The following is a 72089-nucleotide window of genomic DNA, read 5'->3' on the forward strand; positions in this document are numbered from 1 at the left end:
ATTATATATTTGTATACATATATACTTATATGTAGTTATATAGTTTTATGGGTGTATTTGCTTATATGCTCTCAATATATATTAATAGAAAGACTTGAACACAAAAGAAAGCTATAGTTAATTATTTGCCACAATTTGTCTTGTCTATGAACCATTTCAGGTAAAGAACTGTTATTGTTTTCAGTAATGCAGTAAAATGGCAAATGAGTTGGTTAAGACTAGCATGTATTAAAAGAAAGATCTTACCTATCAGTGTTAAATAAATATACAGATGAAATCATCATACAGTTCTTTGTTTTAGGAAGAAGTTTGGAAATCATCTAGTATAACCTACTGCCCAAGTGAATTCTTACAATCCCCTTTTTTTTTTTTTGCAAATTCTGTTCTTTATAGCATACAACAAAATAATTCACTGAAAAATATATTCTGTAGTACATGAAGAGGATATTACAGGAAGATATTGGAAGACAGTAAAACAAGCCTACTCCTTTTATATCAATATTTCCTCCAGCTTCATTGCTAACATCTGGTAATGTTGAAAAAAATAACAAAAGAATGAAAAGTATCCATTATATCTTTATTAATCACAATCTCAGGAGGTGATGTAAAATCTGTGAAATATTAAAATTTTTATCAATATTGTGTTATAGCATGATTCACATACAGGAAATGGAGAAATTGAGATTCTGGGAGTGCTTTGTAATGTCATTAGCTACATAAATCTCATCACACCTACTTGATGAGTCATTGCGCATAAATTTTGAAGAGTCAAAAAACTCTCTAAACATTCAATTTTACTTGTGAAAAGATGACATGAGGTTAAAGAATCTTTCTGAAACTTTTCAGCTCAAAGTTCTCAGGGAAGCAGTTCGGACTTAAAATTCACGAGCAATTTTCTAACCAAAAAATACTCTCAGTTTAAAAGGCACATCTTGTATGAGCTCCTAGACAAACCTGAACCTAGGTATCTGCACTTCCCGCATCAGCCTGATTAGGTCTCTACTGTCTTACCTTCATAGGCAAATAGGTATGACCATGTAAAAATATTTCTAGCTATGACTCATCCAAAGATGAACTTATGCTATTCCCATGTCTGAAGAGCTTATTGACAATTTAAGTAAAGGAAGTTCTCCTTGGGAACATCTAGATGTATCATTTTATTATTTCTGTTAACATAAACCATAAAATGTACAGTAGTGCAAATAACTATTTTTCAAATTTAGGATTCTTTATTTCAGTAGCCCAGAAACCATTATAGTACATAATGCTCCATTGGTAGCTTTCGACACCACCCCTACCCACTTTATCTCTGACTCTATGTGTGAATCCAATTTTCTCTCTTTTTAAAGGCAATGACGTGCGCTTGGAACATGATTTTGAAATTGCAATTATATTCTCAGATTAGACTTTTAATCAACTAAATCATATATCATGACTAATGGGAAAATCATAGAATCAAGATTTATATAAGAAAACCATGAAAGTCCTGAAATTCTAGTATCAATTTAAATGACAGCTACATGCTAAATTAGAATGGATTTACATACTGTTCATTTTTAGAACATAGGCATTTGAAGGAGCCCAATACACAAAACTTTATTTTCATAAAACTAAGTATCACTTCTTTATTCATATTTTAAAACTCTGAATATATGTATTTTATTCCTCATTTATAAATAGAGACTTTAATAAGAAAAATTGTTAAATCTTACAGTGAGCTCTTTTTCCAAAAGACTGAAACTAATCAAAAGCATTCCAGAAACTACCTAGACTTCCGTATGATTTTACTTTAAATATTTTCAAAAGTTTTCAATCTTTTGCCTAGACTATGCTGACTATTATGCCAATAAGATCACAATTTAATTTTCTTGATTGAAATAATGTCATTTGTGATTTTTAAAGGGGATATATTTTATTCAGGAGGATATGACTTGCTTCTTCTTATCTTTTGGTGCCCATTATAATCAGACTCACTGGTGCCACCATTTATAAAATATTTATAAACCTAAAAAGCAAATTCAGCAAATTCTGAACGACTACTACAAGAAATTGACATCCAAAAAAAAATCTTTTAACTAGCTATTAACCCCATTAATTGGTGTTGGAAATAAGATAAATACCAAAAAAAAGATAATATGATTTCTTCAAGGAATTTTTTATTCATAATTTTTACCAGTGCATTATTTATTGAATGATAACAAAATAGTACATTAAATGGGGGATATTTGGTTACAAAATCTCTTAATAAAGACATAAATTTATGGTTAAATATTTTAATAGAAAATTATATGAAAGTGCCTTATGATTTCAGGGAATTATACAAAAATTATGTAAAACTTACAAATTGAGCATTATTATATATTAATATATTAATATATATTACATCCTATATGTAATATTGCTAATATAATGCTGGCACAGATTCTAATATATTGAAACCAATTATTTGTATCAAATAGCCTAAAATAAGACTTGAATTGATATTTTAGAGTTAAAGTTATTTGTGAAATATTAAGCTTTTCTGTTGCTATGTGTTAGCTATAAGAAACTCTTAATTACAGAGAAGAAAATGATGTTTGATGGGAGTGGGGAAAATGGGTGATAGGCATTAAGGAGGGCACTTGTTGATATGAGCACTGGGTGTCATAGGTAAACAAAATGAATCACTGGACTCTACTCTTGAAACCAAGGCTACACTGTATGTTCACTAACCTGAGAATAAAAAGAAAAAATTCCCCCCCAAATAGGCTAACATATAACAATTTATTAATTTATGTATTTAAAATGTTAAAGTTTTTCGTTATGTTTAGAAAGAGAAAAAGAATTCAGCAAAGGAGAGGTATTAGATCCTAAATTTTGCAACACTAGACACCATAAGTAGTAAATCACTGACTAGAAAGAGGAGCAGGTTGACCGGATCAGTGGGTGATCAACAATTAAGTCTAAGAGTCTAGGCATCCTAGTATCAAGGACTGGAGGTGTCTGGACCTTGACTAAAAACCTATGTGTGATTTTTTTTTCAGGCCCAACCTTAGGTGATCAAAAAGCCTTTACCTCCTTCACCTGCCGGGCTTCAGAGAAGAGAGCTGCCCTGCCCACATCAGGCTTGTTGCACAGCCAGTGCTCTGTAGTCTCTGAAGGGAGTTCTCAGGGGCCGCTGGCTGACAATGCTTTCATGCATATATTCATTCCTAGCCCAGGAGCATCTATTTGGAGGCCTCTAAGGCGGAGAAAGGAGCCCTTTGCCAGAGGCATTAAGCAAGCACCTCTACCAAAACTTCCTTATTAGTGGGAGAGGAGAGAACTCTGAAGACGTTTCTCCATGCTGATGCAGTACTTAATGGTTTTCTACTCCTAGCCTTCTCCCTTGCCCTTTTCCTGGTCTCCAGATCAATAAAACCACAGGAGCCTTTCCTCCGGGGTTCCCTCTGCAGTGAGAGGGATCTCCATACCTGTTTGCAGTGAGAGGATCCCATACCTGTTTGCGCTGATCCAACTGAACCTTGACTAGAGCCATGCCATGGGAAAAAATGTAATGGGGAAATGGAATCGGCAGGATCTCCAGTTTAGACAGTTGCTTATATTATTGCAATGTGGTTAAAACCTTGACAGTTATTTTCACTTTGGCTTGTTGTCTTTGGCTTGTTGTTGGCTTCTCTAATCCCTGGTAATTTGGCTCTCTTCAGCTCAGCTGAGCCCTGGACAGTCATCTAGCCAGTAAGTTTTTGTTAAAAGATACATGCTACGCTTGAAAATTTTCACATAAAATGCCTGGGGAAAATGAAGATATGAAGCTCTGATTATAATGTAGTTGTGCTTGGGAAACAAGGAGGCTGACACCAGAACAGCAGTATATTTGTCAATGAAGAAGATGTAACTAATACACCACCTATCTCTATGCAGGACTGATGACATAATACGTTAGGGCCACCGGAAGAGCTAATATGGCACATGGATTCTGGTTGGGAATGAAGGGCCACCGGAAGAGCTAATATGGCACATGGATTCTGGTTGGGAATGAATGCTTTTCAGATAGTCTTTAGTTGTGCAAAAGCATAAGCAGCAGAGAATAAATTTTGGAGTATTAATACATTTCAATATAGACTTGTATTAAATGGAAAATGATTCAAATATGGTAGTTCCCTCTTACCTGTGGTTTCCCTTTCCATGATCTCTGTTATTTAAGGGCAATCACAGTCTGGAAGCAGAGTATCTTCCTTCTGACATATGGTAAGAAGTGCAACAGTAGTCTAATACCATGTCACAATGCCTATGTCACTCCATCTCATCACGTATGAATTTTACCATCTCATATCTTTACAAGAAGGGTGAGTACAGTTCAGATATTGAGAGAGATATTGAGCAGATATTGAGAGAGAGAGAGAAAGAGAGAGAGATGATACTTTGAGAAAATGAGGACAACATTCACATAACTTTCATTAGAGTATATCATTATAATTGTTCTATTTTATTAGTTGTTAATTTCTTATTATGCCTAATTTATAAATTAATCTTTATTGTAAGTTCTTTATATGTAAAGAAAAGACATTATATATAGAATTTGGTATTATCTGCAGTTTTGGGCATCTATTGCAGGTCTTGGTACGTATCCCCCGCAGATGGGGAGACTACTATGCATTTAATATTTATGAAATACATTATTCTCTGCAATACTCTTTGATTAAGCATACTTTTATGGGAAAAAAATTATTTGGTTCCTCATGAGAATTTTAGAAACTTGTAAGTAAATTGTGTTAAGTTCCTCTAAACTGTTCATGAATTAAACTACCCATCTGTCTCATTCTCCATGTCCTGAACAAAAAAGAAACATAGCAACACACACACAGACATAAACACACACACACATACACTCACACAAATAAAAACTCATGATTGAACTACTATACTAGGTATTCACAAGTAATTGAATATATCCTTTTTAGCTTGTTGTCCCTCATATAGTCACAGAATTTGTACACAAAATTAACTTAAAAATTAGATATTTTAAGTCACTTTTTCAATCATTCTTAGCTAAATGTTATGAGGATACAAGAAAGGGCCATAAAAATAGCTGGGTAGAGAAAAGGAAGAGACTGATGAATTTTAGTAGAGTTGATGAAAATATGTCTTTATATTTTTCAGGAGTTTTCAGGAAAAGAAGAGAAATAATGGAGGAAAAGTAAAGATAATTAAATATGGAACTCACTATGCCTGTCAATATTAAACTGTGAAGAAATGAATGGGTACTAGGGGAAAAAAATCAACACTATTTGCCTTCATTCTCTAGTGTTCACCAAAAGTCTGATGGTAAAATGAATGAATAAATGCATGAATTATAGAATGAACTAAGAAATACAATTTAAGTCCTTTTAAAAACAAAAGTAATTACTGAAGCCTTTAATATAGTTGTAAAATGTTCTAGGGAATTTGTTTCCTGTCCTCTTTTCCAGCCTGGTCTTTTATGCTCTCCTGTTTTGTCATTATGCTCTTGTCACAATGGCCATCATCAAACCAGCCATATAGCTCTTAATCAAATCTGCAATTCACATACCATTTGACCCTGCAATTTCTCTCTTAGTCATATATACAAAAGAATTCTTACATAGGATCAGTCGTAAGCAGAATTCTAAGATCATCTCCAAGATCTCTCACCCCTCCCCTAATTTATATGCCAGCATAATCCCCAGACCTGTGAATTACATGGAGTCATTGCTTTGATTACATTATACTTTTGGCATAGTTGATTTTAGATAATCCACTGGGCCTGACTTAATCACACGAGGCTTCTAAAAACAGAAGTTTTTCCCCAGTCTGTCATAGAAGAGGAAGTCAGAGACTCACTTAGGATGCCCTGAAAGAAAGAAAACATGGGTGTTATGAACTGTTAGAGGCAGCCTCCAGGAGCCTGGCTGACAGCCTCAAGAAACTATGGATTTCATCACTAACAAATTGAGACCCTAATGAGGAAGGGAATTATTACTAAGTAACTACTCTACTGAGTATTCTGGGCTCTGTGTCAATTAATATTCCAACACCCTTCTCTCTTGTAGACATCCTCACCCCATCTTACCAATGAGGAAAATGCGGCTCATATCATCTCATTTGTTCCAGTTAAATGAAGCTAGCAAATTTCAAGACCACCATTTGACCAATAAGTAGTGTTTGCTTCCCTTTTCTCTGTTGTTCATATCTTAGTCTTCTCTGCAATCGCACATTCAGTCAACAGATGTTTACTGAGTAGCTACTGTGTTTAATGTCCTGTTCTGGTCACCAGAGTGGCAGAGGTAGTGAGCTGTTTACAAGCCCACCTTCCGTCTCTTGAAATTGAATTATGAATAGAGTTAAGTAATTCTCCTTCATGAATTATCATGCTCCCTCAAATATGATTCCCTCTTCTGACCAAATATGGCCTCCATGTAGTCACAAATGCAAAAACAGATGTATAATACTAGTTTTTCTCTTACTATATATATTTTATTCACTCTTAAATCAGATGATTGTCATTAAAACACTTTACCTTCCCACAATTTTGGGGCAGATGTGGATCATTAAGCACCCCTCTAATTTTACGGCGTGGGTAGCCAAAATTATAATAAGCACTCTGTACTGCTGGAGACGTTAAAATATTCCTCAGAAGGCAGCTGGGTAAGGGCTTTTAGATTGCAAATTGATACGGCATTCTCACTGTTCAGATTGCTTTGAAGTTTTAAATGAAATAGAAAAAATAAGAAGAGTCAGTTCACCTTTAATAACATAATAGTTAAAAGCCTAGTGTATCTACTACATACTATTGCCAAAAGGCCTTGTATCTTCTGTTTCCCTATAAATCATCAAAGATACGCATCTTGGTTCAGGATACAGCCCAAAGTAAATGCAGGGCAATTATCTGATTTAAAAAATGGTCCTAGGTCAATTATCTGATGAATTTAAAGTGGGATTCTCATTCATGCATGAAAAATAAATTATCCATCTGGAAATTTGATAGGAAATCTTTGTTCTATAAACTCAAAACCTGATTTATATAAAGTATATGTTTTGTTTGTAATCTAGTTAGCCATGGCTTAAATAAAAAGCAAATCCAAACAAATTTCATTACTTCCCAAATTATGTTTTGAATCATTTGCTTACTTCATTTTCAGTGAGTTAACTATAAGGAAAAATACTGCAACTGAAGATAAGCAGCTAATTTTCTAAGTAAAAAATAATTAGATATTTTGGCATACCTTAAAGATGTTTGTTTTTCTTATCATTATTATTTTGACTAAGATTTCCTTTAGCACGTTAGAGTGCCACAACCAAATAAAACTGTAACTAACAGAACATTATAACAATGCAAAATATTTCTAAAATGAGAAATAAAATAAATTTCATAATTAACATGGCAACTATTTCATAACATTAAAATATTCAGCCACATTTAGACGGCCAAGCTTTTAGGACTTTCCCAACATGTCTCTTACTATTGACATTGATAAGAGCACATTGAAATCTCCAAAAGAGCTAATTATAAAAAGCAAAGGAGAAATTTATAAGTGTAGGACTTCACCTGATCCTAAGTAACCAGTTAAGCCCCTAGTAATTATCAGAGTTTGTGTTCCCTGAATTTATGACTAACCAAACCTCATATATAAACTTTCAAGCTGCCAGTACATTTACTCATATTTTAAAAAGCAATGTGTTTGCCCTTATTGATTTCTTGCTATTTTTTGTGATTATTTATTTAGTATTTTATTTTTCAAAGCATTTGAGCAAATGCCTAAATATAAACATGTGTACATAATTAAAATATATCTCTACCAAAATTAGTTTGATGCATGCCTAAAGCAAACCTCTCTGTGTCTCTGAATGTTCCATATCTGTTAAACCCTATTGAACCCTATTAAACCCTCCATATTACTAAATGTATTTTTAAAAGTAATTTCATCTGCATACCCCCTATGCTTCTATTTCTATTAACCCCCAAATTTGGTTTCACAAATATGTAAGTACATATCTCTATCAGCAATAATTGCATCACAGCTCTTAGTATTGTTTTTTTTTTAGAAACAAATAGTAATCATATTGACAAAGTATACTTTACTAACAAAAACAAAAAGTGAAGCATAAGTGGAAATATTTTTAAACATTACCTGATGACTATTAAGCATCAAACTAATTTTATTTGATAATTTTGGTGATGGTCATAGTTGTAGTTTGTAATTTTGTGTAGAAAAAAAGATGAATGTAAAAAGAGAATGAAGAAAAGAAGGAGAAGAATAGCAGAGTAAGAGAAAGGGAAGGCAGGGGGAGAAAGAAAAAGAAGAACAAAAAACGATTCAAATGATGAAGTAACAGCCATGGATGTCTTGCTTAACAATTATTAGCCATTAAAAAAAACCAGTATGTAATATTTATTTAGAATCTGTTAACATGAAATGATTAAATATATATGCATATAAATTCATTCAATTAAACTCAAGAAAATGCCCATGTTATATCCACATGCTTCCTCAGTTGATTAAATTTTTTGATTTAATTCAATCTTTAAAAATAATATGCATTATATTACCACTTTTTTATTAGTATATTAGACTTGTGCTTCTAGTTCATCCATTCCATGTACCTCATTTAACAAAGAGAGACGTTGGGATTTTAAACCTCACTATGTGGGACTCTCATCAGCGCTCAGCACATGTGCCCTGGGATTCCTTTACCCGGCTATCTTTGGTGTGGTTTTTTTTTTTTTTTTTTTTTTTTTTTTAATTTTTGGGACAGAGAGAGACAGAGCATGAACAGGGGAGGGGCAGAGAGAGAGGGAGACACAGAATCGGAAACAGGCTCCAGGCTCTGAGCCATCAGCCCAGAGCCTGACGCGGGGCTCAAACTCACGGACCGTGAGATCGTGACCTGGCTGAAGTCGGACGCAGCAGGAAGCTAGAAAAGTCTGGTAGTTAAATTCCCCTGGAGCCTGACTCCTTCGTGTTAGGGTGGAACAAACTCTGATCTTTTTTATCCATTTATTTATTGACGAACACTCAGGCTGCTTCCATAATTTGGCTATTGTAAATAATGCTGCAATAAACATAAGGTTGCGTGTATCTTTTTGAATTAGCATTTTCATTTTCATATTCATGTGATTACTGAATCATAGGGTAGTTCTATTTTTAATGTTTTGAGGGACCTCCATACTGTTTTCCAGAGTGGCTCCACCATTTTGCATTTCCATCAACAGTGTATGCATGTTCCTTTTCCGCCACATCTTTGCCAACACTTGTTGTTTCTTGTGTTTTTTATTTTAGCCATTCTGACAGGTATGAGGTGATATCTGATTTTTATATCTCATTTTGATTTGAATTTCCCTAATAATGAGTGATGTTGAGCGTATTTTCATTTGTCCGTTGGCCATCTGTATGTCTTTGAGAAAATGTCTATTCATGTCTTCTTCCTATTTTTTATTTGGATTATTGTTTTTTGGGGGTGTTGTTTTATAAGTTCTTTATATATTTTGGATACTATTAATCAGATATGTCATTTGCAAATATCTTCTACCATTAGTAAGTTGTCTTTTAGTTTTGTTGATTGTTTCCTTTGCTGTGCAGAAGCTTTTTATTTTGATGAAGTCCCAATAGTTTATTTTTGCTTTTGTTTCCCTTGCTTCAAGAGACCTATCTAGAAAAATACTGCTATGGCTGATGTCAGAGAAATTACTGTCTGTGTTCTCCCCTAGGATTTTTACGCTTTCAGGTCTCACATTTAGGTCTTTGAGTTTATTGCAGACTTTCTATATTCTTTCATCGTGCCCTCTTCTCAACACAAATACTTTGTTCATGCCGTAACATTTCAACAGGAAAAAAAATGAAGGTTAACTTACCTAGATAGAGAGACATACGCATGGAAAATTTGTCTTCTCAATTTCTAATTTTAAAACTTTTATAAACTATGTTTTAGCAAACATTCAAAAAATATTATTGATATGTGCTTTGGGTACAGTCTATAAAAACAATTATTTGAACAGACATAGTTCTGTATTCTTTATAAGGAAACTTGGTGTCATGTGGTTCCCACAAATTGTTTTTTAGTCAAGAATGAGAAGAGAGTGGATCTTAATTCTTACTAGAATGTTATGCAGGGAGTAAGTGCACAAAATTATTTACTGTATGTAATAAAGAGCTACAGAAGTGAAGCTGGCTTAAAACACGGCTGGATCTGAAATTCAATATATATTCTCAGGACAGGATTTCTTTACATTTGTTAACTCTGCCTCTTCTACCCCCGTTCTCACTCCTTTCACCTAATTGTCAAGTGGGATGTTTCTATTCAGTAGTAAAAATAGTGACAGGCAGCACCAAACTTATATTGTCAGGTAAGCAATTCTGTAAAAATTGTGTGCCTTTTTCCTACAAGCTCGACATAAATCCATGGATGACTTTATCAGCTCAGGAGGTCACATAGAGATCTGATCACTGTATCAAAGGATATGTATATACCTAACCTAACCTGAACCAAATACATTAAGAGATGGACAAGCTCTGTAATCAAAGGGGGAGTGGATATCACATAGATAAAAGCAAAAGAAGTCCTGGGTAGTATCAGACCTAGGGTGTCACCAGGTTAAAGTCCTATCTTAAAATTACTACATAGTAGAGCGTTTTCACGTATCCAAGAAATTGATTGGAAGCCAAACAGAAATCGCAAAAGAGAAATCCAGGCAATGGAAGAAAGTGGTCAATGTATATTGACTCTCTCCAAGGTGGTGTGTCTAGTCTTACAGAGAAAATGTGCACTTAAGTGAATCTGACAAGACTGAAGCATTTTTGTCCCTTTTCTTTTTTAAACTTCTAAAATGACACTCCTTAACAGTTCTCTTAATCTTTTTTGCTTTTATCTTTATGTACATCAATGTTGATTGTAACTTACCTATTTTCAAATTTATAGCATTTATAATGCTATAATAATAAATAATATATAATGCCATAAATGCTATAAATGGGGAGGGGCAGACAGAGGGAGACACAGAATCTGAAGCAGGCTCCAGGCTCCGAGCTGTCAGCACAGAGCCCAAAGCAGGGCTTGAACTCACCAACCGTGAGATTATGACCCCAAATGAAGTTGGACATTTAACCGACTGAGCCACTCAGGTGCCCATATTTTCTATTTTAATGTTTATTTATTTTTGAGAGACAGCATGAGAGGTGGAGGAGCAGAGAGACAGAGAGAGAGAGAGAGAGAGAGAATCCCAAGCAGGCTCCAGGCTCCCAACTGTCAGCACAGAGGCCGACACTGGGCTTGAACCAACCAAAGGCCAGATCGTGACCTAAGCTGAAGCTGGACGTTTGACCAACTGAGCAACCAAGTGCCCCTATTTGTTTTCTATTAAAATAAAATGTTTACTGGGGCGCCTGGGTGGCTCATTCGGCTAAGCATCCGACTTCGGCTCAGGTCATGATCAGGTCATGATCTCACGGCTTGTGAGTTCGAGCCCCACGACAGTCTCTGTGCTGACAGCTCAGAGCCTGGAGCCTCTTCAGATTCTGTGTCTTTCTCTCTCTCTGTGCCCCTTCCCCACTCGCACTCTGTCTCTCAAAAATAAACATTAAAAAAAATTTTTTTTAAATGTTCACTGATTCTGAGAGAAGGAGAGAGAGAGAGAGAACACAAACTAGGGGGGAGGGGTAGAGAGAGTGGGAGAAAGAGAATCCCAAGCAGGCTCTGTGCTATCAGCATAGATCTTGCTGATCTAATGAACTCGATCTATGTATGCAGGGCTGGATCTGAACTGCAATGACCTGAGCTGAAATAAAGAGTCAGATGCTCAACTGACTGAGCCACCTGGAGCCCTGTGAGATTATTTATTTACAATATAGACTATAATAGATTGTGTGTTCACATTAATTCAATACTTTATTTATCAATTCACTTATCTGTTTGGCCATTATATATTATTAATTGCTTGCCAGGATTTGGAAACTAGTCTTAAGATAGAGTATGCAAAATTGTTAGCACTTATTTTCTCTTGTTGAAGTTCTCAATGTCCAGTTACAAATATATATATATATATATATATATATATATGTGGAAAATATTTGAGCTAAGACTATATTCTGCCATTGTCACCTTCATAGTACATGTATTTCACATAATATCTGGTACATAAATGTGCTCCAAATGTTTCATAAATAGGTAAGTATGTGCACAAATGCATAAAATTATTATCATACTTCCTATATATTTGAATCATTGAAAAATACACAAAACATTTAAATGCATTTCAAACAAATCATATTTTTCCTCAAATTAAAAGGTTAAACTGGGGTACCTTGGTGACTCAGTTGGTTGAGCGTCCATCTTGGGCTCAGATCATGATCTCACAGTTCGTGAGTTCGCGCCCTGTATCGGGCTCTGTGCTGACAGCTCAGAGCCTGGGGCCTGCTTCGAATTCTCTGCCTCCCACTCTCTCTCTGCTCCTCCCCCGTTCATGCTCTCTCTTGCACCTTCAAAAAATAAATTAAAAAGCATTAAAAATTTTTTAAAGGTTAGACTTAATATTCATAGAACTAATTGTTTAATTAAGCATAAATATTCTTTCATCCTCATGTTTTAGAAAGGAATTTCATGGAGTGATTTGGATAGCTTTTGTGACTTCAAAAGTATGTACTAATTTAAAATGATGACATTGATTTTTAAGAAAATTTATTCTACTAGAATATAGAGATACTAAAATAATTTTATTATTCTTCTGAAAAATGTATTACTATAGCATTTACTTAGAGACAACATCACTGAAACGTCCCCTTTGATGGTAGAGAAACATAGATATCTGAAATTTCAGGCTTTGGTGTTCGATTTCTCTTCATATAATTTTCTTAACATTAAGAAAAGTGATTTGGATTAGAAAGATGAATGTAAGTTCAAGAGATCATTGGGAACCAACCACTTTGCTTTCATAAAGTTGATAAATGTTATACATTATAAGTATTTACCAAAAATACTGATAATGTAAAATTTGTATTTTTAAAATTTTCTTTATCCAAAGGAGAGATCTTGGGTGCAATAAAAACAAACCAATAGTTAGAAATTAGATGTGCTAATTAAATCACATTGAGAAGCAGTAAGGTAAAATTTGGAGTACTGAAAATAAGAAAGTACAGAACGTAGTTTGGGATATGAGAAACATATTAGTTATATATAGCAAGCAACATTTTTAGGGGTGTATATTTGTTTGGACTTTCATTACAAAATACCATAGACTACATGACTGAAATAACAGAAATTTATTTCTCATACTTCTGGAGGCTGGAAAGTTCAAGTTCAAGGTCGAATTTTTGATGAGGTCTCTCTCATCAAAGGGGCATACAGCCCCTTTCTCCTAACATGGCCATTCCTCTGAGCATACACTGAGGGAGAGAGGTTGTGGAGGAGCTTGGATTGGGGCCCCACCTTATGACCTCATTTAACGTTAATTACTTATTTAAAGGCCTCATCTCCAAATACAGCCCTAATGGGTGTTAGGACTTTAACATTTTGAGGGGATACATTTAGTCCACAATAATATAAGTAATACCTAAAAATCAAATACTCAATTTAGTTGTATTCCTGTTTTTCCTTTCCTGTGAATTCTTCTTAATGTGTTTACTCAGTCTCAAAATAATTAAGGAAAATCAAATTTTCTATAGCTGGCATGGTGACTATAGTTAATAATACTGTATTACATATTTAAGAGGTCCTAAGAGAGTAGGTCTTAAAAGTTTTTGTAGCAAGAAAAATTTTAACTATGTATTGTGATAGGGATGTTAATTAGATTAACTATGATAATTTAGCAATATATAAACATATTGAATGGTTACACTGTTTACCTGATGAGAAGGAAAACCAGGAAGAGCAGGTAAAAAAAGGGCCACCCAGATGTCTGAGGTCGGATATTCCCCTTGCATGCTTTGGCCTTCTGGAATCTTGCTTGTCTCTTGCATCAGCCAACTGCCCACATAGCACAATGTGCCTCCTCAACCCTCGCCCCCCCCACCCCCTCCCCCCACCTCCCATGCAGCCAATAGAATGTTTCCAAGTACCCAAAAGCTAGCCAGGTTTCAAAGAAGTCGGCACCAGGGCTCAGGGCTCAGCCTTTGGAGGTGACACGCTGGGCCAGCACCAGTGCAAAATAAACAGTCTTTTCTGATTCCCCCGAGTGTATGTTGAATGTCTCTTCCCCGGGTGTTTGCTGTAACACTGAAACTAATATAACAAATGGCAATTATACCTCAGTAAAAAGAAGGAAAATCAAATTGTATCATTTACCACACATTGCAATTTTATACAATCTTTAAACCAAAATTGCAATAGGAAATATTGTTATTTTCCTTTATATAATGGAATTTAAATCCATTAATATCCTTTGCAGTTTTTCCTTAAAACTTTCCTTAAAAAGTATTAGAAAACTTCTATGGAAACTTTGAATTTGGACACAGAATAATATTGTCTGCTAAGGGATAGTGGAGAATATACATATTGGTTTCTGCCCTCTGGTATCTAGCACAGTTTCTGAAACCCTTGTAATTTCCTAAGTGATAGGAGCACCAGAAGCATCGTTGTTCGAAGATTTGGTTTTTGACTCTGGTTCCTGACACAGAGCTTCTGAAACTTCTGTAGTTTCCTGGATGATAGGAATGTCTTTTGTTCCAGTGAAGTGACTCTGGGTACACTCCTGGATGGCTCTTGGGTGGGTGCTGGTCACTGGAAAGACCAAGCCATGATTAGAAGCTTGACATTTTAAGCCCCACCCTCCCATGCTCTACAGAACGGATAAGGCATGAAAATGGAATTAATGATCAATGCCTACCTGATTAGGCCTCCATAAAAATCCTAGTAGTAACAGTTCAGGGAACTTCTAGGTGGGTGAACATGTGGAGAGAATAGAAGCTCCCATGCCCCTTACCACATACCTTGACCTGCTCCTATCTTTCATCTGGATGTTCAACTGTATCCTTTATTATATCCTTTTATAATAAACCCGTAAAAGTAACTAAACTGTTTTTTCTGAATTTTGTGAATCACTGTAGCTAATCAATTGAACCTGAGGGTCATTGGAATCTCCACGGTATAGCTGGTTGGTCCCAAGTCCAGATGACAATCTGGGTTTGGGACTGCTGCCTGAAGTGGGGTGGAGGACGGTCTTGTGGGATTGAGCCCTTACCTGTGAGATAGTGTTAGCGTTGGGTTAAATTATAGGTCCCCACACTGACGTTTTACAAAATTGTAGTGGGGAGAAAATGCCACACACTGGTGACCTGAAGTAAAGTGTTCTGTTTGAGTAGTAAAGGAGACTGACAGGAAAGAAACACACGAGAAGAAAAAACTTTTTTTTTTTCTCTATAGGAAGGAAAAAGCTGAGTTTTTATGCAAATTTGGAATTTTTTCCATGTTCTTGTAAAATGAAGGTGTTGTCTTTGGGTCTTGCACAGAATATTTGAACTGACAATCAATAAATACAATTTTTACCATTAAATTTTGTGCCTTGAAAAAGTTATCTGATTTCTTAGCTTCCTCAGTTAAAGAAGATGGACATACAAGGCACATTATTTCTTTACTGAAATATACTTATGAGTTTACTTAAGCTCCTGCTGTTCTACTGTTCTCTGCCTTTCTCTATTCCTCAAACTTGCATAATCCAAAGATAATTTCTTATGGGTTCAAGTCAGCCCTAATTTTAAAAAATAATCTTACCAAGATCAGTAGTTCTCATTGCCCAATTACTTTGACCAAAGTGGTATTTCCTGAATGTTAATTCAGTGGCTCAGCTATTGATTCTGGGTTTTTCATTGAACCATTTCTTTCCTAATCCTTCCTTCCCAAGTAAAACTCTGAGCCAGTGTACTTGCATTTGGTCATTAGATCTTTTGATGGAGAAAAGAAGTATAAATATTCATTATATTATGATTGTCTTCCAAAATCTACAATAACCACTCTAAATAAATTATCTTTGTAACTTTTTCTATACTTTTTTAAAGGTAAGTCATAGGTAAGGGGTTTGAACATTACAGAAATTCACCAAGTTTCGGGATGAAAATTTAGATGTACTATGGCTGTGCCTGGGTGGCTCAGTTGATTAAGCATCCGACTTTGGCTCATGTCATGAGCTTGTAGTTTGTGAGTTTGAGCTCCACATAGGGCTCTGTGCTGACAGCTCAGATCCTGGATCCTACTTCAGATTCTGTGTCTCCTTCCCTCTGCCCCTCCTTTGCTCATGCTCTTTTTGTCTCTCTCTGTCTCTCTCTCAAAAATAAATAAAAATTGGGGCACCTGGGTGGCTCAATCGGTTAAGCATCCAACTTCGGCTCAGGTCATGATCTCCCAGTATGTGGGTTGGAGCCCTGCATTAGGCTCTGTGCTGACAGTTCAGAGCCTGGAGCCTGCTTTGCATTCTGTGTCTCCCTCTCTCTCTGCTCCTCCCCCACTCATGCTCTATCTTTCTCTGTCTCTCAAAAATAAATAAACGTTAACTTTTTTTTAAATAAATAAAAATTTAAAGAAATAGATTGTACCTAATTAAAAAATCCATAATCTTTCCTCAAACCATAGTAACGTCTCAATCAAATCTTTGATGATATTACTTCCTGTACTCCATTATTCTGACCTGGTTTTACATTTTCTTTCCTTAGTTTCTGTTCCATTGCTGACCACTAGAGGTCTCCCCACCTTTTGGAAACCACAACCCTGCCTCTAAATCTTCCCTATCTGGCACCTGATCTCCTTTCTCATTTTCTCTATTCTCAACAGTGCAGAAGCATGTGGTGAGTTCATCTATTCTTCCATCAGTATTTCTTCTAACTCCAGATTATTAACTGATTCTATGGGTTCCCTGAAACTGTGCCCCTAAATCCAGAATTGACAAAGGCTGAGTCCTATCAGCTAGCAATGGTCATGGGACCCTGGGATCAGCAGCCCTATCTAAAAATCTTTGAAACACATTCCTCCATTTCTCAGATAAAATCTTTACAAACAAATCTTTGCTTCTCTGGGGCATTGCTACTCTTTACTTCCAATTTTCAAGGTATAGGCAGTTTCCCCAAATATAACCGTATACAATATAATGACATATAACTCAGAAAATATTTGACTTATGTATTTTTTATTTGTTTTAGATATTCCTTTGTAGTTACCAACATAATCTTTTTGCTGTTGTTTTCATTGTTGTTGTGGAAAAGTGTTCTCTCTTTCTGGGATCATTTGCTTGCTTGGCAGATGGTGAGAAAGAGATCTTCACATTAAGAAAGCTTAAAATATACATAGTATATAAATATCATACTATAAAGAACTACTTGGTTTTAGTGCTTTTATTCACACTGATCCTTTTAAATTTCTTTTCACTGCATTATGACTTATGATATAATTATAGGTAAAATATATAAAAATTAGTTTGCCTTATTCATATCACTGTGGTCCTATTTTAATTTTTTAAATGTTTATTTATTTACTTATTTTGAGAAAAAGAGAGCAAGTGGGGGAGGGGAAGAGAGAGAGGGGGAGAAAGAATCCCAAGCAGGCTCCATGCTAACAGTGGCGTCAATCCCACAGACCATGAGATCATGACCTGAGCCAAAATCAAGAGTTGTCCAACTCAACCTACTGAGCCACACAGGTGTCCTGTCTTATTTTAAACATGTAGACTCTACTTAGGTGTGTGTATATTATTTTACTTTTGTCATAACATTTGTATTATTGGAAAGGAATAGACCGAGAGTTAAGAAATGCTTACCTCAGGATAGTGGAATAATATGTAATAAATAGTCTAATTTGTGACTTTAACTTCCAATTTTCTACATTGGAAATGGATTCCCTTTGTAATTAGCAAATAATATATAATTCTTCAATATGAAAAAAACCATTGTACACCTATGAAAGTACTTTTTGATAAAATAGCTTGACATAGTATGTATTTGTGTTTAGAATGAAGTAATCATCATGCTGTGACAAATCTGTAATCTGCAGTATGTATTTTAGTAGGAGAAGAATACATAAAAATACGTGAACTGCCTTACTGGATGAAAATGAAAAAAACTACCATGAAGCTTTGCAGAGGATATTTATCTTCATTAGGTAGCAATTCTTTTTTTTAAATATATGAAATTTATTGTCAAATTGGTTTCCATACAACACCCAGTGCTCATCCCAAAAGGTGCCCTCCTCAATACCCATCACCCACCCTCCCCTCCCTCCCACCCCCCATCAACCCTCAGTTTGTTCTCAGTTTTTAACAGTCTCTTATGTTTTGGCTCTCTCCCACTCTTACCTCTTTTTTTTTTTCCTTCCCTTCCCCGATGGGTTTCTGTTAAGTTTCTCAGGATCCACATAAGAGTGAAACCATATGGTATCTGTCTTTCTCTGTATGGCTTATTTCACTTAGCATCACACTCTCCAGTTCCATCCACGTTGCTACAAAAGGCCATATTTCATTCTTTCTCATTGCCACGTAGTACTCCATTGTGTATATAAACCACAATTTCTTTATCCATTCATCAGTTGATGGACATTTAGGCTCTTTCCATAATTTGGCTATTGTTGAGAGTGCTGCTATGAACATTGGGGTACAAGTGGCCCTATGCATCAGTGCTCCTGTATCCCTTGGATAAATTCCTAGCAGTGCTATTGCAGGGTCATAGGGTAGGTCTATTTTTAATTTTCTGAGGAACCTCCACACTGCTTTCCAGAGTGGCTGCACCAATTTGCATTCCCACCAACAGTGCAAGAGGGTTCCCGTTTCTCCACATCCTCTCCAGCATCTATAGTCTCCTGATTTGTTCATTTTGGCCACTCTGACTGGCGTGAGGTGATACCTGAGTGTGGTTTTGATTTGTATTTCCCTGATAAGGAGCGACGCTGAACATCTTTTCATGTGTCTGTTGGCCATCCGGATGTCTTCTTTAGAGAAGTGTCTTTTCATGTTTTCTGCCCATTTCTTCACTGGGTTATTTGTTTTTTGGGTGTGGAGTTTGGTGAGCTCTTTATAGATTTTGGATACTAGCCCTTTGTCCGATATGCCATTTGCGAATATCTTTTCCCATTCCGTTGGTTGCCTTTTAGTTTTGTTGGTTGTTTCCTTTGCTGTGCAGAAGTTTTTATCTTCATAAGGTCCCAGTAATTCACTTTTGCTTTTAATTCCCTTGCCTTTGGGGATGTGTCGAGTAAGAGATTGCTATGGCTGAGGTCAGAGAGGTCTTTTCCTGCTTTTTCCTCTAGGGTTTTGATGGTTTCCTGTCTCACATTTAGGTCCTTTATCCATTTTGAGTTTATTTTTGTGAATGGTGTGAGAAAGTGGTCTAGTTTCAACCTTCTGCATGTTGCTGTCCAGTTCTCCCAGCACCATTTGTTAAAGAGACTGTCTTTTTTCCATTGGATATTCTTTCCTGCTTTGTCAAAGATTAGTTGGCCATACGTTTGTGGGTCTAGTTCTGGGGTTTCTATTCTATTCCATTGGTCTATGTGTCTGTTTTTGTGCCAATACCATCCTGTCTTGATGATGACAGCTTTGTAGTAGAGGCTAAAGTCTGGGATTGTGATGCCTCCAGCTTTGGTCTTTTTCTTCAAAATTACTTTGGCTATTCGGGGCCTTTTGTGGTTCCATATGAATTTTAGGATTGCTTGTTCTAGTTTCGAGAAGAATGCTGGTGCAATTTTGATTGGGATTGCATTGAATGTGTAGATAGCTTTGGGTAGTATTGACATTTTGACAATATTTATTCTTCCAATCCATGAGCAGGGAATGTCTTTCCATTTCTTTATATCTTCTTCAATTTCCTTCATAAGCTTTCTATACTTTTCAGCATACAGATCTTTTACGTCTTTGGTTAGATTTATTCCTAGGTATTTTATGCTTCTTGGTGCAATTGTGAATGGGATCAGTTTCTTTATTTGTATTTCTGTTGCTTCATTATTAGTGTATAAGAATGCAACTGATTTCTGTACATTGATTTTGTATCCTGTAACTTTGCTGAATTCCTGTATCAGTTCTAGCAGACTTTTGGTGGAGTCTATCGGATTTTCCATGTATAATATCATGTCATCTGCAAAAAGCGAAAGCTTGACTTCATCTTTGCCAATTTTGATGCCTTTGATTTCCTTTTGTTGTCTGATTGCTGATGCTAGAACTTCCAGCACTATGTTAAACAGCAGCGGTGAGAGTGGGCATCCCTGTCGTGTTCCTGATCTCAGGGAAAAAGCTCTCAGTTTTTCCCCGTTGAGGATGATGTTAGCTGTGGGCTTTTCATAAATGGCTTTTATGATCTTTAAGTATGTTCCTTCTATCCCGACTTTCTCAAGGGTTTTTATTAAGAAAGGGTGCTGGATTTTGTCAAAGGCCTTTTCTGCATCGATTGACAGGATCATATGGTTCTTCTCTTTTTTTTTTTTTTTTGTTATTGTGATGTATCACGTTGATTGATTTGCGAATGTTGAACCAGTCCTGCATCCCAGGAGTGAATCCCACTTGATCATGGTGAATAATTCTTTTTATATGCCATTGAATTCGATTTGCTAGTATCTTATTGAGAATTTTTGCATCCATATTCATCAGGGATATTGGCCTGTAGTTCTCTTTTTTTGCTGGGTCTCTGTCTGGTTTAGGAATCAAAGTAATACTGGCTTCATAGAATGAGTCTGGAAGTTTTCCTTCCCTTTCTATTTCTTGGAATAGCTTGAGAAGGATAGGTATTATCTCTGCTTTAAACGTCTGGTAGAACTCCCCTGGGAAGCCATCTGGTCCTGGACTCTTATTAGTTGGGAGATTTTTGATAACCGATTCAATTTCTTCGCTGGTTATGGGTCTGTTCAAGCTTTCTATTTCCTCCTGATTGAGTTTTGGAAGAGTGTGGGTGTTTAGGAATTTGTCCATTTCTTCCAGGTTGTCCAATTTGTTGGCATATAATTTTTCATAGTATTCCCTGATAATTGTTTGTATCTCTGAAGGATTGGTTGTAATAATTCCATTTTCATTCATGATTTTATCTATTTGGGACATCTTCCTTTTCTTTTTGAGAAGCCTGGCTAGAGGTTTGTCAATTTTGTTTATTTTTTCAAAAAACCAACTCTTGGTTTCGTTGATCTGCTCTACAGTTTTTTTAGACTCTATATTGTTTATTTCTGCTCTGATCTTTATTATTTCTCTTCTTCTGCTGGGTTTAGGCTGCCTTTGCTGTTCTGCTTCTATTTCCTTTAGGTGTGCTGTTAGATTTTGTATTTGGGATTTTTCTTGTTTCTTGAGATAGGCCTGGATTGCAATGTATTTTCCTCTCAGGACTGCCTTCGCTGCATCCCAAAGCGTTCAGATTGTTGTATTTTCATTTTTGTTTGTTTCCATATATTTTTTAATTTCTTCTCTAATTGCCTGGTTGACCCACTCATTCGTTAGTAGGGTGTTCTTTAACCTCCATGCTTTTGGAGGTTTTCCAGACTTTTTCTTGTGGTTGATTTCAAGATTCATAGCATTGTGGTCTGAAAGTATGCATGGTATAATTTCAATTCTTGTAAACTTATGAAGGGCTGTTTTGTGACCCAGTATATGATCTATCTTAGAGAATGTTCCATGTGCACTCGAGAAGAAAGTATATTCTGTTGCTTTGGGATGCAGAGTTCTAAATATATCTGTCAAGTCCATCTGATCCAATGTCTCATTCAGGGCCCTTGTTTCTTTATTGACCGTGTGTCTAGATGATCTATCCATTTCTGTAAGTGGGGTGTTAAAGTCCCCTGCAATGACCACATTCTTATCAATAAGGTTGCTTATGTTTATGAGTAATTGTTTTATATATTTGGGGGCTCCGGTATTCGGCGCATAGACATTTATAATTGTTAGCTCTTCCTGATGGATAGACCCTGTAATTATTATATAATGCCCTTCTTCATCTCTTGTTACAGCCTTTAATTTAAAGTCTAGTTTGTCTGATATAAGTATGGCTACTCCAGCTTTCTTTTGGCTTCCAGTAGCATGATAAATAGTTCTCCATCCCCTCACTCTCAATCTAAAGGTGTCCTCAGATCTAAAATGAGTCTCTTGTAGACAGCAAATCGATGGGTCTTGTTTTTTTATCCATTCTGATACCCTATGTCTTTTGGTGCCGCATTTAATCCATTTACATTCAGTGTTGTTATAGAAAGATATGGGTTTAGAGTCATTGTGATGTCTGTATGTTTTATGCTTGTAGTGATGTCTCTTGTACTTTGTCTCACAGGATCCCCCTTAGGATCTCTTGTAGGGCTGGTTTAGTGGTGACAAATTCCTTCAGTTTTTGTTTGTTTGGGAAGACCTTTATCTCTCCTTCTATTCTAAATGACAGACTTGCTGGATAAAGGATTCTTGGCTGCATATTTTTCCTGTTTAGCACACTGAAAATATCGTGCCAATCCTTTCTGGCCTGACAAGTTTCAAAAGAGAGATCAGTCAAGAGTCTTATAGGTCTCCCTTTATATGTGAGGGCACATTTATCCCTTGCTGCTTTCAGAATTTTCTCTTTATCCTTGTATTTTGCCAGTTTCACTATGATATGTCGTGCAGAAGATCGATTCAAGTTACGTCTGAAGGGAGTTCTCTGTGCCTCTTGGATTTCAATGCCTTTTTCCTTCCCCAGTTCAGGGAAGTTCTCAGCTATGATTTCTTCAAGTACCCCTTCAGCACCTTTCCCTCTCTCTTCCTCCTCTGGGATACCAATTATGCGTATATTATTTCTTTTTAGTGTATCACTTAGTTCTCTAATTTTCCCCTCATACTCCTGGATTTTTTTATCTCTCTTTTTCTCAGCTTCCTCTTTTTCCATAACTTTATCTTCTAGTTCACCTATTCTCTCCTCTGCCTCTTCAAGCCGAGCTGTGTGGTTTCCACTTTGTTATGCATTTCGTTTAAAGCGTTTTTCAGCTCCTCGTGACTGTTCCTTAGTCCCTTGATCTCTGTAGCAAGAGATTCTCTGCTGTCCTGTATACTGTTTTCAAGCCCAGCGATTAATTTTATGACTATTATTCTAAATTCACTTTCTGTTATATTATTTAAATCCTTTTTGATCAGTTCATTAGCTGTTGTTATTTCCTGGAGATTCTTCTGAGGGGAATTCTTCCGTTTGGTCATTTTGCATAGTCCCTGGAGTGGTGAGGACCTGTAGGGCACTTCCCCTGTGCTGTGGTGTATAACTGGAGTTGGTGGGCGGGGCCGCAGTCAGACCTGATGTCTGCCCCCAGCCCACCGCTGGGGCCACAGTCAGACTGGTGTGTGCCTTCTCTTCCCCTCTCCTAGGGGCAGGATTCACTGTGGGGTGGTGTGGCTCGTCTGGGCTACTTGCACCCTGCCAGGCTTGTGATGCTGGGGATCTGGCGTATTAGCTGGGGTGGGTAGGCAAGGTGCACGGGGGCAGGAGGGGCAGGCTTAGATCGCTTCTCCTTAGGTGATCCACTTCTGGAGGGGCCCTGTGGCAGCGGGAGGGAGTCAGATCTGCTGCCGGAGGTTTGGCTCCGCAGAAGCGCAGAGTTGGGTGTTTGCGCGGAGCAAGCAAGTTCCCTGGCAGGAACTGGTTCTCTTTGGGATTTTGGCTGGGGGATGGTGGGGGGGAGATGGCGCTGGCGAGCGCCTTTGTTCCCCACCAAACTGAGCTCTGTCGTCAGGGGGCTCAGCAGCTCTCCCTCTCTTTGTCCCCCAGCTTTCCCGCTTTCCGAGCAGAGCTGTTAACTTATGACATCCCAGAGGCTAAGTCGCACTTGCTGTCAGAATACACTCCGTCCGTGTGGCCCCTCCGCTTTTGCAAGCCAGACTCCGGGGCTCTGCTTGGCCTGAGCCGCCCCTCCGCCCAGGCTCCCTCCCGCCAGTCCGTGGAGCGCGCACCGCCTCGCCGCCCTTCCTACCCTCTTCCGTGGGCCTCTCGTCTGCGCTTGGCTCTGGCGACTCCGTTCTGCTAATCCTCTGGCAGTTTTCTGGGTTATTTAGGCAGGTGTAGGTGGAATCTAAGTGATCAACAGGACGCACGTTGGGCCCAGCGTCCTCCTACGCCGCCATCTTCTGTAAATTCCCTAGGTAGCAATTCTTTATTCCATGCTCCATGATTCTTTGGGAAAAGATTTTTTTTTCATTTTAAAGCAAGTTGATTTTTATATTTTCTAATGACCATAAAGGAATTTGTATGAGACACCACAAAATGAATGTATGATGAACCAGAAAAAAAGGTAAAGAAAGCAAAAGGTAACTCTCATCACACTGTGCCACAAACACAAGAGACATTTATTTTATGCCACACTGGGGATTTTATGTTAACAAGGCATGTAGGATCCTACATGGCAAACAGCATTGTAGAACATCATGAATGTGAAAGTACATGGAATGTTCACAGAATTTAAACATTGAATGGCTCATGAGTTTAATATAATACAGTTTCCTTTTTTTTTTTTTTTTTTTTTTTTTTTTTTGCTGAAGCATAGGCTTCTGGTTTACAAATATAAATGTCACTGATCATATTACTTGAAGAAAATATCCTAAGTTTTCAATGAGGATAATGCATTCACTATAGGCTGTTGATGGGTTATGAATAGAGATGCCTAATGGTCAGTTAGGAATATTCTTCTACAACTTAGGAAGAAACAGGGAATTAATTATAGATTTGGAAATCTATAAGAGTATTTTTTTTAACCTGTAAGTGTAAAGTTGCCCACGATGAGACACTTAGATGATAAGAAAAGAAAGGAAATCCCAGCATCCTGAGGATTTAAAGAGCAGGATGAAGAGAAATAACAAACAATGTATACTGAGAAGTAGACTTTAGTCAGTGCAGAAGATATTTTGGCAGACAATGGTGTCTGAAAACCAAAGGAGAAAATTTCAGGAACATAGGTGTTTTATAAGGCAAAGTGGATAAACTTTCACCATTTCACACGTATGAATATACACATATAATGTATTTCTGTAAATCAATATTAATAATTTATATTTTACATTAAATACTACCCTTGTGCAAGGAAATAATCCAAAGTGTTAATTGATATTATGTTATTTTATGTTATAATAGTTTTACCCCAGAGGGTTAGTGGCTCCAGGGACCTTCTCTTTTATCCCTATGGAAAAGTATCATGGCCAGTATCTACATGGGAAATAATCTATTTCCCAGGAATATGACTAAAGTTTCATCTCTCACTGCAGAGCAGTTTGGTGATAACTGGGGTTCAGAATTGATCTTCCAGTGTTGTTAGCTTTGGAGCTAATTGTACCACAAGGGGGTTTCGGAACAAACTGTATAGGGGCTCTAGGAGGATCAGCATTAATGTGCAGGGACCAAAACGATAGGTGATAAGATTTTAAGATCAAATTTAATTATATATGCACAGCAAAATGCAAATTTACCTAAATAAAATATATAGAAGTTTAACTAGCATGGACTGGGAAAAACAACGCTGAACAGTAAAAAAAGAAACAGAATGACATGTCTGTTGTTTAGATTTACAGCCAAATCATGAATAGTCCTTTAGTGAAAATGTATCTACAACTGCTTTAGTTGTAGTGAATACCTTCAGTGAAATACCACATACCTTTAGTGAAAATGTATCTACAACTGCTAATAATAAATCATGATAAATATATGGACAGGGGATGTGATAAATGAGAAGTTATCATATAGTAAATGTTTCTTGCTTTTTTCTTCACTGTCATACTGATAGATTTAAAAAAATTAATATTGCATACTTCTGTTAGAGTTAACTAAAGCCTTGGCTCAACTATTGTTACTAAAATAGAAATATACTGGATAGTACAGTGTTTATGTTCTTGAATAAGAGAAGTAAGAAACCAAAGGGAACTATCAAAAGGAAAAAAAATAGATTGATTTTAAATGACCTTTGTGTTTTTTTAATCTATAATAAAAATGAAAGCCTTTTTCTCCCTTTGTCTCGAGGTTACCTTACAAGAAAAGCAATCAGTATGAGATTAACAGAATATGGAGCTATACTGAAGAAAAAATGAAGTTGGAAAGTAGAAAGAGGTATTTATCTTTGGATAGATAGATAGATGCATATACCCATTTTAAAGGTATACATTTTCTTTTTAAATGTTATTTGCATTGATTATTTCATGCAGTAGTTGTTTTCTGTATTTACTTAATAGTTTAAAGTTCTTTTACTGTGGAAGTTGCTCCAAGTTACACAGAAACTCAAATCTCAGGGACCCTGTGGGAAACTTACCATGTCCACAAAGTCCAAAGAGTTTCAATACATTCATCACTTTCATTGGACAGACACTGCTTGTCACAGGACCATAGCTCTTTCAGATGTCACGAATTATGTCAGACTTGGGAAGTCGAAAGAATGTGGTGGCCACAAAGGTCACAGGACTTACCTGTTCTGCAGACATAGGGAGAGGAAACATTCGTTGAAATGACACTTTGCTGTAAAGCAGACGTTGACACAAGTCCTGTGCCAGTCAGAAGAACAACATATATGTCTTCTCAACATAACATATGGGCATGTTCACTCTAACAAGAACAGAGGATTTGCTGACATCAACTCAAGAGCCATGCTGCTCTGGGACCTGGGATCCAGTAGCCTTGTAAATGCAGTCTCCCTCCCCTCCAAGGGCCACTCTGGGTCTGTTTTCCTCTAGGTCCTAATCCACTGTCCTTCTCCTTGCACTCCCAAATAATCCTAACCCTTGCGGGCTAGGTGCATGAATTGCTTCCCTCCTACTCCTCAACCTGTTGCTTAGTATCTCCTAAGTGTTCTGCTTCCTTTGGGATTATTTTTTTTTTCTTGGCAAATCAAAAAACTTCAGCTTTTAGGATTTCCATTGTGTTTTCAAAAATTTATTGCTAATCTTAAAAAAGAAAATAAAATACTGAATATTTATCATTCCTTTCTTGTTGGTTTCCTTATAAAACAATTCCCGTTTCTCTAGGTAGGGTGATGTGGGTGTGAACTAACTACACCTGCAGCAATTTACCTTGGAAGGCATTTGGAATGTGTATGAAATAGCTTTAGTTTCCAAAATCACTAGGTCTTTTATTGGCATTTAGTGAGGCAAGGTAAGGAATCCTAAAAATCCTGAAGTGTGGGCCACAGAAATGAGAAAAATTCTCCCAGCCAGAATAACAATAGCACCCTGTTAGGAAATATTCAAAGAGAGGAGGCTGCTTATAGGAATTGTAGTAAAGAAAAACACAGCAGTGAATTTTTCAGGATTGTTTCCCTACCTATCATAGTAATTCTAGTATAATATAGAGAACTATAGAGATCGTTGTAGATAGGATAATTTGTAGAGATGAAAAGAGGCAGAAATTCGCCTACTTCATCTAACAGAATAGTGGAATGGAAAGGATAAATTTAGAATGTTGTTGGTAAATAGAGAGTATCTTATTATGTACTAGGTTAATGATGAGAAACGGTGGATTTTCTTTGTAAAACAGAGATCTTACACGGTGCTGGGTGTAGGTGCTCTGTATTTTTTTTTTAAGATTTTATTTTTAAGCAGTCTCCACATGAAATGTGGGGCTTGCACTAACAACCCTGATATCAAGAGTCGCCTGCTTCACCAACTGAGCCAGCCTGGTGCCCCTGTAAATTTTTAAAATGACATGAACTATACTTAATAAAAATATTATTAAGAATAAGTTCTACTATGCACACATACGAATAAAATGTTTCTATGTTTGTAATATGATACTTAAAAATATGTCGCATATTTTGGAGAGCTAGTCCTCTTTTCAACCAGCTGTTTAATTTACTTATCGCAAAATGCAGTGCTGTAATTTTCTGGTACCGCCGAATTTTTTTCTTCACTTCTTATCATTTTGTTTCTCCTCTTTAAAAGAACACAAGCTAGCTCCGTCTTCTACTGAGGTTAGCTTCTGGGTGTTGAGCAGTTGGTTAATTATTTAATTCCGTTTCCCTCTGTTTACTCCAACATGTTTAAATAGCACTGAAATAATTCCATAGCATAAGTTAGACTTGGAACTGGCCAGACCAAAGCTTGACCAACTAAAAAGACATCTAGAACCATTAAAATAGAGTGAGGTGCCAAATGCACTTTTATGGAGGATGATTAGCAACTCAATTGTCAAGCAAAGGATGAGTCCTTTAGAAGGTACAATGTCAGAATAGATTTTGTTGGTTTTCAAACAAACAAACAAACAAGCCAAAAACCTTTCCATCTGGTTATGGTTTCTTTCTATACTGAACATTTAATGTTTTTAATTGTGATATCATATTTTAGCACATTTAAGCAAAACCGAGCAACATAGAAAACCAGAAAAAGCCTGTATGTAGCACGTGTAAGATCTATACCGTAGATCCTATATCACTCTCAGAAGCAAGGAAAAATGAAAAGAAGCAAAAAATTACAATGGTGTAAGAAATGACAAGTTGGAGATACAGAAACATGTGTACTGGGAATCAGGTCCTTGGGTTCTCATTCTGGATCAGTCAGTAATTGAATCTTGACCTCAAGCTTCTCTTTTATAAAAGTATATAGAACTAGAGAATGTCTCAAGATCCCTTATAAGACTGAATATTGCTTCCATATTTCATTAATTATAAATAATTATAAAGAACTTGAGTTCTGGACATTGATGGCACATATTATGAAATAATCCATGAGTTAAATGTACTTTCTCCTCTCTGTCACTTTTTCGCCCCATAATTTGAACATCACCTGCATTAGAATTATTTTTGCATTTTCATTTACTCACAATAGATTGTAAGTTTCTTGAGGGCAAAGAGAAAATCAGTTTCTAATGTTTATATCTAGCGCAGTGGCATATAATAACCACTTAATCAAAACAGGACTAATACTTGTAGGAAATGAAATAAAGTCTTGGATGAAAATAAAAATTATTTTCAGGTTGAGGACTTGAATATTCCTTGATATTGACCAAAATTTGCCTAGGATTGTGGTAATTACTGTATCAAGTACCACATGGAAGGTCTGTTTCTTTTTTGTTGTTGTGCTTTGTTTGTTTTGAAAGGATAATGAAACATTTATCTTGTTAGCTGGTCCAGAACAGTAATGAAAGACTGAGATCAAGATAAGTAGTTGTTAAACTAAAGAGAAGACTACTGTATCCACAATGAGATTAGGATTTCAGATTGATTATACCCAGTGGGAGACAGGAAAAGGGCAGTGATTATCTGGCAAGAGTTTAGTTTGAAAGCCCTTTCCATAATACATAGACATTTGTTTACACAGCTTGTTTTGTCCTTGTATTTTTCCTGAACCAAAATTACATATCAAAAGCAGATTGTTGCAGCACTGACGTGTTATAAAGTTTGTTTTCCAGTTTTGGTAATTGTAGAACTGATTTCTAGCTCATCTGTTTTCGCAGCAACACCCATCACCAGTTTCCCACATATAGAAGTAGAACTGGCAAAGTGTTCGCAAGTAATTTCATTCTTCTACTGAATACACAACACATAGTCTTACATTTTAAACTGCTATAATTTTACCAGAGTTGTCTGTCATACAGAAGTTCTGATGTGGGAAGGATCTTGATGAATGACCTCATGTCGAAAAGAAATTTTTGCCAGCTGCAGTGATTACTGACGTATCTTATTAACCCTATCCTGTAAAAACACCTCTTTCTCTGACGCTCACGTTGGGGATCCTCCCACGGGTGGCGCGATAAAATGGTGTATTTTTCAGAAATGAGCAGAAATGATGGTGTGACAACCCAACCCAGTATTTAAAGAGGCATTGTATATTTTTGGGAGATCCTGCTGTTTTCTTCAATGCCACAGTAGTGTTATGTCCCATAAAGGGGTTTTCCTTTGACTTTGGACCCCAGAATAAGACGACTTGTGGAACAGAGTAGCCGCTCTGCAGCAACTGACTTGCAACATAAGAGAGTAGTACTATTTGTTCTTGTAAGCCACTGGGGTGGCTCATTCTTGCAGGTGATTCTGACTAGGGGCCTGAATTCTTTACACTGTGACAAGAGGGGCCAACTTAAATTGTATAAATATTTCCCTCAACTTCGACTAGAAAGAACACCAAAGGGTGAGGGACAAAGAAAAGAAAAAGAAAGAACAAAGAGAAAAAAAAAAACAAGGTATTTCAAGATTTTTCTATGTCTGTCCAGGGAAAAATAAGGAATGGAAGTTTGAGGCCTTGGCAGTTAAACTAATAAGGAGATAGGGCACACATGATATCCAAGGCAAATGTGAGAGTTGTCTTCTCTTATGTACATGATATATTTTCATCATTTTTTAAAGTTTTTATTTAAATTGCAGTTAGTTAACATACAGTGTAATATTAGTTTCATTATTTTTTTCAAATGTGATCCAATTTTTTTTTCTTCTTTTTTTTTTGCCTCCTAATTTCTTTAAATAATTTAGAAATAGGTTGTTTCATTTCTAAATATTTGGAATTTAAAAAAAATCATACAGATTTTGTTTCTTAATTTAATTCCTGATGGTAAGAGAATATTTCAAACTTGTGAAATTTGTTTTATGGCCCCAGGTGAAATCTATCTTGGTGAATGAACAATGTGTGCAATTGAAAAGTGTGGATTCTACAACAGTTGGCTGTATTACCCTATAAATATAAATTAGATCAAAATGATCGTTCATATCTTTTATATCTTTACCCCTATTCCTCCACTTTTTTTTTCTTGCAGAGAGAGGAGTGCCCCAAATCTCTGTTATGAATTTGCTTATTTTTTTCTTAAATACTTTTATTTATTTTTTAAGTTTATTTATTTATTTTAAGAGGGGTGGGGGAGAAAATGCAAGCAGGGGAGTGGCAGAGAGAGAAGCATAGAGACAGAATCCCAAGCTGGTTTTGCACTGTTAGCACAAAGCCTGACTTAGGGCTGGAACTCACCAACCATGAGATCATGACCTTTGCTGAAATCAGGAGTCAGATGCTCAATTGACTGAGGCACTCAGGAGCCCAATTTATTAAAAACTTTTAATGTGTTCATGTTTTTGGAAGCTCTATTATTTGGTACATACACATTTACGATTGCTACTTTTCCAGACAAATAGATTCTTTTATTATTATGAAATATTCCATTTATCTCTGGTAATACTTTCTGTCTTGAAGTTTATTTATATAATGTTAATGTAGCCATTGCAGCCTTCTGAGGCTTATTGTTTGTATGGTATTTTTTTTATTGTATTTTCAACCTATGATTTTATATTTAATATACATTTCTTTAATACTAATGGCTGCTTTTTGTATGGTTTTTTCTTGATAAACACTGTGTTTTATAGTCATCAAACTAATGAAGGTTTGAATATAAGAGTTAATACGTTACAACGCTACAGAACCCCTAGTTGTAGGACAGACGAAATGCAGTAACAAGGAAGTATTATGTTCTGTCTCACTTTCCCTTTCTGTTTCTCTTTTTCTCTCTCTCCCTGTCTCTGTCAATATAGTTCTTGCTTGTAGAACATTCATAAACTTAGAAGGAATTCAGGCCTTTGAAAAGAATCATATTCAGAAATATTTGGCATGTACTCAACTGTCATTAGTTGGTGATGTGATGATTCAGTTGTAGAAATTTTGACTATGAATTTGTATACAATTACTATTTTCCTTTTCCTTCATGATAAATCCTGTGTACCTGAAAATACCAAAAGATTACGTATATGTACATTAAATATATATTAGATGAAGGTATGTAGACATTTCATTAAATGAATTTTGCTTTAAAATGAAATTATATCTTGGGGCACCTAGGTGGCTCAGTTGGTTAAGCAACTGACTTTGGCTCAGGTCATGATCTCTCAGTTTGTGAGTTTGACCGCCTGTCGTTTCTGTGGTGACAGCTCAGAGCCTTTAGACTGCTTTGGATTCTGTGTCTCCCTCTCTCTCTGCTCCTCCCCCAATTGTGTGAGCACTCTCTCTCTGTCTCAAAAATAAATAAACATTAAAAAAAGAAGTGTTGAACCCACTGTGTTAAAAAAATAAATAGGTAAAAAAATAATTTCTCAATTAATGTTGTGTTAACCTGGATAGTCTATTTTTCTGAAATGAAGGGTTTTTTTTCCTGACATTCAATTGAGATCAATAGCAAATACTAAGCAATATTCATATTTTAAAATAATATGCTAATATTTTCAGTTACTATTTGTCTCAGTAGACCCTGCTAGATGAATATGTTTGAATGAAATCATTATGTTGTGAGATTTTATGTTATCTTATGGCATTGCTTTTGGCAAATAGACATGCCTATGGAATTTCTTATTAGCTACTTTATAGTGTTTATTATTGATACAGCCTCAATTGAATTTAGACTTAGTTCATGTTACTTTCTTGGTAATAAATACATACATATATTATATATATATATATATATATATATATATACACAAATGTTTTCTTCTTTCGATCTTCTAAGTAAGATTTTCATCATAATAAAATTTTCATGCATAGTTCAAGATTGGCTTTTCAAAATATTTTCCATGAAATAGTATCTGCAATGCCAGGAAATATGGTTTCTATTGTAATTGTTTATTTGTGTAAGAGATTGGATTTAACAGCTATGAATATAAGCCAAAAAATGTAAAATTTTATAGGCAATGAATTACATTTGACTTCTTGCATTTTCAGAGTTATAATCCAGTAGTTGAAAGATTGATGCTGCAGTTACATAATTATTCACCTTGTTTCTTAAGACATTACAAAATAATTTCTCAGTCAACATTATATTTTAAAAATATTTTACAAGCCCAATAATATTTTATTCTTAGATTCAACAGACATAAATTAATCTGGCAAAATACTATGAAACTTTTAATTCTATATCTGTCTTCTTCAGATATGTAATTAACAATTTAAGAATAGATCTTGTCTATGTGTCTTAGAGTAGCCCTAGGTTATAAAGATCTGTCAGGTCTGTCTGCCAAATTCTCTGACCCAGTCTCACTTAGATCATTCCCTAATAGGGGTTTTCAAATATGTTTAAGCAGAAACACTATTTATACTTCAAATTATAACATCACTTTTCTTATGGATTTCAAGTTTTTATTCAGCTCTTCCAAAATTACAAGTAGTACCTGGAATTGATTTACTGTTTTTTTCCATCAGGATAATCCTTAATACCAAGAATAACAACACTCTCCTACATTTGACTTCATTAGTATGACTTGTTTTACCATCAAAATAATGAAACATTTATAAACATCCACTCTCAGAATTGCAAACTGCTGATTTACCTGCCCTGATAACAATGAGTCTGAAATTGTCTGGAAAACTGTTGAGTTCAAAGTTTGTATTTTTCCAGGTGATCCGGCTTGGTTTGTTGGATGGTGATACCTTCAGATCCCAGACAATGAAATCTAACTTAGTGCCTTTGATTAAACAGTAACCAAATCCCATCAAACAAGCCAAATCAAAAGAGTTGGACCTAGAAGCACAAAACTACTATGAAACACGTGAATAAAACCAAAGAATGCTCATCTGAGTTTGCATTAAGGTATAAAAAGTATATTTTGGTAAAAGTTATTAGTTGCTGGAATGTGTAAGATGGTATGTAGAAACGGGAATGGGGACAATTCATGGCAGGGAGAAATTTGCTTGTAGTATACCTGAAATCTTCTGCATGAATAGGGAAGGAGATGTTAAGAACTCCAACGTGATTTAGAGGTAGATGAAGTCATAATTTAACCTAGTGTACCCCCAAATGATTGTAAATGCATGTTCTGCTAAAGGAACATTTTGAAGCCTGTTGCTAAACTTCATCCTCGGAGAAGTCTTCTCAAAAACTTTCTAGAATTTCTTCTTGAAACACATTTGTGCATTTTTGAGATTACCTTTATGTGTTTCTGAGTTTAATCCTCCATGGTGAATGTGAATAACAAATTGAGTTATGTAGAGCTGAAAATAGAAGACGGAGGCCACAATAGAAGTGAACATTTTAAAGATTGTTTGTATTCCATTTAAACAAAGTCTTGTGAACAATATTCCACTGTTGACTTTGGGTCAACAGATTAGAAAAGAGAACTGGAAAAGTCTCTAAGTATTTCAGTTCCAAAATGAGTTATTTTGGCTCCAGGTATAACCAACTATTTAATTATATCAAAAAATTCCAACTGGATACGAGGTCAAAAATCACACTTATTTACAATGTAATGATCCATTGGACTTACAAATAAATCTAGATTAGAAAAATAATTTAATTCAAATAGAAAAATATATAACTACATATTTCTTTCTCTTTTTTTAAACACTTATTTGAGAGAGAGAGAGAAAGAGAGAGGGCCAAAATCAATAACTTAAGTGACTGACCACCCAGGTGCCCCTAAATTACATATTTTAAGCAAACTTCATTTCTTCCCTTTAGTTACTAATTAGTTTCTATTAAATTAAACTTAAGTAGACTTTTAGTATAGAATCAATCGTCTTTGGAATTCAGGAAGTTTTAAAATAAACTACCTTTTTAAAAGAAACAATGTACTCTAAATACATTAAAAGGAATAAATATGTATCATTCTCATGCAATTTTTTCAACTGCATTACAACATGATATGAAATATGTTAATGACAATGAAGTTATTATTAACAATGACTATTTTATTTTTGGTAAAAGTGCCTATAAAGGCCATAGATCAAAGTGACAATTACCAGCATTTCACATTAAGAGGATGAACATTTACAACATAAAATAAAAGAAGAAATGCCCCAAATATAAAGTAAATTACTTCTATCTTTACAAACCAATAAAGGGAAATGAATTTTAAATCACTCCAAATCCTTAAATTACTTTTCATTGTCCACTTCACACATTACATTGTAAGTTCATTATCACTAAGACATATGCTCTGCTAACTGCAATATGAAATAGCCTTTTAAAATTTATGGTAGAAACTATTTGATGAGTTACTGTGAATATTTTGCTAGCAGATAATATAAACCTAATGATTTTAAAGAAGTGTGATTTCTAAGTAGTAGTTTAGATGATACTTAAAGTAGTAAAACTTTAAAAAGTTCTTAATAAAAATTTCATCTACACTTTATCAGATTTCAACATATCCTATTTTCTGTGATAATTGAGAAAAGTAATCTTGGTTCATAGTGTCCCTAAACCAAAGTTATTGCCAATAACAATAATTAATGTTAGTTAATTATTTAACCAATAATGTTAAAACTTTCTCTATTGCCAAGAATCATGCTTTGGTTCTGTAACAATAGTTTATAAAAACGATGTAGCATTATTAAATATTAAATTAAATTATGTTATATGTGAGTCTCCAGGAAAAAGGCAAATTTTTCCTGGAGGGAAAATATTTAATTTCCTGGAGGGGAAAATATTTAATTTTCCCTATTTAAACATCTAAGCAAATTGCAAAATGCCATTATCCTGGTATTTATCATCTAGCACCATAATCCATATGTTTTAGAAAGGCAGTTGGTAATGTCAATGAAACATATCAGTGAAATATTCTTTTCACTGTATTTACAGTCTGTATACATATATTAGAATGATCTCACATGCCTGTGGCCATTTTGGTGTAATAGTAAAGAAAATATTGGAAGATTCTCCAAAAATGTCTCACTGATTGTTTTGCTGATTATTTGTTGCAGTATATAAAAATTCATTATAGTTTGTGTTGTCATTTAATGTAACATTTTTACCTTAAAGGAGGTTATCTGTTGTTAAGCAGCATCCTGAGTACTTGAAGGGTGAGTATCACTCAAGTTTTAATCTTTGACCTTAAGAAAACAATACATCAAAATTAAGGATTTAAAAATGTATTTATTTTACTGAAGAATGTCATGGACTGAACTGATAAACACTTAAATCAATGTGAGGAGATATTTCAGTGTCTAAAACCAAAAACTAACTAGTTTTTAGAATAGATAAGGAATTGTTGAAAATCAGCAAGAAAAAGAAGCCACCCTAAAGGAAAAATTATACATGATATGAGTAGGGAATTTTTAAGGGCGAAATCTAGAAATGCTGACAAGATGATCCAAGTCATTGCTGGAGTGGAATGAACAATAGCCCTCCAAAAGATATTTCTATGTCCTAATCCCTGGAAGCTGTGAATATGATGTTATTAGAAATAAAAGGGTCTTGGGGCGCCTGGGTGGCGCAGTCGGTTAAGCGTCCGACTTCAGCCAGGTCACGATCTCGCGGTCCGGGAGTTCGAGCCCCGCGTCGGGCTCTGGGCTGATGGCTCAGAGCCTGGAGCCTGTTTCCGATTCTGTGTCTCCCTCTCTCTCTGCCCCTCCCCCGTTCATGCTCTGTCTCTCTCTGTCCCAAAAAAAAAAAAAAAAAAAGTTGAAAAAAAATTTTTTTTAAAAATAAAAGAAATAAAAGGGTCTTTGAAATGTAATTAAATTAAAGATCCAGAGAGGAGATCATCTTTGATTATCTGGGTGGCCCCTAAATTAAATGAGGAGCATCCTTAAATGAGGAGCATTTCAGGAGGCAGAAATTGGAGCTACATGGCCACAAAGTAAGGGATGCTCGAGCTACTAGACACAGGACAGGCAAGAAGAAATTCTCTATGAGAGAATTCAGAGGGACCATGACCCTGCCAACAACCTGATTCTGTACTTTTAGCCCAGAAGTGTGAGAGAATGAATTGTTTTAAGCCACCTAGTCTGTGGTTGTTATAGAAGCCCTAGGAAATTAATGCAGTTGTGTAACCAGAAAAATTAAAATGTGAAACAAGTAATTGCACATCTTAGACTGAGAAAAATGAAAATCTAGATAGTTCTAAGTGTTGGTTGGTAATGTGAAGATACAGGAATGCTCTTGCATACCTGATGGGGATGTAAATTTGTGCCACCGTTTGGAGAGAAGTCTACTTTGTAGATGATGACTCAGATATTCACTCTGGGCTGAATATCGAGGGGAATTTTTACAAATGTCCAAAGTATACATGTATAAATATTATTTTTATAGCATTGTTCATAGTGGCGCAGAGGGCGCAGAGTTGGAGGCAACTTAAATGTACGTTACTGAGAGAGTGGAGAGAAACAATGTAGTGAATGCAAATAATGAAAACACAGCTGTATCTCTAATATGCATACATATTTAGGCAACATAATGTGCAATAATGTATTCATATAAAAATATAATAAACACATTAAAAAGGTTTCCTATATGGTAGACAAATGTGAATGGATTGTAAGAATAACAGGAAATTAATGAATGTGTGTATATAACCCAAAGAGGCCCTGAATACATCAAGAAAATAATGTGCATGAACCACTGAAGATTTTGAATAGCACAACCATCTATACCTCAGGTCTTCCCAGAAGATTATAAATAAATGCATACATAAATATAATAAATAAATGCATAAAATTCATGTGTACTCTGTACACAAAGTATTAATGTATGTAGGTTATAGTTACACTATCAAATAATATCTTGGCTTATGGAAGCTTACAATCCAGTAGGAGAAACAGATACATATATGAACACATTACAGATTGAACTGTGATAGATGTACAAGCAAGGTGATTATGCAAGAAAGGAGTAGACAGATTAACTGTCAGCTAGTGGCTCAGAAGGTTTATGGAGGAAATGGAATCTGAGCTATGGCTTGAAGACAAGACAGTCTTCACAGAAAAGGATGAGAATGAGCAAAATGCTGGATATAGTTAAGTGTATGCTGGGTTGAAGAGTATAGCTGCCAGATGGATTGAAGAAGGGATTCGAGCAGAATTGAACAGGAAGTAGGCACGTGAAAGTAAACTGCAGGGGTCATTAGGGTTGACTTCCTATTTGCAAAGCTAGCGTGTATTGGTCAAGAGCATCACCTTTCTGAAATTATCAGTCACAAAGACTTGACTGGAGTGACCAGTCTTTATTCAAGAAGGTCAGAGAAAAGAATGTAGAGCAAAAGCCAAAAACAGGAATGTAGTACTATGAATTCAAAATGACAGGCAACACAAAAGGGAGAATCAAAGCAAAAGCTGAGCACCAGGTGGGGATGCAATATTAGATATGTTCTAAGCATGGATTTTGTTTTTTTTAGGACTGAGTCCAAACAGGAGAGAGATTTAGAGATCTACTTTCTAGCTATATAATATTGGGGCATGCCTTAACACCTGTAGAAGCCTGGAATATCTGAAACTACCAAGCCTCAAGTGGCTTAAGTGGAGAATGAGAATACTATGAGAATGAGAAGTTTCTTCGGTCAGAAAATCATGTGCTGAGGGTCACTGGTCCAGAGTCTACTGCTATTTGAGCATCACTGCGGTATCTCTCCCTCCTGTGGACAGTCCCTCAGGTCCCTTTAGCTCCCAACCACCACATCTCTGCTCTTTCTACCCTCTTTTATGTGGCCTCTACTCTCCATGTCGCTGTGGAGAGGCTGTTTTGCCAGTCTTTGGGTTGCTTTTTGCGTTATTTACACTGATGTGAGTGTTATCCACTTGTATCTGTGGGATGAGGTGAGTTTAGGAACTTCCTACTCCACTATCTTCCCAGGGAGTCTGACACTCCATTTGCAATTATTTCATTCTCTTTTAACATGGTAAATCTACATTTCCCAAAGAGAAGTAACCTGGCTTTGCAGTCTATATAATCTTAACTGCCAAATAGTAAATAAACATACTAAATGATAAATATATAAATATTAACTAGATTCAATCTGAATATATATTTCCAGATTCTATTTTGCATTGATTTAATGAAAATATCCATGAAGTAAATGTACACGTATACATATATATGTATATATAATATAACATGAATAACATATATTTCTGTATGTTGAATATATGGTACTTGTATATATAATATGTATCTATGTGTAGATATATAGATATTTATATTTCTAATGAAAAACAGTGCCTTGAATTCTTTAGGCATATGTTTTCCATTATAATCATATTTATAGTGATAATAGTCATTTCTGAAAGTATCTGCATTTTAGACATTCTCTAATCATTTTCGGAGACTAAATAATTAAAGTGTCATGTAGCATTTAACATTTTTCTGATGAACAATTATTATGTAGCCCTATATTATGAGAAATGTATTTTCATAATATATTTATTTGTAATATGAAATAAATACTATTGCTTTTTAGTAAGGTACTCCAGGTGTCTATGTAACACTGTGAAATAAGCATTGCAGTACAAATGAGATCCACACGTTTTTCCATAGTTTATTCCATATTTTTAATTCATATTTGTCCCTACTTCATTAAAAATTTATTTCTGGACAAAAATATTTGTCTGACTGGCTGTCATACAGCTACTACAACATAGAAACCTGAGTAGAAATTCTTCCTTGATTCATGAAATACAGATCACTTTTGATGGTCTCTTCTACTACTTTTAAGATATAGTTGGTATTGTGCATCTGAGAGAAGTATGTTTGCCTGTGTGTTTTATACAGCTCATTTATTGAACTGTTCTACCAGTCTTTCTTATATAATATGCACTTAAAAATTGCAGTATTTTATGTTCTTGGGTATTTGAATATGTCTTATTAAAAATGACTATTATGTGTTAATATACTATAAGCAGTTTCTATTATATTGGGTTATAAAAGAAATTATAGGATTGATGACTAAAGTGAAATAGTTGGATCATAAAATATAAGAGTTGGAAAAAAATCCAATCATTCATCTCTTGTTTTATTAGCCTCTAACTCCTCCTCTGAGTACTTTTCCACACTGTTCTCAAACACTACTGCTTAGAGGAACCACATCATCCTTCAAGGCAGTTCATTTTGTTTTTCTTTTATTTAGTTTAAAATTTTACCTCATTTTGACCCTAAATTTATATCTGAGATGACTCCAAACAATAGTGATTATATGAAATTTTTGTTTTCCCTCTTTCACTTGATAATCTTGCAATTATCTGCCAAGAGTTACTGATGGACCCTCAGAATCTAGAATGCATGATTAAACATGTCCTCTAAAAAACAGAATTCTGCTCATTCTTTTCTATGACTCTCTCCCTTTTCCTAGAAGATTGCTAATGCGTGTTATCAGGAAATGGATGAAAACTCCAAAGTTAGCTCTATCAGTACAAATTAGAGCAATTTAAAAAAATAATTTTACTCATATCTTAACAAAAAATGAAGATACCCTCAAGTGGCCCAAGTAAACAAGGATATATTTCAAGACAACAGGTCATCTGATAGCCAATCACCAGTAAGGGGATAAAATGGACACGAAAGTCTTGTGAGCATCAGGGCCAGAAACAGGTGCAGGGATCTCACATGAATTTTTTGTTTTGTGAGTTCTTTTTCTGTTGTTCTGTTTTTATGTTTTCCTTCTTATTCCACTTCAGATCATTAGCTCTTGCCAGCCTTCTACTTAATCCTTTCTTTGTGTCATCACTTTGCATGTGTTTCCAAATGTCACTTCCACATCTGAGTCTACATAAACTTACTGCTTTAGCTTTTTACAGATAAATCATTTGGTTTTCTAGTGTTCTTCAAACTCCCAGGAGAGACAAATGATTTGTGGATTCTAAATCTGGTCCAGTAGGCTGGAGTGAATTGGGGTGAAGGGAGGTTCAGGTTTACATTGGCAGAAGGGACATAGTTGGGGCAATTTTTAGTCATAAGCATGGGATGAGCAGGTAATAGAACATCTAATACCCAAAGCCTGCCATCTTTGTCAATTTAGACATCATATTTTGTTATCATAATTGTATTCATGCAGACACAGGAGTCTATTACATTGGAATGTAAATGATTTTATCAACCGTAACTTTTCTTCTTCAAGTAACTTTGCCTATATTAATCTCTAAAATAATGTTTAAAATGTCTGTGTATTTTAGGAAAAAGGGAACCAATTGGAAGAAATATTACATGAGGTTGTTAAAGCTGCAGAAAGACACAGGCAAGAGATGAATATCATTTCTTGACAATTTGTTAGTGCCTCTTTGCAGAGAAGAGTTATGTATATTTATATACAGACAAAATTCAGGTAACATGCACACATACATTTTTACATACCCCATCATATTTACTCCCCATTGGGTCTATCAGCCTATTCTTTAAACATCTCATAGTTTTTATGTAGAAGGCTCTCCCACTACCTCTGACATCAGCACTATTAGTCTCAGCCTTTTCATCTCTACTCAGAGGCCACCTAAAAAGTAGTATTACAATCAGTCATTTACGTTTTACTATTCTGTGCAACATTGGTGTTTTTTAGTCTTTTGTGCCAAATGTATCTCATTTCTTTTTCCATTCAATGTCAATAAAATTAGTTCGTGATTTTCTTTATTTATATAACATATATTGTACCCTAAAATAAATATATAGCTCACAGGGAACATATATGTGTGTATGTGTATATATAGCTCACAGAATTTGTGTTAGTTTTCTATTGCTGCTGTAACAAATCACCTAAAATTTAGCAGATAAGAACATACAAATTTATTGTCTTACATATTGTAGGTCAGAAGGTGGAATGGGCTCATCAGGTTAAAAGTGAGGTATATACTGGCAGGGCTATAGAACTTTCTGGAGACTGTAGTGGAGAATCTGTTTACTTGATCATTAAGTTTGTTGGAAGAATTCAGTTTCTTGTGATTGCAGGACAGAGATCTGAGTTTCTTTGCTGGCTGTCATTTAAGGGCCATTCCCAGCGTCTAGATGCCACCGGTGTTCCCTGGCTCATGGCACCGCTCCCCATCTTCAAATCTGGTAATGGCAGATGGATACCTCTAATTGTTTAAATTGTTCTTCCCATCTTCTCATCTCTCCAACCCACACTTTTGCCTTTCTTCTACAGTTTTAAAGACTCATGTGATTAGATTAGACCCATCCAAGTAATCCAGGGTGATTTCACCATCTCAAATCCTTTTTGCCATGTGAAATAATATATTCTATGGTTCCAGAACCATAGAATGGTTCCAGAATTAGCATGTGGACATATTTTTTTCCTCTTTGGAATTTTCTCTTGAGTATAGTTGATATAAGGTTTCATTAATTTCAGGTGTACAATTTAGTAATTTGACAAGTTTATATACATTATGCTATGTTCACCACAAGTGTAGCTACTGAATGTCCCATTACATCACTATTACACTATCATTGATTCTATTGCTTATGTGCTGTCTTTTATTCCTGTGACTTAATTCATTTTGGAACTGGAATCCTCTATCTCCCTCTCCCTTCACCCATTTTGCACACTCCCTCAACCCTTTCCCCCTGACAATCATGTAGACATCTTTTAGGGTGGCATAATCCTGCATACCACAGAGTTCTTTCAAAAAATTAAATATTAAACACTAATATTCTTTGAAAATTTTTTTACTTCATATCACCATATAACTGGTGGAAATTAACTGACACAGACTGGTGAAATATTTAAACTAAATAGCTTTAGTGAAATGTTAATAGTTTTCTTTTCAAAATGGATGATCCAGCGGTTTACTCCATGTAATTTGTGTTGAACTTAATACTAGATCCAAGAGAAAAGGATGTTACCATTGCGAGACAAAAATTTTTATGAATTAGTTCTTACTAATCTTTAACTTCCACTCTGTTGTGCTCTTGGTAGAACTAGACATTTTGTATTTGAAAGACGGAAAATGAGAGTTATTAACTAATACATGGTTGAGTTGACATGTGATTTGATATAAATAATTTCCCTTTTGGAAACACAGATATTTACAAGCAAAAGAAAAATACATAGTGCTACAAAAAAGAGAGAGACCTGCATATTCCAGCCTTTCTAGAGATCTTAGCTGATGCTCCAGACATGTTAGTGAAGCCATAAAGCACCAACAGTGCTGCACATAAACTCACTATGTATATATGACATAGCCAAGTCATCACCACATGGAGCAGAGATAAGCCATTCAGACTGAGTTCTTCCCACATTGCCAAAGCTTAGAACTGTGAACAAATATATGGTTAAGGTTTGAAGCCACTAATATTGTTATGCAGAAATATATACTAATATATGGGAGAATGTGATAATAAATAACTTATTTAAATATAAAAACAATTAGTAAATAATTTTTCCCTATATTTTTCTGGAGCAAAACTGGTAGAGCCAATAGGTAGAAACCAAGGAGATATGCACTCATCCAATCTCTCAAAACCTTTTATTGGGAACTCTTTTGGACACAAACTGTAGAAATACAAATAAGTTCCCTTTAAATAAAAAAATATTTATATGCAAATGTAATTAAAATTGTTCAAAGTTTAGGGGCCTGAGTGGTTCAGTTGGTTAAACATCTGACTCTTGATTTCAGCTGAGGTCATGGTCTCACAGTTTGTGGATTGAGCCTTGTGTCAGGCTCAATCTACACTTGACAGCATGGAGCCTACTTGGGATTCTCTCTCTCCCTGTCTCTCTACCTCTCTCTCTCTCTCTCAAAATAAATAAATAAACTTAGAAAAATATTGTTCAAAAATTAATGAGCTCTCTTCATGTTAGTGGTATACTTGTATCTAGAAATATACAATGCTGGATAACGTAGTAAGCATTCAGTTTATATTTGTTTGGCCTAACAGACTAAGGCAAGCTAAGATTTATTGAATTTTTGTTAAGGCTGAAATAAGTGAAGTGTGTGTGTGTGTGTGTGTGTGTGTGTGTGTATGGAGACATATGTATATGTATATATATATATATATATATATATATATATCACTATATACCATATGTGTTTCTACATATGTATATATCCCTGAGATAAGTGTGTGTGTGTGTGTGTGTGTATACATATACTAGTGCTTTGTAAGGCAATTATGTTTATTATGATCATTTAATATATGATAAAGTTTATGATTAAAAACATTAAGTAACATGAAAGTAAAAAAAACACAAAGAGAAAAAAGAAACATTAAGTAACATCTAATAAGTGATGAACTCAGGACTTGAGGGATCAAACTTTCAACATGATGCTATTGTATAAGTTCCAGTCTTTGACAGTAAATTAAATTTAGGAACTGGTACAAATTACATTTGTGTAATATAGTTTGTAATACAGCTTGAAAACATAATAAAGATTGTCACATATTTTTAAACCTTTCTAAATGACAATAAAGAAATACTGTCTAATTTCTTATGCACGCAATCTAATAAAAATCTTTAGAAGTAAAAATTACTAAGGCATGTCAAAGGGAAGTTTAGTGTTTTCACATTGTGGTATTGAATTAATAATCTCTTCTGAACTTTAATTGCAAAGAGTATCAAATGCCATTTAGTAGCATTTAAAAACGTGAATCTTTAGAAATCACGCATTACATTTTAGTTTTTATAATACTATTTTGATTTTAAGTGAATTTTTAAACTTTATGTCAAATAAGCATATCTTAATCTTGAAATGTTAGACATATTCAGTATTTCCTTGATAAAATTTTTCAAGTTACTTTATTGGAAGAAATAATATCTAACTATTTTCTCAAGGATAAGTTATATACCGCTCATATTTATAATACTTGTCAATTAGAATTGAATTAACAACTGTTATTATAAAATTTTATTTATATTATTTTATTTCACATATTGAGACTAATGACTTTTGAGTAATTCCACATAGACTGAAAGCATTTTTATTCTTGTACTTCATATACTGACTTTCTGGTGAATATCATAACTGAAGCTATTTTTGTGTTATATGAAACTGGTTTGTAAATTAACTTATTTACAATAGCAGAGGAAATGACTAAAATAAGCACAAAATTAAAGTAAGTATTATTAACATGCCAACATATGATTTTATGATATCCCTGTCTAGAAACTGTACATTCCCCAGATAGAGAATGCTTCCAAAATAGAATAGAGGCCCAGAACTGGACCCACAAATGTATGGCCAACTAATCTTTCACAAAGCAGGAAAGAGTATCCAATGGAAAAAAGTCTCTTTAACAAATGGTGCTGGGAGAACTGGACAGCAACATACAGAAGAATGAAACTAGACCACTTTCATACACCAAACACAAAAATAAACTCAAAATGGATGAAGGACCTGAATGTGAGACAGGAAACCATCAAAACCCTAGAGGAGAAAGCAGAAAAAAACCTCTCTGACCTCAGCTGCAGTGATTTCTTACTTGACACATCTCCAAAGGCAACGGAATTAAAAGCAAAAATGGACTATTGGGACCTCATGAAGAGAAAAAGCTTCTGCACTGCAAAGGAAACAATCAACAAAACTAAAAGGCAACTGATGGAATGGGAAAAGATATTTGCAAATGACATATCAGATAAAGGGCCAGTATCCAAAATCTATAAAGAACTCACCAATGTATCCCAATGTTTATAGCAGTGCTTTCAACAATAGCCAAATTATGGAAAGAGCCTAAATGTTCATCAACTGATGAATGGATAAGGAAGATGTGGTTTATATATACAATGGAATACTACTTGGCAATGAGAAAGAATGAAATCTGGCCATTTGCAGCAAGTGGATGGAACTGGAGAATATTATGCTAAGTGAAATAAGTCAGGCCGAGAAAGACAGATACCATATGTTTTCACTCATATGTGGATCCTGAGAAACTTAACAGAAGACCAGGGGAGAGTAGAAGGGGGGAAAAGAAAAGTTAGAGAGACAGAGGGAGGCAAACCATAAGAGACTCTTAAATACTGAGAACAAACTGAGGGTTGATGGGGGGTAGGGGGGAGAAGGGAAAGTGGGTGATGGGCATTGAGGAGGGCACCTGTTTGGATGAGCACTGGGTGTTGTATGGAAACCAATTTGACAATAAACTATATTTAATTTTAAAAACAAGAATGCTTCCATAAAGAAGAAAAGAGGGACTTGTTTGTAAGTGATCTTCACATTATATTCATAAATACCTTTAATCACCGCAGCTTTTTGGCTTGACTTTAACCTCAGTTAATCACAACCAGTTACTGAAAATCCAAATGAGGATCAGCATTTGGTAACAATAGTAGCCGTCTACCTAGCAGTCTTCCATTATTTAATTTGTTGCACAATTTGCTTAGAAAATTCTTAGAACAGTCTCACATTTATAATTGTTTATGTTTAAATTTTTTTCTTACCTTTAAGACATTATAAGCTGTGATGACTCGAAACATTAAAACGGGAGGCACCTGGGTGGCGTAGTCGGTTAAGCGTCCGACTTCAGCCAGGTCACGATCTCGCGGTCCGTGAGTTCGAGCCCCGCGTCAGGCTCTGGGCTGATGGCTTAGAGCCTGGAGCCTGTTTCCGTTCCTGTGTCTCCCTCTCTCTCTGCCCCTCGCCCGTTCATGCTCTGTCTCTCTCTGTCCCAAAAATAAATAAACGTTGAAAAAAAAAAAAAGAAAAAAAAAGAAACATTAAAACGGAATACTCTTCAACAGGTCACTCTTCAACAATTATAGATGATTGAAAGGAAAAAACAGTTTGCCATTGCCATAGAGACCTGAAAGGAAGTTGAGGTACATAGTGCTTTATTTCCTAGATTCACATTCTCTTTAAGGGACATGTTAAATCTGATGAATTTTTAAAAATTATTATACTCTAGTTTTTATTCAGAAGGCAGCTTAATAATATACTTAATGACTAAATAACAGACTGTTTTGCCATCAGTATTTCAATTTCAAAGCCAGTGCCCCCCATTTATGTAAATCACCGAGCTCAATGTTAAGCTAAATTCTTTAGTGAGGTGGATAATGACTTCAACTAAAGTATTTTTGATTCATGTATAGCAACTCTTTCCAGTGAACATCAACTCCATTTTTAAATATTCTATATAATGAAAAGAAGCACATTTTATAAAAATATTTTAAGAGCACCTTTCTGAAAATAATGTCTCTGAGGACATCTGAAATTGCTCTCATCTTGAATTAGTGATCCCGTGGAATGCAATGGTTTTCACGTGTGGTGCAACATACAGTTACTAATAGTTCTCAAGTATGGTGACATCACTTATAATTTTGTGTTTTAATATTATATACATGGCAACTCTTATTAATTGCTTTCAATTCACATTAATTACATATTAAAATGGGCATTCTTTAAAAATTTTTCTTCAATTTTAAAGCAGATAAGAATTACCTAGATACTTTTAAAAATTGTTATGATCAGGCGCTACCCTAGATTATTAAAATTAAAATCTCCAGGGAAGTTAGATCAGATGAGGTTTAAGCATTTCTTAACAACTTTTTAGATTTCACGAGTGCCTTTTTAGAAAACATTTTCCCACAGTATCATACACATTAAAATGATACTTTCATTGTACATGCAATGTGATATTTTTAATAAGAATGTTTATATACTTATAAAAGGATTTGACATCAAAAACACAATTTCTCATTCAAGCTCTTAATTTCTAGATGAACAGGGTAACTTCATACAGTTGTACAACAAAAACAATTGCTTTAGACCAATAATAAGAGGTTCACAGAATTCTTGCTTACTGACTGCTTCTAAAACTATCGAGGCAGCAAAACAGGTTTATTCATGAGCAAGATATTTTTTATTAGTTATAAAATAGAGTCTTCTTGAATACTTATAAAACTGGAACAAAAAGACTTATTATCATCTGAATTCACACAATCTTCAGTATTTGTCTTGTCCTTTTTAAGACCTTCCTTGGCAAAGTTCAATATTTATAAATTATTTCAACATTTGGTGAAAAAATGTATATTCTTCCTTATATTTTGAGCCAAAATGAATTTAATTTGATAACATTTTCAATCAATAAACAAGAGAAATTTGTAAAAGAAAATAAAATACATCTAACCTTCATGTGAGGAAAAACTTTCTAAGCAAGATTATAAAACCAACATAATCTATGGCTTTGCAGAAATGCCCATCCACACCACAGCCTCGTGCTTCACTGCTTATTTCAATTCGGTAGAGACAATGCAGCACAGTAGTTCAGAGTGAGATATTTAGTCAGACTGTTCATACAGATCCTGAGTCTGCTATTTACCACTTTGAAGCCCTTGGGTATATGTCTCAATTTATCATGTCCAATGTAAGGATAATAAGAATATTTACCTCCATGTCTGGCACACTTGAGGCACCTTATAAATGTTACTATTGTTGTCTAACCACACTGGGATTCATGAACTTATCCATAAGAATGAACCTCTGAATTCTACTCTCAGATATAAGATTCCAACTGCGTATGAGGCCATCTTTTGCCTAATTCAAAGATTTTGATCATATTTAGTTTTCCTGTATGAAACATTTCATATTCAATTTACTTCTTTGAAACTTTATATCAAAGTATTCATCCTTGGCCTTTTAAAGTATCAGTGAATACCAGTTGAAGAGTAAGATTATCCAGATGTTTTGTAGCAAATTAATGTATTGTAGATTTCAACACATTGTCCCTTTTCATTCTATTTAGATAATTAAGCAGTGAACAGAACAGAGAGTGAATCATGTGGCATTTATTTACACTTGATAGGTTATTACAGTTAAGAGGCTGAAAGCCAAATGGTATCAAAATGAGTGATGTCTGAATTAGGCATCGCATGCCTGGACTGACATGTCTAAGTGCATTATGAAATGGGACTCATAGTATCAAATTAACATATGTAGAAATGCTTCAAAATAATAGGGTGAGTTAATGTCAGCGAAACCCATAAGGTAGGATTGTGTGACTTGAACAGTGCTAATTAAAAGTTCAGAATTCTTGTTGGAAACACAAACAGTTGGGTTTTTCTGTTCATTTGTTTTTGTTGGAACTTACTGCTTATTTGGCTCTTACACGAGATTTGTTAATATAGATATTAACATAACAACATGTCAAATAGTCCAACAAATTTAACAATTAGAGAATTCATAGTACTGTTACATTTATGGTGTTAGGCTTCATGGTTTAATTTTCTATAAGCCCCATTTGAAATTTTAATACCAGTGCTTGTCCTGAGTCAACATTATTCCACTGTGCACCACTTCTTGTCAGATACATAACGGATAACATCTCCATATGTACTACTGTGAATTAGTTACAGGCACTATTATTACATATATACTAATGCTATATGTATAATTTGTAAATTTTTCTCTTTTTATTCCCTTCTAGGATTTAGAGATACCTTCAGCTAGTCTATGTCCTCATTCAATCTGAAGCTCACAATTATAAAAAAAAGTACATATAAAGAAATTTAGACATGATTTTCTATTATTGTTTTAGCATTTACAAATTATCTAAATAAATTATCTAAATAAATATAAATTATATTCTTCAAATGAATTAACTCATTCATTACATCATTTCAGAAGCAATGATCACACACATAGACACATGTACATACATAAGTACACACATTTTTTCACCTATTTTCGTCATATACATGAGTCAGACCACTAACTGCTCAACAGCCTTATGAGTTCCCAAATATCCTTTACTCAGCTTCTTCTTATATTAGTATTATTGTAATCATAGCACATTCATCAAAACTAAATATTTGTTCTTTGCACAATATTGTTAACTGAAATGCAGAGGTTACTTGGATTTTAGCAGTTGTTCCAATAATAATTCTTTTTCTTTTCCTGAATCCAATACAGGATTCCAATTACATTTAATTATGTCTTCTCAGTCTCCTCCAATCTGTGATAGTTCTTCAGACTTGCCTTATTACTTTGGCACTTTGAAGATTATTGTTCAGTTATTTTCTCTAGAGTAGAAGTTATTTGGATTTCAGTGGCTGTTCTCTAGGGTGGATTCCTCACAAGACTATTGGGTCACAGACAGGTACATATTTAACTTTATAAGAAACTGCCAGATCATTTTCCAAAGTGACTGCCGACTGTTTTACACTGTCAGCAGCATCATATGAGAGTCTCATTTGTTCTACATCCTTCTCAGTATATGATATTGTCAGTTTTGTCAGATTTTAGAGATTCTAACAGGTGTGTTAAATTAAGTCCCATCGTGGTTTAAAATTTCATTTTTTAAATAATTAATTATACTGAACATACTTTCATAAACTTATTTTCTCTGTGTATCTTTTTTATAATGAAGTACCTGTCTAGATCTTTTGCCCGGTTTTTATTTATTTTTTATTTTTTGCTTGTATATGTTTGAGTTTTGAGAATTCCTTATATTTTCTGATAGAAATCCTTTGTCACAAACAAAATGAGCAAATATATTATCTGAGTCTATGACTTGCCTTTTCATTCTCTTAACACTGTCACACAACAAGTTAATTTTTAAAAATTTTCATAAAGTCCAATATATAGATTTTTAATGGATCAAGATATTTGGTGTCTTATCTCCATGTTTTCTGTTACAGTCATTAACTATATGTCATATCTGAGACCAATTTTGATGTTCACTTTGTATCTTCTGAGTGTATTTTTTTCTCTCCTTTTTATATAACTTACAATGTTTGTTGTTGGTTTTGGAAGTTGAAAGCCAGACATGTTCTATGGAACTGTAATACTGAGGTCAATAGTTTTGATCCTTGGACATGGATCTGCCTTTTGAGCAGGCCTGTAAATTAATCTACCTAAAAGGTGTAGTAGGTATGATTTTGTTGTTGATACGATAACCTTCATTTTTCCTCAGGTTTCAAAGTCCTGTAGACAAAGCTTGTATTTAAGGCAGTTGGCTTAGCAAAGCGATGTCTGTTCCTTCTGAGTTTTGGGTCTTTCCTTTGCTCTGTGTCTCAGAGCGATTTTCTCTGTATGGTCTTATCCTTCTCTGATCCCTCTCCCAGTACTGTACCTCTGTTCCTTGTTACTCAAAGCTTGTTAGCTTGGTGTGGGGATGGTAGCGACTTGTGTAGTCTCAAGGGTACTGATTAAACCTCAGTCTTTTGACATGCAGCCTGTCCTGTTTCTCAAGGACTATGGCCCTCTCTACTCACCTGCCCTGGTTGTATGGCTCAGCATATAATTCTGACTTTCCCTTTAATACCCTTTATCATCCCCATGTTGTTTCTGTCTTCCCATCTCTGATGAGTTTTCATCAGTATACTAAAGGCAGGAATGCTTATTAAGCTTCCCATTCCCCACCCCCTCAAAGGCCTTCAATGTAGAGACAAGAAATAGATTTGGGTCAAGTGTTTTGTTGCTCCCACTGGTACAGTTGTTCCTTTAACCCAGGTTGACATTAGCACTTTTTAGGGCTTTTTCCATTTTTTCTTGTGAACACCGTCAGGGTTTTTTCCCTGAGTAGCACTTATCTGACTTTGAACAGTGGCCGCATTCATGTGATAACTCTATCGTGTGTCAGAGCATGATGAACAGTGAAACATCTTTTATTACTCATTTTTTAATGTTTATTTATTTTTGAGAGAGAGAGAGAGAGAGAGCACAAGCAGGGGAGGGGCAGAGAGATAAGGGAGATACAGAATTGGAAGCAGGCTCTAGGCTCTGAGCTGTCAGCACAGAGCCTGACATGGGGCTTGAACTCACAAACGGTGAGTCATTACCTGGACCGAAGTAGGACGCTTAACTGAGTGAGCTACCCAGGTGCCCCTGAAACATCTTTTTCATTATAAGCTGGGAGCAGCACTTTCTTTAAGATTTTGACCTTCTGGGTGCAGAATTTTGAACTCCTGGCATGGTAGTAATGGTGCCCATTTTTTCTTAAATATAGTAAATTCAAGTTTTCTTCATTGTAATTCCTTAAAGTTGTTTATTTATTATGCATTACTATGGAATTCAGCTTATGTCTGAAAAGGCACTGAATCTGTACAAGGTTTCTACTTTCTACTAGGATTGTCATTTTTGATGGTTTTTCAAAATTAACAAAACTTAAATGTAGTAACACAGAAACAAGTCCAGTTGGCTCAACTGCATAAATCAGTTTAATTATATGGAAGTGTTTAACTAACACAGTAATGGCCAGACATTTCCCAACTGCACTAAATTAAACTGACAGATGTGACTCAGTTTGCATTCACCCTTTATATTCTTCACGTTGCAGTAAAGTTTAAGAAAAAAATATCTTAGTCTTTGCCTTTGAGCTCAGTTCTAGAGCTTTAATTTCTTTTTGCGTGTCTGGGATATGTCTTAGCATGTAGTAGGCTTCCTAATTGGTTGAATTAACATCACTGTTACACACAAGTACATTTACCCATATGTGACATTATTGTCTAAATAATGCTGGTTGAGGTACCGAGCTTGGCAGAAATGTTGTGAGATATACATTGAGTGAGGGGCTCCTGGAGACAGATAGAACTGGACATTCAACATTGACTTTATAAAAGAGAATGACAAAAAAAGAAAAAAAAAGCGGACCATAATCAACGACGAAATTAAAGCATGCAGCGAAAAATGGTACTTGAAGTTGGATTAGAGATATAAAACCAAGTTTTAAAGTGGAAAATGATGGGAATCCAAGCTGGTGCAGCCACTCTGGAAAACAGTATGGAGGTCCCTCAAAAAACTAAAAATAGAACTACCCTATGACCCAGCAATTGCACTAGTAGGCATTCATCCAAGGAATACATGTGTGCTGTTTTGAAGGGACACATGCACCCCCATGTTTATAGCAGCACTATCAACAGTAGCCAAAGTATGGAAAGAGCCCAAATGTCCATCGATGGATGAATGGATAAAGAAGAAGTGGTATATATATACAATAGAGTATTACTCGGCAATCAAAAAGAATGAAATCTTGCCATTTGCAACTACGTGGATGGAACTGGAGGGTATTATGCTAAGTGAAATTAGTCAGTCAGAGAAAGACAAAAATCCTATGACTTCACTCATATGAGGACTTTAAGAGACAAAACAGATGAACATATGGGAAGGGAAACGAAAATAATACAAAAACAGGGAGGGGGACAAAACAGAAGAGACTCATAAACATGGAAAACAAACTGAGGGTTACGGGGGGGTTATAGGAGGGGGAATGGGCTAAATGGGTAAGGGGCACTAAGGAATCTACTCCTGAAATCATTGTTGCACTATATGCTAACTAATTTGGATGTAAATTAAAAAATAAAATAAAATAAAATAAAATAAAATAAAATAAAATAAAATAAAAAAAGGGAAACACGGAGGCATTTACTGACACAACACACACCAAAAAGCGGAAAATGGAAAATGAGTCATAAGGTAGGAATGTAGAAGAAATGGGACCTGGAAATAACAGGTAGTACGAAGAGGGGATATGCAGCAGTCCACACCAAGGCTGTTCAATTTTCATGTCTGCTTTATTCTGTTCTCACTTGGTGTCAACCACATGTGGCAAATTCAAGATTAATAGTTTATAAATAAACAGCACGGAAAGAAGCATGCATGCTCTCAAAATAGCCAGTCTTTCAATCACTCATGTAACTTCAAGTAAGAATTAAAATCAGATGAATTAAGATTGACCTTGATGTATTATTTTGATTATAACTTTATGAATTATTTTTTTCTGAATTCATAATATAATTAGGTTGCTATGCATTTTAGTAATTGGCCTAAAAAATCTTTGGGTTTTTGGAAACATATTATTTACAAATACCAAATGAGAATTCATCTTCATCTTGATAATCCAAAATGAATTTTATTCTACAGTTAAATGACTTATACTTTTAATACTCAGTCAAAAGTTAAGTGCTAAAAGATATATTTTTCTTATTTTGGGAACATTTTATTTTAAAAAAAAATTTTTTTTTTCAACGTTTATTTATTTTTGGGACAGAGAGAGACAGAGCATGAACGGGGGAGGGGCAGAGAGAGAGAGGGAGACACAGAATCGGAAACAGGCTCCAGGCTCTGAGCCATCAGCCCAGAGCCCGACGCGGGGCTCGAACTCACGGACCGCGAGATCGTGACCTGGCTGAGGTCGGACGCTTAACCGACTGCGCCACCCAGGCGCCCCTTGGGAACATTTTATAAGCAATGGACTAAAAAATAGACAGATTTTTGGAACTCATAGCTTCCATAATGATACAGTATATTAAATAAGCATTCATTCTCAATCTTGATTCATAATTACGAGTTAGACATAGAATTTGTCTATTCAGTATTACACATTCCCTAAAATTTCTATAGAAGTTTGTAGCACAAAAATATCCTTACTACTTGTCTGTATATTCCAGAATTGAAGTAGTAAAACAAGGGTAAGGGTAGCATAAAGGCCATTGATTGGGGAAGCAAATTTGTATTAAAATATGAATGAATAATCTATGCCATTAAACTACTATATAATGAATTGGATTTGATAGCATTTAGAAAGCTATGTACACCAATATGGGTTGAATTCACATTTTAATATTGATGGCAAACATTTTTGCAGTAAAATATGTATGAAAAAAGGAAGAGCCTATTAAAGATGTATGTAAAAAGAAAAAGTTGATGACATTTGGAAAATAGCATGTCAACTATGATTTTATTAGAAAGCCTTTCCTTTTAAACTTGAGAATTAGAATGAGAAAATCAGATTACAAAAAAAATTACTTTCTGACATGTTTTAAATTGTTTTGATGGCTTTAAAAAGGAGAATCTATGTTAGACATATATATTAAATAATGAATGAGAGAACTAAAAGAAAATGTACAATAAGGGCTTGAAAAACCAACATAAATTATAAATCACTTCTCTAAACACTATTGAAAAAAATGCTTCTCCAGGGTTAATGGCTAAACTGGTTCAAGTAATATGCAAAAAATAATTATAATATATCTTATTTTTCTGGATATATTATTCAATAAGATGAGTTTCTTGTGAGCATTAAAACATAAACTCATTAAAATATGGCAAGTTCCTTAGGATATAGATGAATATCTCAGTGGTAAAGAATAGGACCCTTCAGATTTTTGGAATGCCTCCTACCAAAAATAATTTTTACCTCTTTACATGATTTTATGTTTATGTGCAATAATATTAATTACAATGATATTTTAGTTAATTTACATAGTTGTAAAACTTATAATTCCCAGTGCATAGTATGGATATTTAAAAATAAAACTCTTACGTGACTATACAAAATGTATTTTGTGAAATATAAATATACTAACCATAATCCACTTAAAAATACATGAAATGAGCAACATTGTTTCTGAGAACTAAAATTTTAGTTCATGACATTTTTTCACTGAACTCATAATTCTTTTCCACTTTCCCCACAGAGTTTTATTCTAATCTATTTTTATTCTAGAATTCTTTATTAATCGCCCTGTCTTACGTCCCCTCAACAACCACCACCTAGAACTCAAAGAGTTGTATTTTTCTTCTTCTTTTTTGTTTTTAGGATTATTTTTCACACAGTTTATCAAAGTAACCTTAAGTATACATTTTGATGAATAATTATGAAGCACAAAAAGTAAATTCTGACTGGAGATGTACTTTAAATAGTACAGATGGGCTTACAATTTTATATTGAAATACGTTCAAATCAAAGAGATGGCTGTAAAAGGAAGTTTCTGTTTCTTAGGTGTTTTTCTAAACTTAAAACTACCATTGGGACACCTGGGTGGCTAAGTCGGTTAAGCATTTGACTTCACAGCTCAGAACCTGGAGCCTGCTTCAGATTCTGTGTCTCCCCTTATCTCTGCCCCTCTCCCATGCTCATGCTCTGTCTCTCTCTGGCTTTCAAGAATAAATAAAAACATTTAAAAAAAAAAAACCAAAACTATCATACAGTGCTTTGAATTCCTTCTGAGTAATATGTCAAGAAGCACAGCGTGATTAATCATGAAAATTATTTAGAACAATCTGTTACCTGACAGTTTAATTACTTTCTTCTTTAATTTTGTTGACAGCAGCAAATAAAATAAAATAAAAATGAAAAGCCGATCACCTGATCTAACGATGAGCTTGTGACCTAATCATTAGAGTCATTCATTTTCTCAACAGTTTGACTTTCTCACTCTGTGAGGTCTTCTGGACTTAGTGTCCTAGATCTGTTTTTGTTGTAAGGTTTTTGTTTGTTTTAACAGTTTCATTGACATAGATATAACTTTCATCCTACAAAGTTTTACTTACTTAAGTTGTACAGGTCAGTACCTGTTAGTGTATTTATAGAGCTGAACAACTATCACCATGATCTAATTTTAGAACATTTTCTTCATCTTGTGCAATAAGGGAAAAGTCATGTGTCCATTAGCATACCATCCTAGCACAGAGTAGCATAGTAAAATTGTTTTGGGGTAAGGAAATGTCTGACTGGGTTGTGATTTGTTCAGACAGAGAGGAGAAACTGCCTTATGTCCAGATCCTTCTTCAGGCAGATACTGTTAAGAATAGAGTACATATAGAAATCGAAGATACGGGGCACCTGGGTGGCTCAGTCGGTTGAGTGTCCGACTTTGGCTCAGGCCATGATCTCACCGCCTGTGAGTTTGAGCTCCGTGTCAGGCTCTGTGCTGACAGCTCAGAGGCTGGAGCCTGCTTTGGAGTCTGTGTCTCCCTCTCTCTCTCTCTCTCTGCACCTCCCCCACTCATGCTCTGTCTCTCTCTCTCAAAAATAAAATAAAAACGTTAAAAAAAAAAGGAAATTGAAGATATAGGCAAGGACTCCCATAAAACTCTCCATGCTCTGGTACCTCTTGGGAAATCTTTTTATACCCCTAGAAACATGTATGCACAGGAGATAGTAAGATATATAGTAAGGCATTATTTATCTTTTGAAGCCTATTTATCTATTGGGGAATGGATAATAAAGTCAGTATATAAAATTTCAATGAGAAACGTACAGGTTGCAACTCATAAATTACACTAAACAGTTTTTGTTATGGGGCATAAAAAGCGACAGTTTGAAATTTTTGTTGAAATTCCTTACAAATACCTCAAGCCAAAGCATGATTGTCCCTCTCTAAGTGGCTTGGATAACTTGGGGACGATGAGAACATTTTCTTGCAATATGTTGCCAGTGATAGTCAAATGTTTAAAATTCATGTATTCCAGTTATTTTTAAAAGTGTTTCACCCTTCTATAAAGGTTTATAATACTCTCGCATCTGTACCTTAACATCTTTTGAAGCCCTCGATAGTATGGCTTAATATATCGTGACCGTATTTATGCTGCATGCTGAGGGCAACTTATCGAGTGTCAGTTAATGTAACAGGGCTACTGTGGGCCTCAAGAATTATAACTTGTCATTTTAACACATTAGATGGAATAGTTGGCTTATGTTTTATTCAATATTTTCCAAAATGTGTGGACTGTTAGCATCTAATTTATTACTACATGACATTTGCACAGTGACATCTGAGGGGAAAAAAAGCAAGTACACAGTTCTAACCTCATGTTTACTTTGGAATTATCAATAAAATGATAGTAAAAATACTTATTTAACTTTTTCTGTTTTGCTTTCTTTTTTTCACTCCAACTCATGCTCTCTCTTTAATGTTACATAGACTGGTTTTATAGAAAAATAGTCTCAAAAGGGATACTCTTTTGTACTCTCCTACAGTTTCTTTCTGTTTTTCTTTTTTCAAGTTTTCATTTAAATTCCAGTTGATTAACATACAGTGTAATATTAGTTTCAGGTGTAGAATTTAGTGATTCATCACCTACATACAACATCCAGTGCTCATCACAAGTGCCCTCCATGATACCCATCATCCATTTAACCCATCACCCTGCCCATCTGCTCTCCAGCATCCCTCAGTTTGTTCTCTATAGTTAACAGTCTGTTTTCTGGTTTGCTTCTCTTTTTTTCCCCTATGTTCATTTTTTGTTTGTTTGTTTCTTAAATTCCACACGTGAATGAAATCATATGGTATTTGTCTTTCTCTGACTGGCTTAGAGTTTCATGATGTCCATACATATGATCATTTTAGTAAATTTGGTGAAATAATCCACAATTAATACTGAAAAATTCCCTTATACATAACTGGTTCAGTCTTCTACCCAACACTGGAATTTAAAATATATCCCCAATGAATTAGCATTCACTTACTATTAAAAGATGTAAAAGGCACAGTGTGTCATAAATTATGCTAACTTAAGTGGCAACGCTTCCCAATTTTTGTATAAATATGATTGTTACAAGAACTTTCCTTGTTTTAAATTAATAACTACATCTAAGTAGTTTCATTCTCTTGGTCTTATGTCCAACTCATAAGTGAATGTAGGTAATTCCTTGGAAGCTAATCTTATAATTAAAAAAAAAAGAAAAAGAAAGAAAGAAAAGAAGAAGAAAAACAATCAAACTAAGAGTATTGCATTATTCTGCGTCTCTGAGATGACTGAAATCAAATCATATGTTTAATCACAGCCACTGTAATAGCTATATGGATGAAATATAATTTTAATTTATTCAGTTAGAAAGCATTTATTGGGTGCCAGTTATTGTGCTTAGTCATCTTTTCTGTGAGGTAGCAAATGTAATTGGACCTGTGACGTTTTTGTAAAAAAAGTGGAGAAAAAGTAAGAGGATAGAATAAAGGAGGAAAGTAAAGAAAAGAAGGAAACATTTTTTTTTTCTTTTCTTCCCCTCATGAAAACCATGTGAGTTATAAATTATCTTAGACCAACCAAATTTTTTATAGGAAATTAAAAATTATACAATCACGATAAATCCACCTATTTGTAATATATACTAAGTGAAGTTATGGAAATGTATATTATAAAGAAATAAAGAGACAAATAATGAATTTATTAATTTATGAATGACCTGAAAGTACTCCAAAGAAATATATGTTAGAAATTAGAAGTTCATGTCAATACTTCACCAGACTTTCCACATTTCATTTATTGTAGTGAGCCACTCAGGATCAGAAATTGACTACTGAACGATAATCATACTTTCCACCTCAGAACTAAATAAATTATAATTTCATAAACTGTATTTATAAATCAGAATGCAAATATAGCTGAAACAAGCACAGAAAAAGACCGTGTTGCATAGATAATAATTGAATAAAATAATTTATCAGAAATCCAGTGGTGTTATATATTACTAAAATTTGAAGACTATTTTATTTCCAAAGCTTCTGGCATATAACATATAAAATAGAGTTTAATAGAAAATGCTCATTATAAAATTATATGTTTGTAATTAATAAGGAATATCTCCAAGTACCATGACAAAAGAAGACATTTAGAAAACAAATGCTGATTTTATAAAATAAACATTACAAGTCAGAAAATTTAAGTTTACTAAAAATAACATAAAAGTGAAAAAAAATAGATTGGTAAAAAAAATGTGTCTGCATTGTATAGCAGTAAATAAATGACATAGGCATATGAATACATAAAGATTCTGTCTTTTGTCACATGAACTGCATAAGGACAAAGACATTACTTTATTCACTGCTGCATGCTCACATCTTTTGAATATGACAATAGACAAGCACTCATCACATAATTGTTGAATACGTGATTGGGTGAATCCCTCAATGGATAGGTAGTGAGACTTAGTTTCATACCAATCTCTCTGCTAAAATTAGATGAGGGAAAGTCAAGTTTCTGAATCTTTAAAGGTCAGGCCAAAATCATGGTGAGTGACTCCAATTGTGTGACTGTCTGTTGATTGGCAAGTTACTTGAACGTGATTTTCAAACTTGACAATAACCAACCATTAAGATATATATAGGTATAAAGAATAAATAATAAATATTTCATAAACCAAATAGACTCAACATAAAGATATACCCTGATATTTGTGTTCTGTTTTATTTAATTTCAACAAAGTTGATTGCAAGTTACCAAGAATAGTCAGACTTGGTAATGAGACACAACTCCAATTTAGAGCAATCTTCAGATTTTGCAGTTGAGATCTGGAGAAGTACATAATTTACCATAGTTTATTCAGCTCAGTAATGTGTCATAAGTTAAGTTTTTTGATGCCTAGCAGAGCACATTTCCATCACCATATTCAAAGTGGGTATTTATATCCAGGCTTCAAATAAGCAAATAAAGCTATAACTAAATAAGAATTACATCTGTTGCAAGCTCTTAAACATGCATGTTTCATAGGTGATGCTGAAAGTGTTTAATTGATTTATTAAACATAGTATGTTATTATGACTAAAGTAAGCCTTTCAAAAGTTCCTTTATTTTTATTCACATTTGAGCAAGGCTGATAAATATTGTTTTTATTATTTTATTTATGTATTAGAGAGAGAGAGAGAGAGAGAGAGAGAGAGAGAGAGAGAATTTTAAGTGGGATCCGGACGCGGGGCTCAATTTAATTACTGTGAGATCATGACCTGAGCTGAAATCAAGCATCAGAAGCTTAACCCACTGAGCCACCAGGGTGCCCTGATAAATATTGCTTTTAAAAAGGAACTTAGGGGCCCCTGGGTAGTTGTCGTAAAGCATCTGACTCTTGATTTCGGCTCAGGTCATGATTTCAGGGTTCCTGGGATTCAGCCCCATATCTGGCTCTATTCAGAGAGTGCAGAGCCTGCTTGGAATTCTGTCTCTCACTCTTTCTCTGCTCCTCATTCCTCCCTCAAAATAAATAAGTAAATATTTAAAAAGGAATTTACTTCTCTCTTTTATGTTTTCTCTTCTTTTTCCCTTTCTCTCTCGCAGAAGCATTTATTCATCATCTTACCTTTCATACAAACACACAAGCCTGCATCAAAAATGCCAAAAAATTATATACATAGCTATTAGAAACTTCTGATGAATGCAGAAATCTATATTGTCTCATAATATATATGCTAATTTATGAGTAGTTCCTTAATGTGAGAAATGCTTCAGATAAAGCATTTGGATTAACAACTTCACTTAATAAAACACAACATTTTCAAAACAGTTTATGCATGTAATTCATCCACTTATATAAACTCATCTTCTTTTAAGAATGAATTAAGCCAGTAAGAATTTCATTCATATTTAATAAATTATCACTTCTTCAAAAGATTTTTATATTTGATAAAGATATAAAACATAATAAACCCATACTTTATACCCAATATAATAAATGTATCTGAATATATCTAAATAAGTGAGGTAATTATCCGATAGCATTTTTTTTGAAGAATGAAGTTCATTGAATCTGCTTGCTTAAGAACCAAAAATCATATGAGATTCAATCAAAGTTTCAGTGTTATTATTATAAGGCTATAACTAGATTATCAAGATATGTAGTTCTACTGTTCAGAGGATTAATTTACTATCAATATGAATTAAGTTTTAAGTTCCTGACCAATCTAAAGCCTAACTCCAGCTAGGTTAAAAAAAATTGTAAAGTAGAAAATAAGGCACTTGTACTATTTGCATAAGTAAAATGAAAGAAAATCTAATTAAAAGAAAGGTAGAATGGAAGCCGATTATACTATTATGTAACATTCAATATTGTAAACTGTATAATATAAAGTAATTGTGTCCATTATTTTTCCAAGTTCTAAACAATATCAATTATATAATATCTGTAATTTAAACACTTAAAAATAATACAAAATCATTTTAATAAAAGCTTAAGGTATTTAATGTGCCTATTTACCAGTGTAGAGTCTTTATGTTATTTTACAGAAGGAAGAAAAAACACTAAGATAGTTTCATATTATTTGATTATATTCCTATAACTATGCTTTCAGTAAATCTTAGAATTAATGAAGGTAAATTCTTATTATTTGATGACATTTCCTATTCCCAAGAACCAGTATTTTTTGTGCACTTTGTTGATGGGAAATTTCCTGAGATTAAAACTTAAAGTCTAGCGTGATTGTGACACATTCTTCTTTGCCAGATCATCTGTCTAATAAGATAGCAAACTGCAAAGAATTGAGAAATTGATTTTGCCAAGTTTTAACTTAATGAAAAACAACCTGGTTTCAATCACAGTGGAAGGTGAGAGATAGAGTTGCTTATTAAGACTTAGGTACATTGGAAGTCAAGCAACTTTCTGTCTTTAGAGATAAGATGTAGCTGAAGAGAAGGTTTAAAACAAAACGAACCAAAGCAAACATATTGACAGAAAAGACATTGTTATGCCAAATGTGTGTTTTAAAATTTGCCCATAAGGAAATCACATAGGAAGCCTCATATTATGTTTATTTTCTAGGTCAACAAAGCAAAAGATTTGCATCTTTCTTTGATACAGGAGAAATTTCTGGATATTCAAAATACTTTCCTTTCAAAATATTCCATCCCCCTTTTGTCTTCCCCCTGCTTTTTGCATCTGCCTCTCATTCCCCGATCTTTCTCCTACGTTCCCCCTTTCTACCTCTCTTCCTCTCTCTCCCCATAATAAAGTAAAAAGAAACCTTGATTTATTAGAACCTGGTCAATGAATATGTCTTAATGATAAAAAGATTCGAGATTTTTGTCTCTACTTAGCTGATGAAAGGTAAAAACTTTCTCACCATTGAGTCCAAATTTGTTTCTCCTGAAGAAACATATTTTCTCCTTTTTATGATTCTAAGAAGTTTAAAACACCTTCACTACATACAAAATAGACTTTTAACTCCATCTACATACAAAATAGACTTTTAATCACCAGTTATGCTTAAATAAATGGACAGGAGTAGGTAGTTATATAACTAGAGAAGACCATGCCTCTTATGGTTCGCTGAAAGCAAATTTTGAGACAAATTCTTTGTCACTTGGTGAAAGCTCAGTGCCTTTGCCTTTGGGCTTCTGCAGACCCTTCATCAAAAATTTTCAACCTAGTGAGCAAAGGACTGCATGCTAAATTTTTTACCTTGAGGTTATAGTGTTATTAAGAGCAGAAATAGAATTTAACGTCCTTTCAACTCTTTTCTACCCAGAACAATTACATTATATTCTTAGCTTAAATCAGTTTAAAATTTTGAAAAATTTGTGTGATCCTGTAAAAAAGAGATTAGAGGGGTATATTTTTATTATTTTATTTTTTTTAAGTTTATTTATTTTGAGAGAGAGCACAAGTGGGAGAGGCTCAAAGAAAAGGAGAGACAGAATCCCAGGCAGGCTTTGCACCATCAGAGCAGACCCCAATGCAGGCCTTGAACTCATGAACCATGAGATCATGACCTGAGCCAAGTCAAGAGTCAGAAGCTTAACCTACTGTGCCAATTAGGCAACCTGGAAAGCCATACTTTTAGTATTACAAGTCTACTGCTTTTGAAAGCCAGAAATTCTTTGATAATGATAGATATAGGAATATTATTTAAAAAGAGAAAATGTAAGTGCGTTAGTAATATACCTATTGGGGTTTTTGTTTTGTTTTATTTTGACTTTTTAAACTTCGAGATTCAATGGAAAGAAAGGTAATCTCTGGTAGAGATTGTGTTTAATTCCCTTAGAGATCAAATCAGAGTGATCAGCTGTAACACTATTCACTGATAGACCAGTGATTTACTAATCTTGGATAAGATACATCTGGACTATAACATGGACCATAATATAGACAACCAATTGGCTTTACAAAAGCAGTTAGCACATTTATTAACCACATTTTGATTGAGAACCTTTTTCTGTGCTAGAAGTTTGCATGAGAGCTGACAGATTGGAAACAAAATTAAGAAAAGAATGCTGTTATAAGTGGTATCAAAACTTCTAAGGAACAGTGTCCACAATAAGATCACTAAACTTCTCGTTTGTTCTAAAAATCTGTTATGGTTGCTTAAGGAACAGAAATACCAGCTATGTGTAGTTTGCTGTTTTCTTCAATATATTTCTTAACATCAAAATCAATTAAGAAAAGAAAATTTAGTGCTATGTTATTATACAGAATCCAGTGTATTTAAGCAATTATTTTGGAGTTAATTATTCCTTCCTTCTTTTTCCCTAGTAAATGTGCAATGGCACAAAAGTACTGAGATCAGAATGTGACCAATAGTGTTTCTCAAACTGAAGAAGTATTTCAAGAATTTTTGAAATCATGACTTAGAATTTTACTATATCAATTACATTTTCCCTATTATTCAACCTTTACCTAAAAGAGAGAAAAGCTATACAGACACAGAAGTGCCTTGAAACAAAGGCTAACACCTTGTTAAACGTTGCAACACCAGGTCATTTGGTGCAGAATTCAGAATGAAGCTTATCTGCATGTACTTTGTGCTTTATATAAATATGTCATTGATTTGAAAGATTGTTGCTCCGCACTGGTATTTGTTTATTTGCTTAGTTTAATTTAAACTTAGCCACTTGCATTAAATCATGCAAATTGACTGCATTTCTACACAGGACACCCTGAGTTGCATACTAGGCAGGGTAAATAGATATGCTCTTGAAAAAGAAATGTTACAAAATCATAGCCGATTTCAAGCCAATCGTAGCTTGAAGTTGATTTTAAGAGACGGAATGGATTGTTATATAAATATTAATAATAAAGAGTGAGAGTTCTGGTTAGGTTAGTAATTGAACTCTAAGAAAATCATATTCTTCACTATGATCTCAGAATCAGAGTGAGAGGATCCTCAGGTGCAAGAGGATTCTGTGCCTTCTTGATAAGCTTAAAAACCAGTTATCATTTAAAACTTTTTTTATACAGTTAAGAAATATTTAAATCAGTGTGTCATCAATATAAATACAGAAATGAATTGATTCCTGACTTTATTATCAGGTTTCAACATTCATTCCTAACTGCTGACATAAATAATGTGTTCCTGTTAATAGCCTCATTTTCATTGCTAATTGTTTTATAAGTGAATAAACTAAATTTATAAGAAATTAAAGTCATATTAATAAAATATACCACAACATCTATTTATGTTTTAGTCATTAATATAGTAACAAAAAGTAAATATTTTAGACTTCAAATTTATCTTAAAAATTAGTATTCTGCTCTCTGCAGATACTGAAAATACCTCTTTAATTAAAATATTTAAGTTTCATTTTTTCTGGCAAAAGCTTTGTGTTTGTGTATCTGTGTGTAAGAGAAAATAAGAATTTACTGATTTCTCTATGAGCATACATAGTTGATTCAAAGTGGAATTAATGAAAAATGCAAAATTCTGGATAAAATTAATTTCTCTATTAAAAAAGACCAGTATTCTAAGAATTAAAAAGTATATGGGGTGCCTGGATGGCTCAGCTCAGTTGTTTGAGTGACTGACTTCGGCTCCGGTCGTAATCTCACAGTTCCTGAATTAGGCCCCCTCACCACCACCGCACTGCCCCTGTGGAGCCTGCTTGGGATTCTCACCCCCTCCTCTCTCTCTGCCCCTCCCCCACTCACACTTTCTGTCTCTAAAAATAAATAAATAACTTTAAAAAAAGTATGAATTTTTCCAGACTTCATTTTAGTACCTACTATCACTACTGTAAAGAAATACTAGTCTAACTAGCAACACACAAGTTATGGGTGATGATGCCACTTTCCAATCACTGTGTTCAGGGTATATACTAATTTAGAGTGGACTCTTTCTAGATCTTTGAAAATAAACAAAAGCAACATTTTTTTTTATCTAATAATCATAGGTAAGTTGTAGAACTGTAATTAGTTTTGACTAGTAAACTTCCTAATACAATTAACTGTGTGGGATTTTTTTTTTTTTTCCTTTTAAATAACCAACTCTGTGAGTATAGAATGATGGTAGAATATTTTGATGATACAACTGTAAGGATCCCACTTGGCCTTTTTCTTTGTATGCATATGGATGACTATAATAATAAATTATCTTATTCTTAACTGTTCATCTTTCATTTAATTAACAATATATAGTTAATAAATACATATACTTATATTATTTAATGTGCTTTTAAACCATACATTTTGGGTTTTTTTCTATATTATTTTATTTTATTTTATTTTTATATTTTTTAAATATATGAAATTTATTGTCAAATTGGTTTCCATACAACACCCAGTGCTCATCCCAACAGGTGCCCTCCTCAATACCCATCACCCACCCTCCCCGCCCTCCCACCCCCCATCAGCCCTCAGTTTGTTCTCAGTTTAAATCATACATTTTGATTGAATTGCATTTCATTGCACATCATAACTTATTTTAAAAATATCTTCTTTGGGAAAATTAGGTTCTTATTTTTCATGATTATTAAAAACCTTGTGATAAACATGTGGAAATATTTTAGCACAGCCATGATTATTTCTTAAGAATAGAATTTTGGAAATAGAGTGATGAATGGAAGAATATTAGTATTTAAATGTTACTAATGCATGTATCCATTCATATTACATTTCCAGGAGCCAGGTTTGAGATTATCCTTTTCTCTAATCCCCAGCAAACACTAGTTAGTGGACCCCCTTTTCATTAATTTTCAGTTTGCTAAATTAACAAAACTTCATTTGATATGTATTTTACTTTTCTTATGAATTTGTAGCCTGTTAATCATTTATATTTTATATACATCTAAAACCTTTTTCTAACTTGGGGCGCCTCGGTGGGTCAGTTGATTGAGCATCAGCTCAGGTCACAATCTCATAGTTCGTGAGATCCAGCTGCCCATTGGGTTCTGCACTAACAGTGTGGAGCCTGCTTGGGATTCTCTCTCTCCCTCTCTGTCTGCCCCTCCCTTGCTGATGTTCTCTCTTTCCCTTTCTCTCGCAAAATAAATAAATAGACTTAAAAATGAAAAAAAAAATTCTTATGTTGTCTCAACTGTGTTTTTATTTGACCATTTCTAAATTAAAATTATTAAAAATGCATTCTAAGCAATAATTAATATCATCCTTAGAACTGACTCCCTCACAATGAGGGTATAAATGTTTAGCTAGTTTTTCTTCTATTAACTGTTTTATTTAATATTTAGAATTATAACTTCTCTAGGATCAATTTTGGTATATAAGATCAACCATATCTTTCCCAAGTGATTTGCCTTTTATCAAATCAACTTCATTGAATTACCTGCCTTTTGTTAAATGATTTATCATGTTCTCAACAATTGAATCCTTAGGAGTTTTTCTGAACTTAGTCATTACTGATTATTTACATTTTGAACTTCAGAATTACTTTGTTAATCAGGAATTCGATCTACAGTGCCTGAAATTTATGTATCGATCTGAGGCATATAGAGTAATAGCCAAGAATATTGAATACTCTGATTCACATATCATTATTTTCAGTCTTTCTTTCCAATATTTGTGAAATGTCTGTATCTTGTGAATGTGATTTCTTTCCTTGTGGCATTTACGATGTAGGAAATTTTTTTTAAAAAATCTGTAAAGTGATTAATGGAAAAATTACCTATGAAGGTAAAAATGAAGTTTCTGGGATTGCAGCATGTATGTGCATGGAGGTAGGATGCATTTTAGTTTGATGGGCATCTTGGGAAACACTTTTTCAGGATACAAAATTTAAGGAAAATTTGAACCTGTGCTAGAGTTGAGACTATAAAGAAAATAGCTGATGTTACAGAATTCCTGGCAAAGAAAGCAGACTATGAAAAAGTTTGATGGTGGAAAACAGCTTGATGAAGGAAAGGGAAAGGGAAAGGAAAAGGGAAAGGGAAAGGGAAAGGGAAAGGGAAAGGGAAAGGGAAAGGAGAGGAAAGGGAAGGAAAAGAAAGGTGGCCCATGAATCCATTTAAGCTTTGCGGAACAGGGGACAGGCTTACACTGATGTTGGAGATATATAAAGATACTAGATAATAAAGAAACTAGATAAGTAGGATAAAGTGCTTATATTTTGCTTTTTTCATTACACCCAATTAACCATTGTAGCTGAACTTCTTATTTTTGGATGTCCCCTTGAAAAGGAATATTTTCCCATGGTATGCTTTATAAAGTTAGTGTTAGAGTAAAGGATTCTTACTGATTTTTGTGAAGTTAATTGTAAAATGGACCACCTCTTTGAATTTAGTACATTATCACTAGCTTTGAAAATGATAATATGCTGTTGTCAGTAAGTGTCTTTATTTTGTTTCTTCACTTTAATGGAAATGGTTTTGTGTTTGATTATTATATTGGTAGTGAGTGTTGTTTTAAGACAACTTTTATTATGTTGAAATATAGATATCTTTCTTCCTTATTCAGAATTTAATGATGAATTTTACTAAATGTTTTTATTCCCCAATTGATAAATTTTATAAAATACATTTTTAGCATCTACTGAAATAATCATGTCTCCCCCACCGCCTTTGGTTTATTGATGTCCTTAGTACATTTCAAGTACTGAGTAATTATTCTTTTCCTGAAATAAAAAGCTATTAGTCATATTTTATTATTCTTTAAATATTTTTATGAGTTTCAATTTGTGTTACTTTCTTAAGATTTTAATATGGTACTTGTTCCATTTGTGCTGACCTCTCAGCCTACAATACCATTCATTTGTTTATCTCATTCTATTATTGTCTTCTGGCTTATGCTTTAATTCCTTCCACTTTTCTTTACATTCTGGAACATCTTACTTTGCCTTTCTTTTCACTGATACTCATTTTAGAGAAGCAATTCTCGTCGGTGTCTCATTTCCAGCTCTCAGTTGGATTTGAGTACTAGCTTTGAGGACCCTTGCTTATCAATTTTGATTTTCCTTTCATATCTTGACATTTGATACCGGCCACACTTTTCTTGTGACTTTTCCTTGTGCTTATGCACTTCTGTTTCACAAAGGACATGTCTTATTACACTCTGCTTGAGATATAAAACAATTATCTGCTTTGAATCTAGAAAACGAATAGTTGTGTTTTTGTTTTATTTATTTTTTCCTTTGGCCAATGAATTGAACAACAGTGAATTATTTTTAGAAGTGTACTTTTTAGATCCTTAGTTGTTTGTTCTCTCTAGTTTTTTTTAGGATATATTTTGTGAGTTCCAACTTGTTTTGATATTTTCTCCTTACTCACCCTTGACTAAAATGAGGTATTTCCAGACTAGAGAGTTATTAGAGACTTGATCATTGGAATCCTTTTAACACAGACTTTCCATTCGTACATGGATAAGTTTCCTTCTCAAAGTTTATGCTGGATCTCAAGGTGCTGTGAGCAGCTGTCAAAACTTTCAAAATCCCCTATTATTAATATTTTAGACCTAGTTTAAATTTACTCTCCTAGAGAGCATTTTTTTTTTTTTTTTGTAACTTAGTAAACTGATTTTTAATGTTAGGAGTAAACAGGCTGTGAAAAACACAAATTGCCTTTATATAAAACCATTAAAAACTTCTGCTACTTCTGCCCATTCCCTTTAGGAATAACCATTCCGGAATACTACAATTTTATCAAGCAGTCTTTTATTCTTCCCAGTTTGTTTTGTTTTGTTTTGTTTTTTGTTGTTGTATTATTAGATAAGAATAGGTGGGTGGGGAAATCCGAAAACGATTTTACACAGTATTTTGCAAGTTGTAGAAAAGGACTACCATAACTCAGTGTTCCTGATGATATGGTTTATGTGACTCCATTTGGGTATATAGTTTCTTTTTTTGCATGGTGCGATGGGTTTTTCTTTTTAAAATTTTTTTTTTCAACATTTATTTATTTTTGGGACAGAGAGAGACAGAGCATGAACGGCGGAGGGGCAGAGAGAGATGGAGACACAGAATCGGAAACAGGCTCCAGGCTCTGAGCCATCAGCCCAGAGCCCGACGCGGGGCTCGAACTCACGGACCGCGAGATCGTGACCTGGCTGAAGTCGGACGCTTAACCGACTGCGCCACCCAGGCGCCCCTGGGTTTTTCTTTATATGCATAGGACTATCATAAATTTAACCTTAGGGAGATTCTTCTCAATCCATTTCCATGTGCCTTAAGGTACTGTGTGTCCCACCTAGATTCCAATATTGTGTCCTTCACCAATCTTCACTTAGGATATGTGTTCTTTCTTTCTTTCTTTTTTTAATTATGTATATAAGTATGAACATTAGAGGAAAGTTGAAAAAGGTTATATTAGTACCACTGGCCAAAATCCAAGCGGTGATTTTCTCAGCAATTGAACTTTCTGAAATAATTGCTAGTATATTTTTGTATAGGATAAAGATTTCAATTTATATTAATTAGCATATTTAGAACTGTACTTGAATTGGAGTGGCTGCATGATATTACCTGAGAAAATAAGCAGTAAATATTTCATTAATAAAACAGCTAAGACATTACCCAAATCAGAGACCCCGAGTTCTGGAAGGGACCTGGATTTCTGTAACTGAGGAAAAAGGTCAGGAGACCTTAGGTTAGGGAGGCCATATATTATAGCATCAGATGAAAGTAGTGAGTACTTACTGTCATTTAGAGTTTGTTGAATACTGTGAGATTTCTAATGTGGAAAAAAAAAAAGCAAGTGTTTAAATTCCTCAGATAGCGCATAACTGGCAAAATATGAGTAGTCTTACATAACTGTGGTCCAATATTATAAGAGAGGTGTCGCTTCCAAAACCTTTCTTCACACCGCCTAACATAAGTTAAGTGCTAGACAGAACTGTTGCTGTCAGTACCTGCTGATGTGAGAGTTTTTCTTTGGTTTTCTCTTGTCCTTGATTAGTTTGGTTTGGTTTTATTCTTGTTGTTTTCTGAGTGCGATTGGCTTTCTTCTCCTGTTTATTAGCTATCATCTACTTTTTTATTTGTAAACTGCTTGTTATCATTATTTGGTAATTTTTCCAATAATACGATTTAAAATAACTATTTTTCTTGAAAAGAAACTGACAAAAAACAACGATTCATTGTCAAAATGTTGCACATACTGTTTTTTTTCCTTTGACTCTTGTTATAGTATTTGACTCATACAGGAATTTTTATGCAGAAAAATTAAAAATTATTTTCCTCTGTACCTCTGGATTGTGTGATCATGCTTAGAAAACCCTCCCCCATTCTAATAAACTACATATTATACTTTTTCATTTATTACATAGCCTCATTTTTACATTTAAATATTGTTCCATCTGAAATGGAAAGCTAACGAAGTTGAAGAAGGCTATACTGATTTTGTTATTTGAAGTAGGAAAATTGAATTTTTGTACCATACTTCTGGTAACTTTCATTGGTTTGTTTTCAGTATTTTTATTTGTTCTAATGAAAATATTTATTGAATTTTATTACCTAAGATAAAACTCTGCTGAATATATAAAAATTGTTTGCCTGATTCTTACAGTATTCCTAGAGCATTCAACATTAATGAGTTGTAATGAAATATACACCAACCCAGGCATTCGGAAGCTCAGGTTCTAGTTCTAAACCTGCTATTTGCTCATTGTTGCACCTCTATGCAGTACTCTCTTCTCTCCAGCTAGAGTCCACACACTTTATTAGAAGAAATAAGCCTCCCCAAAACCCAGACAGGACAATAGCTCCTTAAAACCATACTGTTATACTGTCCCTTAAAAAGCATCAATTAGTAGAAAACTGGCTTCTAGCCTAACTCTATTGTTGGAGTGCAAATTCCCAGGGAAACTGACTCTCTTGCTACCTCTGATAACAGGAACTCATTTGTTTCAAACTCAGGACAAAGTCAGCCACTCAACCTTGCATTATTGGTTTTTTGTCTATTCTCATGAAGGACTTGTTTCTATCTCTGGATCTGGCATTCATATTGCATTAAATTGCCAACTTCTCTTCCACTAATATCTCCACTGCTTGCTGAACTTGCCCACAATTCTGGACATTACTAAGCAACTAAAGGCATTTTGCTTCCTTCAGCTGAACAACCAGCATTTGTTTTGGCAAATTACTTTATGCTCTTCATTCTCCAAGTTTTCCTTGATTTATGTATTTAAATATAATATAAAAGTAAGGTGTTGGATTATGTAATTTTCAAGCTTCCTTTGGTTCTGACAGAGTATGATTTTATAAATCTACATTTAGATTTATAATATTTAGATTTAAAATATATATTTTATAAATCTATACTTATAAAAATCTTTTTTTATTCTTTTAATTTTTTTAATGTTTATTTTTGATGGGGGGTGAAGGGGCAGAGAGAGAGAGAGGCACAGAATCTGAAGCAGGTTCCAGGCTCCGAACTATCAGCATAGAGCCTAAAAAAGTGGGGCTCAAACCCACGAACCATGAGATCATGACCTGAGCCAAGTTGGACGCTTAACTGACTGAGCCACCCAGGCGTCCCTATAAAAATCTTTCTTAAAGATTCAGACATTTTCTCTAATGCAACTATGATTTCATTTTCCCCTTAAGGAACATAGCTCATCTTGGACATTTCTTCTTATAGAACCAAAAAGGATGACTTTTTAGCCACAGGACTTGCATTCTTCTAAATTTCATTGTCTTTATTAGTAATCTTACCCACTCCATGTTAGCTAAATTAAATCTACAGGAATTCATTGCTTGAAAAAAATCATTGCTAGTGTCCTTGGATATAAAAAGCAATCGAAAGATACTATTAACTTTACCATTATAATATATTTAACAACCCAAAATTAAATTATTCTTATGCTTCTATTTTATGTGTTGTTTTCAATTTGCTTTTCTATGTTATTCCAGAAAAGTGCACATATTCTTTCATCATGCCATTTCCTTTATCATTTTGTGAAGATTGCCTTGCTCTATGTTTATTCCTATGACAATCCAGTTAAATATTAACTTCTTGTAGTTCAAAAAGAAAAAAAATATACTAATTTGAAATTGACCTAATTATTCCATGTGTG

The sequence above is a fragment of the Prionailurus viverrinus genome, chromosome C2 (assembly GCF_022837055.1).
Source record: "Prionailurus viverrinus isolate Anna chromosome C2, UM_Priviv_1.0, whole genome shotgun sequence".
Classification (NCBI taxonomy): Eukaryota; Metazoa; Chordata; class Mammalia; order Carnivora; family Felidae; genus Prionailurus; species Prionailurus viverrinus.